The following is a 72,089-nucleotide window of genomic DNA, read 5'->3' as shown; positions in this document are numbered from 1 at the left end:
TGGTGGGGTGTCAGACCCGAGGCAGCAGGGCACCAAGAACCATACACGGAGGCCAATCTCTATCTAATATCTTTATTAAGTAAATATATAAAAGCAATAAAAACAAGTGAAGAATATAGTTCAGAGGCAGACCTTTCAAATAAGGTCAAATATAGTCCAAAAATGTATTGTCCAATAAATGATATTAGAGTTCAAAGTTTTAATCCAAAACCGAAACACACACTATTGCCAAGCAATAGTGTGGGGAAATGCCAGAGTCTTAGGAGTCCAAGGTAGCTTGACAACAAGGCTGGATACAATCTTGATTCTTTAACAAGGTCCGTGACTAGGAACAAGGCAAACAGAGATTCTTGGAACAAGATCCGTGGTTAAAACAAGGCAAGGCAAATCTTGAATACTTGATCCGGGAAGCAAGGAACTGGGGTTGCGAAGTCCACACACGATCTTACTCCTGAAGCTGCTCTGTTGACTCCGCAAAGATTCTCCCGTGTCAGGCACCTATATTGGGGTCTCGTTTTCCCGCCAACAACCTCTTTCCCTAGAGAACGGGAAGCGAAACTCAACTTTGTCCAGATGCAAGACTCCTTAGAATTTCCCAAGGGAAGCAGGTCTAATCAGCCTGTTGTTTGGCTGCAATCCGTAAACTCCTGCGATTCTGTTCCCTCACTCCTCTGTCTGCAGAATAGGACTCTCTCCTAGGGGACGGAGGAGAGGAATGCCCAAGGTCTGTTTTACTGAGTTCTTGGGTACAAACATCAACATCCGGCAGGTGAAAAGATTCCGGCTCTTGTTGAACCGGCGAAAACCCCATGTTTTCGTCTTCATCTGCCACGATGGCACTAGGAACAGGACTACAAGGCCCATGAGGCATCACATGGGGTTGGGTTGATTTTGTCATGTGAGAGTTGTAGTTTCTGGGATTAATAGTTTACCTACAATCAAACAGCACTCTGCACCCATCCCACAATGGATCTGCACCTAACTTGGCACACTACCTACATGGCCAACATTGAATACTGGTAGGGTTGGGGGGGGGGGGGGACACTGTCTTTCAATTCTGGGACTTGTAGTTCACCAACACTCAGAGAGCACTCTGTACCAAACTGATGATGAAACTAGCCAAAGGGGTCTTCTAATGGTCTTTGACACCCTCCTCACGACTCCCAGGTTAAGAAATGGTGCTGTAGACCAACAACATTTAGAAGACTGCATATTCCTTATCCCTGCTTTAATCTAATACAACTTCCTCCCAAACCACTATTGTCTTGCTGGAGAGAAACCCATTAGTACTACTTCATCCCAGGAACTCTATCATCTTCTTGGGGCATATATGTTGAGTTATACTGGCATTTGTACATGCTTGTACGAGGAGGAATCAGGGTAAGCAATTCCATATATATATATTGACTGGACTTAACATCAGGGGAAAACCTTTACCTTAAAGGTGCAAAGGGCTCATGCAGTGCAACAGGGCTCATTCAGCATATCAGTAAAGCCACCACCATCATCTGAGAATGGCCACTAATACTACTTTGAACAGGTTCTCAGTCAAAATAGTGAACTATCTTTGTTGTAATGCAAAATATTGTGGAAACCCAGAATATTGTGAAAACCCCAAATAGCCCGGAAACCACACAACACCCTATTGTGGAATGGCTTGGTCTTAAATAGACAATTAAGAGCCTTCATATTGACAAAAGAGATCTTCCTAGGAGAAAAAAAAGGTTGTCAGAATGAGTTTGTTGATTTGGATCAGCACAACTGCGTGCAGTTTTGGATTCTTCTACTTCACATCAGACTTTACCATATGACAAAATTAGATCAAGGGCGATAGAAAGCCAAGCCAAAATAGAATCCAAGAACCATCAATGAAAAGCTGAGGTTTAAATAACAGTAAACAAAGACTGATACATCCATTTAGCAGGGAGACTGTTTTGACTCCCACTTTAAATTTATTATTTTAACATCTGAGGGGAAAGATATTAGAAGTGGTTCATACAGCAAAATGTAAAAAGGAAAAGTCCTCTAAACGCTATGATAAAACCTATACCACAATGTGAGACAACTTCAAACAGCATGTTTATAGGAAACTCAAAGCCAGCACACCAAAAGTTTGATCCTGGTCAAACCGAAGTCTGCAAGCATAGGAGGAAAAGCATATTCCAGGCACCTGACAGAACCAGTAGGAGGTTACTTTGAGCTTTGATTCCCTAGGGCAAAGTAGGAGCGTTTGAGCACTGCTGGAATATATTATGGGATGGGAGCCATCACAGAAAGTGGGGAAGGGGGGAAACAGCTCATACAAGTTTCCAGCCATGGGCACTGTCTCCCTGTCTGACTCTCTTGTTACCTGTAGGTGTCCCCGGGAAACCAAATTAAGTGCTGGGGAAGAAGGGCAAAGACATAAGAGGAAATAAATGATCAAACATCAAGCTTTGGGCCCAAATCTCAGTTGTCCTGCAACTTATGTAGGCATTTAAAAGCTTTGCAACGTAGGGGTCATACATGATAAAAACAAAAATAAATCCATCTTGGAGAAGCTTCCACTTTGCACATCTATAATAAACGGTTCCACAATCTTCCCTCCAGTTAGGAAAGCAAATCTGAACAATTAGCAATACCTTGCACACTAGTCCACTTTCAGAGCTCTTCTGATCACAGAGAAGTAAAAAAATATTATACCTCTAGGTCCCAGAGCTTGATCATTGTATAAAAAGAAAATAAAACACAGAAACAGACATTTTAGGTGTACAAAACTACAAAGGCAATAAAGCTACATACTATACACTATAATTAAACAACTATTGTTTAATTATTGTGCTGCTGGCTCGACTCCAGTACATGTGAAAAAGATCTTGGAGTGCTTGTGTTAAACATGAGCCAACAATGTGATGCAGCAGCTAAAAAAGTCAATGGCATATTTCCCTGCATAAGTAGGAATATAGTGTGTAGATCCAGCAAAGCCGTGCCTTGGTCAGACCACACCTGGAATACTGTGTCCAATTCTGAGCACCACAATTGAAGGGAGATGTTGACAGGCTGGAAAGTGTCCAGAGAAGGGCAATAAAAATGATCAACAGTCTGGAGAACAAGCCCTTTGAGGAGTGGCTTAAAGAACTGGGCATGTTTAGCCTGCAGAAGAGAAGGCTGAGAGGAGACATGACAGCCATGTACAAATATGTGAGGGGAAGTCATAGGGAGGAGGGAGCAAGCTTCTTTTCTGCTGCCCTGGAGATGAGGACACAGAATAACAGCTTCAAACTACAGGAAGGGAGATTTCACCTGAACATTAGGAAGAACTTCCTTACTGGGAGAGCTGTTCCACAGTGGAACTCTCTGCCCTGGAGTGTGGTGGAGGCTTCTTCTTTGGAGGCTTTTAAGCAGGGGCTTTGAATGCGATTTTCCTGCTTTTTGGCAGGGGTTTTGAGTGAATGGCCCACAAGGTCTCTTCCCACTCTATGATTCTATAACTATTAAAAATCTACACACTTCCTTTTCTCTATCTGATGCATATTATCTCTTATTAGCTGACTCCCTTTAAACAATAATATAATCACACTTTCATTTAGAACTACAGTCTACTAATTCATGAATCCTAAAGCTGATAAATGCCCCATCATTGTTGTGAAAAAAAATAGAGATGTCACAATCTCTCAAGCTAGCCAGAAATTTCTGTTTAATTAACATAATGAATTTGTCAATTTCTGCTGTTTCACAGATCTTCATCAGTCAGTCTTCTTGCATTGGGAAAATTGGTTCCTCCCACCCCTACCATTCAGCATCACTTCCAAACCAAGTCATATAATTTCCAGGAGGGTAAGACATGAGATTCGGCAGCACAGAAAGACAACAACCACAGTTCTGTAAGCAAGCACTTGGCTGGTTTGTGGTGGGTATGAATTGTTTTCAAACAGACAGAGAAGCTTTGATGAAGATGGTTCCCTCTTTAGGTTATTATTCATTTTATGTCTATAATTACCATAACGTTTTATTGATGTGTGTCTTAGGGTTGATTGATTTTACTGTGATATTGTTCTGTATTGATGATGTGAATTATGTTTCCTTTTGATATTCATGTATCTGTATTTATTGGACCATATGTATTGTTACATTACGAGAGCTTTCTAAGCCGCTCCGAGTCCCTTTTGGGAGATGGTGGTGGGGTAGAAATAAAGTATTATTATTATTATATTAGGTTTCAAACAAAATGTGTGAGGAGACAAGTGTTAACAATTTTTACAGGGTTTACATGCAAAGCTGTAAGTGTGTCAGAAGACATTCCAGTCAACAGAAGAGCTAAAATATTTATGTAAGGATGGGGAAAGTGGAAGCAATAGCATTAAAACTAAAGTCTAGAAAATGTCGCCAGAACTTGCTGCTGATGGGGCACCCCATAGCCTCACTGTTGTAGGCTGAGTTATCATACAGACTGAAACTTATAAATAAACTCCATAGGAGAGAAAAGAGGGTTGGTTTGCGGAGGAATAAAGCAGCTCATGGTAACTGGTGAGTTTGATACCAGTTAAGTAGTGAATCTTCTAGGTGTTTTTGTCCAAACTTTAAAAGAGCTGCCTAAGGTGCTAGATTTATTTTGCAAACAGGATTCAGCACCTTGGATACGATCTTTAAAATCCACATTCAAATCTAGGGAAAATTCACCACTTCTACTGATATCACAGCTACCAGACTTACATTAACCCCTTCCATCACCAACTGCTACTAGTGATACCACCAACCACTATCAACTGCAGAACATGATACATGACACTGAAGGACCATGCATTTCCCAATCCTGTATTAAAAGAATAGAGACATGAACCGATTGGAGGCCTAACACTACTATCCTCAAAAATGCTCAACATGAGCAGTTTATTTGTATTTTTGAAGATTAGTTGAGACCAGCCTGGGCAGCCTCTAGAAAGGAAGCAGATCAGCTGAGTGCAAGGAGGTATATTCTAAAAACACTCAAGAGGGGCCAGTGAGAAAGCTGGCTGTAACCATAAAGGTGACCTTTCCAAGCTCTAACAAAGAGTGTGTGGTTCAAAAATCAAACAAGCAATTCCAAACAGTAAGCTAATGCCTTCTTCAATTGGAACAGGTGGAGCATGAGACAACAGTATGATCAATTGATGGGGAGCTTTGCGAGGTATGGTCAAGGGACAGGCTGGTGGCTGGATTGAGAAGCCCTGGAGACTACATTCTGCCTGTAAGTTTCTGCAGCCTTGAGTGAAAATGATGACGACAATGAAAAACAGATGCACATGTCTGTATTAGTTCTACCAAACACCAGCACCCACGAGCACCACTTCCCTTTTGTCAATAAATTCAACATATGTGGATGGGTTTAGCATGATTGATTCACAAGGTATGCTATCTGCACTACATTGTGTTAACTGTAATGGACGCATCCAGCAAAATTCTGGAATTTTGGTTCAGTGGGGTACTTTAGTAAAGGTAAAGGTTTCCCCTGACATTAAGTCCAGTCGTGACCGACTCTGGGGGTTGGTGCTCATCTCCATTTTTAAGCTGAAGAGTGTTGTCCATAGACATCTCCAAGGTCATGTGGCCGGCATGACTGCATGGAGCGCTGCAGAGTACTTTACATCCTTAGAATATAGCAGTTCAGAAGTATCCATTGGAGTATTAGTTCTCCATCTTTTAGTGCTCTGGATGTTTTGACATCAACTCCTAGAACCTCTGACCATTGGCTAAGCCAGTTTGTGTTTTGGGGTGTAGGGTCCAAAGAATCTGGAGGTCCAAAGAGTAACTCTCACTAGAGATTACAAACAAAAAATACCAGTATCCTATCACGTTGCACTGCTATACTGCTATATTCTGCTTCAACTACAATGAAAGATCATATGAAATATTGGGATTTGCAGTTTAGAGAGCTCTTAGGACCTTCCTCAGTGCAATATAAAATCTAGATTATCTGCTTCAAACATGATTATATTGCAGTGTAGACTCATATAATCCAGTTCAAAGCAGATAATGTGGATTATTTGCTTTGATAATCTGTATTATATGATAGTATAAAATGGGTCTTAGGCCTCACTAGATGACAGACTCCAGAATTACACAGGACATTGCCATGGCAGTGAAAATGGAATACAGCACTACAACAGTACAGTGCGATAAAACCTACTTCACCAAACTACAAATCTCAGGATTTGATAGAATGGAACCGTGACAGTTAAACTGAAATGATAGCATTGTAATTCTGTATTCTGAAGGAGCCCTAGGACACAGAATAAACATATTTGTGGTGTACTACCAATTAATACCACTTCTGTCTCCTTTATAGAGGCTAGGATCTGGCATACATAGTCAAGGACCCAGAATGCGCAGGAAAAAAGGTTTTTCCCTTCTCATTTTCCTTTCCTCCTCCCATTGAACATCAAGACCCCCATGCTATATGACACAACGCTTTGAAAGTCCCCTCCATTTCAAAAGAAGCTTGCAGTGCAGTGCAGGCAGGGGTGGTGGTTCCTGTTTGAGAAACAGAAGCACAAAGACCCCATGGGGCATCCTGCAGAACTAGTTGTGCCATTGTTTGGATCCTGGCCAGAAACTTCACAGATGCTCCGTAGGATATTTCATTGCCAAGTGTTTTGAGTTTTCAACATGAAAAATGTTCCCTAATGTGAGCTATATTATTTGTTTCTTGCAGAGGATATTAACATTTCAATACTTCAGCAAGCTGAATATACAACTGAAGAGAGCAAATATGATTGCCTCTTTTAAAATGTCTCCCCTCCACCAAGCATAAAGAGATGGTCTATATAATTCTAATGACACTATGTAATTCCAATGGCACTAAAAATGTTTTTTTATTGTGTCAGAAGCGACTTGAGAACATATTGCTAGTTGCTTCTGGTGTGAGAGAATTGGCTGTTTACAGAGACGTTGCCCAGGGATGTCCGGATGTATTAGCTAGGATGTATTAGCTAGATGGCTTCTCTCATGTCCCCGCAAGCAAGAGCTGACAGACAGGAGCTCACTCCATCTCACGGATTCAACTGGCAACCTTCAGGTCAGCAACCCAACCTTCAGGTCAGCAGTTCAGCAGGCACAAGGGTTTAACAGCACTAAATAACCGAGCTGGATCTAAAACAATGTGAGACCCATTAGGTTGCTAAATAATAATAATCATCATCATTATCATCATCATCAACTTTATTTCTTTTCTGCCCTGTCTCCCCAAAGGCACTTCCAACAAACAATGGCATACATTCAATGCCTTCAAAAACAGATAAATATGGCATAAAATCCCAAAAAGACCCCACATATGAATACAGCATTAAAAACCTAACATCAAATTTAAATTGCAATTGAATTATTTAATTGTTTATTTTATTGATTGTTGTGTTGACATTGTTTTTAGTTATTGATACTTGTTTTAACTTATGTTTTGTTTCTGTTTTGGCCTTGGCCCCATGTTAGCCACCCTGAGTCCCTTCGGGGTGATGGTGGCGGGATAGAAAAATAAAGTATTATTATTATATTATTAAATTAAACCTCATATCAGTGAATTGAGCATAACATCAATAATTTAAACCATAGAATCACACATATTCTGTATATGAATAAAAAGAACCCAACTGAATTTGTATAGGATTGCACTTTTAGATGCATGCTGGCAGATTGGTTTTTAGTCAGAAACAACTAAGGACATATTTCATACATACCTCTAAAAAATCATATTTGAGTTATCTGTTCCCCCCATTATACCATGCATGGCTATTTGTTGGTCATGTATCGGTGCTATTAGTTTGGCTGATTATTTGGAATAGGAAACATTCCAGACATTGCCTACTTCAAAATAATTTCTACTTGCATGAGAAATTTCAAAGTAAAACAAAACCAAGTGAATATGCACACACCCTCAGTTTAGTTTCATTTATTGGATAAAACAGTGGTTCCCAACTTTTAGCTATCCAGGTGTTTTGGACTTCATCTTCCACAGTTCCTCACAGCTGCTAAGCTGGCTGGGATTTCTGGGAGTTGAAATCCAAAACAACTGAAAAACTAAAGGTTGGGAACCACTGGGTTAAAGTGATCAGGTAGAAGAAGAATTTGTTTTAAGATTTGAAAGCTTTCATGCTAAAGTCTTTCTCAACCTGATGCCCTCCAGCCATATTGGATGACAACTTCTTCCTCCTCATCTGGCATTGGCACAGCTGGATGAGAATGACTGAGGTTGTAGTCAAATACATTTGGAAGGTTCTTTGTTGTGGAAATTAAAATGTCATCAGGTACTGACCTATCAGTCAATATTTGTATTGAGGTATTGTCTTCGTGCCTAAAAAGGAACCCACAAACTTTTGCCAAAAGGCCTTAATGAGGATGAATACACAAGCAAGGAAGGTTTGCAGCAGTCCATTTTTGCTTGAACCTTCTGGGAAGGACAAAACTCCACTTTCTCCTCCATTCTGCGTCAAGGCGGTGTAAAGTACTTTTTGTACTTTGAATTCAGTTTGCAGCTATTGAAGTAAACTGGGGACAAAGGGGTAAACAGGGATAAGGGAAGAGGAAACGGCACATTTATCTAGCATGTTTAAATATATAAAATGTCCCTGATAATTTTTCTGCCTCGCCCCTAGGAGATTTTGTGTCTCTTTTTAAAATCACATCTCTGCTTCACATATAAATGGAATCCCTGTGCATGGCACTTTAACATGGGGCAGAAACCCTGCAGCACTCTGAATATTTTTCTTGTTAGAAGGGATGGTGGGGAGTCCTGACACTAATGGTGTGGAATTTAGGCCTAGCATAGGAGATTAATTTCACATTTTGAACAGCTTGGCTCAGGGCTTCTTTGCTGACACTTTACCCTTTCTCTGGGTTGCCTTTGGGAAGAGGAAAAAGGCTATCCTTCCATCTTCTGAAGAGAAGTTATGGACATCTGGACCAGGATTTTTAAGACACAAATTGTTATTTTTGCAGAAACTTTTGATACTAGCAAGCTGGAGATTTTACATTTTTGTGGCATCTATCCGTAAGGGATTTTGACTTTCCTAGAATAACAACGCGCAAAGGCAGATGTTTCCACTGTGTCTCATTGTGATTCCCAGGTTGTGCCAGTCCGCTTTCATATGATATTATTTCTAGCATCTACTTTTTGCTTTGGAGTTTAACAAATCTCCAGTTTAACAATTTTGGAGTTTAACAAATCTACCCAGTATCTCTGCCTTTCCTTTCTCCTGTCTAAAAAAATTTCAACCCACAACTAATACCAGGGAATAGTGGGAGGGGAGGTTGGCACAAGGTAATACCAAGTTGCCACAGAATTTGCTTCCTGACAAGTTGCTGAATAGAGTACTACTGTACTAATGTCTTGTGGCATTAAATTGTATGCTAATATTTTTATGTTAAGCTGCTTTGAGTCTCCTTAGGGAAAGATAAAGCATGGTAATAATAATAATAATAATAATAATAATAATAATAATAATAATAATAATAATAATAATAATAATGATAAATTAATAAATAATAATAACCATCATCTTTTATTATTACTTTTCATTCTACCCCAAATGGGTGAAACTTCAGTACAATTTCCATTCTTGGCCTGATGTGCAAGTGATTATGAGGAAATATATACAGTATAGTATGAACACCTTGTTTAATTCAACTGGGCTGAAGCACTAACTTTTGTTGCCACTCCCATCTCAAATCCACGATATTCCTTCTCTCTCTATTGAATTTGTTGTTTTGAAAACTAGAACACATGTAGCTGATCAGCATCAAGGGTGGTCAAGATGGCAAAAGTTATTAATAAGGAAGAATACACAAGTTACAAGTGGCTGCAACAGTTTGCCTTTGCTATAGTCTACAGGAACAGGCAAGATTTTGCCTTCTCTTCTCTCTTCCTTACTGAGTTGAGTGCAAATTACTTTTTCACTTTCAATTCTGTTTGCAGCAATTGAAGTAAGTTGAGGGTGAAAAGGAAAAATGAGGTGAGAGAAATGGGTACCTTATAAAAACAGATAAAGGATTAACTGGGATCATGCTTGCCAAATTGGGATAGATGTGGTGTATGTTGTTCTTGTATTTTCACTACCAAGAAGGAAATGCACTTATTGTATGTGTCAAAATAACCCACGTGATTATAAATATTAGGTAAATAACCTTTCTTGATTGGATTGGTCTATTCCCCAAACTGAACTGTGTTGGTTCAGCCCTGCCTCTTATTATAGTTGCAGCAAGCCAGCAGGACACTGGAACTCGTGGCTCATGCTTCATTTGCACCCGCTGCAGCTAGGAAGAGGAATGCTCTGTTAATTGCCTCATTGCCTTTTCCCAAAAATGCTCCTGTAATGAAGGGGTCAACATTTGGCCTTCCAGATATTGTTGAACTACAGGTCTCAATGTGGCTTATGAAAAATAGCTCCTTCAAAATTTAGACTAAAACCTAATTCCACTGACAGGGAACCAGTGGTGCCAAATTATAAATTAGCTCTTTCAGTTCTGATTTTTAGGTCAGGCCATCTCATACAACTCTGTCCTTTCCATTATAGGCTTCTATTGCCAAATCCATGTTATCTCGAGATAAACTTCTCAGCATTATCAGAAAGCGTTGAAGAAAATACATTGTGGAAAAGGGGTCCACGTCCTGATAATGCTACGTGAATGTCAAACCTCCAATTTCTGGATGCAGTTATCGCTATATGGCAATACAGAGGGAGCTTTAATGCTCTTTCAGCGCTCCCCTGCATACGGACGTGGATTTGCAGACGACAGCTGCAGCAAATTCCCTTGACTGAGAAGAATAACTAGCATTATCACCTAGATCATTAAGCCAGGTTCATAGATTGCCGTGTGTCTTCAATCAATTCATCTAAGATAGCTTGAAGCCAGCTGGACCCCTTCCGCGAGAACTTGACTTAATTGGCCAATAAGTGGCTGGAAAAGGTGCATGCCATTTGATACAATTACAAGCCGAACAAGCGATTACAGTGGGGAGAACCACAGAGGGTACCCTTCGGGTCAGCCCTTTTGGAAAGGGCTAAGTTAATGTCCACTATTAAGTGCCACTGTGAAAAATGTTGGCTTGCTTGGTGCTCAGATGCAAGGGAGATCCAGGTCATCCTTCAGCTGATGGAGACGGCATGAGATGGGCCCATTTATCATCTCTTTGGCCTCATTTCTGCCTTGGTAATCGTCATGCACTAACAACCGCTGGCAGTTTCATGGGTTTCCTGTGAACCTTTCCATTTATTGGCATAACTAAAATATTATCTTAGCCGAGCAATCCATCTGCTAAAGAAAAACACTTTCCTTCAATTATGTCCCTGGAGTCTTTTCTCTAGAAAGGTTAAAGCAGCACAGAGTTGAAAAATATACCTTATTTGGGTTTTATTCTCAACGATCTATTGCAAAATGCAGCTGCATGTATGTGCACTTTTTCTTTTTAAAAAAATAGCATATATGGCCTACTGCAAAGTATTAGGAGCTAGCTTGACTTTTGAATAAAATTGCAGAATTTGCATTGCTCACAATTACAGCACTATGATTCTACTTTAACTGCTCTGGCATCATCCTGCAGATTATAGAGATTTTGCAGCTTAAGAACTTCAGCCAGAGAGCTGAAAACCCCAGAATTCCATAATATGCAGTCAAGGCAGTTAAAGTGGAATCATAGTGTTATAATTCTGCAATGTGAAAGGTCCCTCAGTCTGTTCAAAAATACACAGTTCAAAAAAGTGATTTCTTCTGCCCTCTCATTCCCTCAAAAAACATGATTTTCTGTGATGTTTGCAGTAAGGAGGTGGGGGGAGGCATTGTGTCTCAAAGGTCTGTTGATTGACTTCTGCTTTCCATTCCTCCTTGTTCTTTTTATGGCAGTGATAGAGAAAGCTAAGTTGCAATATTACCAAATAGTTATAGGCAGTACACCGAAATGAGATGTACAGTAGAGTCTTGCTTATCCAACATAAACGGGCCAGCAGAACGTTAAATAAGTGAAAATGTTGGATAATAAGGAGGGATTAAGAAAAAGCCTATTAAACGTCAAATTACATTATGATTTTACAAATTAAGCACCAAAACATCATGTTTTACAACAAATTGACAGAAAAAGACATTCAATACACAGTAACATTATGTAACAATTACTGTATTAATGAATTTAGCACCAAAACATCACAGTGTATTGAAAACATTGACTACAAAAATATTGACTACCCCTCGGGTGAGAAAGGCGGGATAAAACATGTTGTAAGTAAATAAATATATAAAATTGACTACAAATAAAGATAAACAGCTGTGGATCCGGGTGGGAAGCAATCTGTGTTGGATAATACAGAACGTTGGATGAGCAAAGGTTGGATAAGCAAGACTCTACTGTAGTTATATAGTACAACCCCTGCATCTGTGGGACCAGTATCCACACTTTCATTTATTGATGTCCAACAAAATATATCCTGTATAGACATTGTCTAGGTCTTCCAGCATGACTCTATGATATTCTTGAGCTAGAACAGTGGTTCTCAGTCTATAGGTCCCCAGATGTTTTGGTCTTCAACTCCCAGAAATCCTAACAGCTGGTAAACTGGTTGGGTTTCTGGGAGTTGTAAGCCAAAACACCTGGGGACCACAGGTTGAGAACTACTGAGGTAGAGGTCCTTAATTTCAGTAGAATTCGCCATTATCTGTGATTTTGTTTATCCATGCAAAGTCCTGGAATGGATCAATTGTGGATACGGGGACCATACTGCTCTACATTTCACCCCCACATTTCAGTGTAGTTCAGGAATGCATCAGGGAAATTTTGATGGGCCATTGATCATAAGCTGCTAGGGAAAGGCAGGGTCTATGTTGGGGAGTGGCGGGGTAAATATCCTTTTAAGAGCCTATTTCTGCATCTATTCCATTATCTTAACAGTTTCTTCATTTATTAGCCTTTTCCCCAGAGAGCTCATAGTGGTGTGCATAACTGCTTTCCTGCCTACTTTATCCTCATAACAACAACCTTGTGAGATAACTCAGGATGAGAAAGTATACCAGCCCCAAAGTCATTCAATGAGTTTGATGACTCAATGGAAACTAGAACCTGGATATCCTAAATTTAAGCCCAATACTTTTACCATTAGCCTTCTATACCAGTGGTTCTCAAACTTCCTAATACAGTTCAACCCCTTAATACAGTTCCTCATGTTGTGGTGACCCCCAACAATATTTCGTTGCAATCTCATAACTGTAATTTTGCGATTGTTATGAATCATAATGTAAATATCTGACATGCAGGGTGTATTTTTATTCACTGGACCAAATTTGGCACAAATACCCGATACGCACAAATATTAATACTGATGGAGTTGGGAGGGGATTGATTTTGTCATTTGGGAGTTATAGCTGCTGGGATTTATAGTTCACGTATAATCAAAGAGCATTCTGAACTTCACCAACGATGGAATTGAACCAAACTTGTCACATAGAACTCCCATGACCAACAGAAAATACCGGAAGGGTTTGGTGGGCATTGACCTTGAGTTTTGGAGTTGTAGTTCACCTATATCCAGAGAGCACTGTGGACTCCAAACAATGATGGATCTGGACCAAACTTGGCACAAATACTCAATATGCCCAAATTTGAACACTGGTGGAGTTTTGGGGAAAATTGTTGTTGTTTATTCGCTCAATCGCTTCTGACTATTCGTGACCTTATGGACCTCATTAGTGATGCCAGAGCTCCCTGTCGGCCGTCGCAACCCCCAACTCTTTTGAGGTGAAGCCAGTCACTTCAAGGATACCATCCATCCATCTTGCCCTTGGTGGGCCCCTCTTGCTTTTTCCTTCCATTTTCCCCAGCATCATTCTTTTCTCCAAGTTTTCCTGTCTTCTCATTATGTGGCCAAAGTACTTCATCTTTGCCTCTAATATCCTTCCCTCTAGTTAGCAGTTGGGCTTTATTTCCTGGAGTATGGATTGGGGAAAATAGACCTTGGCATTTGGGAGTTGTAGTTAATGGGATTTATACTTCACTTACAATCAAAGAGCCCCTTGAACCCCACCAATGATAGAATTGGGCCAAACTTCCCACACAGAACTCCCATGATTAACAGAAAATACTGGAGAAATTTGGGTTCCTAAGACCATCAGAAATATGTTTTCTGATGGTCTTTGGTGACCCCTATGAATCCCTCCACATATACAGAAACCAACGAGGACAATGCCACCATGATGTGAGATTCGTATCGCCTGTGTTACAAGACCTGAGATAATCAAAATGTGCTTCCACAGATCTGGAGAATCAGAAATCAAGGCAACATTCCCATTGGTGCACAAAAAGCAAAACAACAGTAAAACCCACAGGTGACCCTGAACCTATTAAGTTGGTGAGAATGAACTTCCTATTGATTTCAGTGGAATCCGGTTTACACACTGTGGCTGCAATCCTGTATGCAGTTAGGCTGTTTAATACCCACTAAGTCAAGAGGATTTAAGGAACCTAACAACCAGGATGGCAGCCAATAGAACTTCCATTGGGCTCACACAAAACCTATATCAGATTTGTCTTTAATCTCACATTGACCTTCTAATTATTTGAACCTACATCCTGGACTTTAGAGAACCCATCTTGAAAACTTTATTTATTTAGCAGTCAATGCTATCTTAAGAGAATAAAAATTAAACTTTTCCAGTGGAGCAAAGGTCTGACTAGAAGATAGTAGGTTTAATTCTCACCACTTTCAGTCAAGAAAATAAATTCAGTTATTCTACATCATATGTCCAATCGAAAAAACTTACTGGTTCTCAACTGGTATTTGGTACTTCAGATGGAGAAAAGATTGAGTGGCTGAACAATAAGATAAAACAGGGATGAATTGCACTATCAGAACTAAGCTGCTCCATCCAGACATTAGGTCCACAGCTCCCATCAGCCTATTCAACAATAGCCAATAGTCAGGATTGATTGGATTTGCAATCCAAAACATTTGCAGAAGGCGGTTTTGGTACTCTGTTTTCAATTGAGACCAGTCAGATAATAGGCCTATAAGCAGGGTATGAAGGTAAACAGCCCTCCTCAGTTGTTTATGTCTTATTCATGACAGGGCAGTTTATATAAGGTTCATAACCAAGCATATGCTCTGTAAAAGGGTAATTCTTGATGTGGTTGGTAGAGCAAAAGTGCAGTAGTAAATTCTGTATGGAGGTCCCGGTGGTGCAGCAGATTTAACCACTGTGCTGCTGAACTTGCAGACCGAAATGTCAGCAGTTCGAATCCAGGGAGTGGGGTGAGCTCCTGCTATTAGCCCCAGCTTCTTCCAACCTAGCAGTTTGAAAACATCCAAATGTGAGTAGATCAATAGGTACCATTCCGGCAGGAAGGTAACGGTGCTCCATGTAGCATTGCCGGCCACATGACCTTGGAGGTGTCTACGGACAACGCTGGCTCTTTGGCTTAGAAATGGAGATGAGTACCAACTTCCAGAGTCGAACACGACTAGACTTAATGTCAGGGGAAAACCTTTACTTTTGCTTAAATTCTATATGTATGTATGTATGTATGTATGATTTGTATTAGTCAGATATGTTCTTATCTCTGTTAATTTAAAATACCATTGTTTCGGCCCTGGAATCCTGGCTGCATTAAACCATTGGAATATCACACTAGATTGGGAAGACTACATTGCTATTCTCTCATCCAAATTTATTTCTCTCAGGGAAACTGGGACAACCCTATATTCATCCATCTCAATTCCTTTGAAGAAGGACAAATATGGCAAAACGTAATTCAAATAACCTTGCTTTTCTGTTGTCATGTGGTGGCTGGGAGGGAGACGATAGTAGCAGCTATGTATGCATATCAACCTATTTTCTGTTTACTTTGTAGGTGGAAAAAAAAGGTAAAGCCCAAGGTTGGCTTCCATTTATCTTCCAGAAAGTCCTTGTCTGATACAACTCAGGTTATAATCTGTTTCAAGGGCAGCGGCTCCTTAATGAGAGCATTGAGATGGTGTCATTCTCCTGTTAATGAAAAAGCCAGAAGAAAACACCATGAAAGTGTATGATCAGTAAAATGTTTCTCCCGCCTTTGTGACCATTCTTAATGTTTTATGAATATATCGTTGGGGAGGGAGAGGGGGCATAGCATATTTTCTTATTTTTTATTTTAAGGGATTTTCTTCCCTCCTTAGACATTTTTCCTAAGGTGCTTTTGAGTTAATTACTTATTCAGAGGACTTCTTACGCAGTTCCTTGCAAAATGTGTGGTGCATTAATTCTGATTATGTACAAAAACCCACCTGCAAGCGGGGAAAGCAAGGAGGGGCGGGGAGGGGGGGAGGAGAGAGAAAGAAATGGAAAGCAAAACCTCTGAATCCGTAATGCTGATAAAATGAGCAGCTCTCCTGGGGTTTTGCCAAGAAGCAGGATACTGGACAAAATTAGAATCGTGTAGCTGAGGCTATTCATAATGTCATTAACATAAAGGCAATTAAATGAGTTTTTAACCTACCACCCTTTATTGTTATTAATGAACATTAGGAGAACACAGGAGATGAAATTGGTAATTATCTCTGCACCAAGCTATGCAATAATGTGTTTAAATATAAAAACAAAACAAATGATTATTGTTAGTATTTTCAGTCGGAGGAACCCCAAGGAGCAGCTCCGTCACATTTAATCACATGGTACTACAGCAAGAGGGTTAATTAAAGAAGGGCTCCACTTCCAGGAGGCTTGGTGATTCTGCTTAATGTGGAATCAACAAACCTCTTCATGTATTTGCAAGATCAGTCCACTAGTTGTGTCTGAATGCAAACACACACACACACACACACACACACACACAAAACCTATCTAAAGATCAACTATTTTGCAAAGGCAGAATATCCTTTAGAACACAGTGGGCAAACTTTTTCCCTGGAATCACAACTGACTCATAGGAAAAGTCAGATGACCATAGCTGACAAGCTCCAGAGCAGTGGTTCTCAACCTGTGGGTCCCCAGATGTTTTGTCCTACAACTCCCAGAAATCCCAGCCAGTTTACCAGCTGATAGGATTTCTGGGAGTTGTAGGCCAAAAACATCTGGGGACCCCAGGTTGAGAATCACTGTTGCAGAACTTAATTGGACACTCTCATTCCCTCTGTTGTGCCCACATCTCTTCTCTGTTTCTTTTCCAGAAGTTGGGAATGTTACTCTTTGTACCAAAGCTTCCAGAATCTACTATTGCCATGCTAGTTAGCAGATTCTGTGGAAGTTATTTCTAGAAGGGTGGTCTAGAGGGCAGAAGTGAACTTGAGGAGCCTAGAAAGATGAATAGATTTGCTGAAGGCTTCATTAAACTTGGCCTTTGGGTTTTCTGGAACACCTTTGAACATGGGATTGCAGTCTGGGAATCAATATTTTACTAGTTCTATCTTTCAAGCTACTGAACTCTTAGCAGAAGATTTGATAATTACATTTATTTATTTAATCTATAACCCACTTTTCTCCCATATGGACCCAAAGCACCTTACACTGTATGTTAAATCATTAGTATTAATTCATTAGCATCCATAATGGCCACATCATGAGAGGACAGGAAAGCCTGGAGAAGATAATGATGCTGGGGAAAATGGAAGGAAAAAGAAAGAGGAGCTGACCAAGGGCAAGATGGATGGATGTTATCCTTGAAGTGACTGGCTTTACCTTGAAGGAGCTAGGGCTGGCGAAGATGGCCAACAGGGAGCTCTGGCATGGGCTGGTCCATGAGGTCACAAAGAGTCAGAAGCGACTGAATGAATGAACAACAATCCAAAAGTTTTAGTAGAAAACCTATTTTGCCTTGGTGCTGAAAATCAGTGCGAGAGTTGACAGTTTAGGGGCATCCCAGGCCCTGCGATTTCATGACCAAACCTGAAATGTAGCAATGAGCCTCTTGTGATGTTACAGGAGAGCAGGCCCCAAGATGTCACTAACCATGATACATTAAGCACAAGCCACAGTTGCTCTAGATATGCCTGTGAAAGCACTGGTCTGAATTACGTTGCTGATCCTACTTAATGTAGTCCTATGAAATCAATGGGGTTTATCTGTGTGTTGATTTACCATTCAGCTGGATGGGTCTATCTACTCTAGCTGAGATTAACCAACAGGATCCCAGCCACCAAATTTAACAGACGAGGAACACACTCTGGCCCCTTCCACACTGCTAAATAAAACCACACATTATCTGTTTTGAACTGGAATATATGGCAGTGTGGACTCAGATAACTCAGTTCAAAGCAGATATTGTGAATTTTCTGCCCTGATATTCTGGGCTATATGGCGGTGTGGAAGGACCCATAGTTTTCAAGGCAGTGTTCTCACCCTGACATGTGGGTGTCCCCTGGGCAACATGCTTGCATGTGGGTGTCCTCTGGGCAACATCCTTGCTGACAGCCAGTTATCTCACACCAGAAGCGGCAAGGCTATTCAGTGGTAATCAAGTTGGCCAATTGCAGTATTTCTTGCAATAAATAAAGAACACCACTCAGAAAACAGCGAAATCCCAGACATGAAGAAATCAGGGCCTGCTAATACCTCTCCATTCCCCCAGGCAAGAAGTTGCCAGGGTTTGAAGCAGCAAGGCTATGTAATGCTAATCAAGTTGGCCAATTGGAACATTCATACTTGCCTGTAGCAGAAAAGAGTTCTTTCTCCTACCCTGGAACTTCCACAGATATATAAAGAGAAACCTTCCACAGGATGGTAAAACATCCAGATGTCCCTTGGGCAACGTCCTTGCTGACGGCCAATTGTCTCACACCAGAAGCAACTTGCTGTTTCTGAAGTTGCTCCTGACATCTTTTCTGTGGCTAGGCCTCAGAGCCTCAGCCTCACGTAACTCCTCATGAGTGGTGAGGAGGCAGGCCTAGCTATCCTTTACGGCTCCGCCCACACCGGTTACTAAAGGGTGGAGACTGCTTGGCTGTTGCTTGCACCATTGCTTAGGGGTTTGATTTCAACTTTCTCGGGTGTGTCAGATTTGTGAGTGTAGGCTAAAACCCACAGCAGTTAGAATGTTATGTTGTGTTCAAATTTTATAGCAATCAGTGGAGTACTCTGGGAGATATGAGATCCCTCACTGATTGACATTTCATTTTTATTTATATAGATGGTGTGGTGAAATGGTGTCCACTATACAAAATAGCAACATTGAGGCTTGGTTTTTGGATTTTCACAAAACATTTCCGGACTAAGAACGGTTGAATCCATGGATGCTTGAACCTGTGGATACAGAGGGCTCACTATGTACCTGGAACTGGTGTAAACACACAGGCAACTGATTCTCATTAATCCAGACAGACTGCCCAGGTCAATATTTTGGAAGACAAGCACCTTTTGAAAATTCCATCATCCAAGCCCTGAATGGCTCTTCAGTCAATCTGGCAAGTGCAAGTCTTTGCTATCAAAATCAACAGGAGTGCATTCACGGACTATAGTAGGTGTAGGAGAAAGTCCTAATTGCTTTTAATAAAGCCTGCATGGCAGAGCCTCTTGTCCTGAGAAGATGCATTGGAATCCAGCAGAGTGGAAAATAGCTAAGGATTTTTAAAAAGACAGTATAATTAAAGCTCAGCAGATTACAATCCCTTTGGAAATAAAGGTGGGGGGGAGGCGACCATAAAGAACAAGATGATGTCAGTGTGGTTTCACAGGGCACCGTTCAAAGATCTAGGAATATTTTTTTAAATAAAATAATCTTGTACAGAGAGTAATAAAGATTTGGGGTCAAACACAATTAAAGAATCAATTATGACTTCCATAGATGCAAGAAAAGAACAAATGCCACCTAGACAAACACTTTTTTAAAACAAAGAACATTCTCTTTTATGACTTTATAGTGGGGGGAAACATATAAAGATATTTCCATCCATTGAAGTGTATTCCCAAATGGGTAAGAAATTATTAAATGTCTTTGAAATGTGTTGTTTTTTTGCAGATAACTTGGAGATAATTAACTTGGGAATATTAGTACAGCAAATGAACCAGAGATAAATAACAGATCCAATAAAACAAATAGGCAAAATAAACCTGGATGAGTTTGAGTATAAGAAAATAAAGAGAAACCTATTATAACCAAAGGATATTTCATTAGGCAAATTAGGCACTGGCCTGTATTCCAAAATGGTTTCAAAAGCTGAACATGAAACAAAATTGATCATAAGCAATAAAAAGAAATGCAGTAAGCTGGTGAACAATGGAAGCCCGAACACAACAAACAGCTATCTTCGGCATTTATTGCCGCAAACTTGGTGTCTGTCTTTCATGCTCTGATTCCACCTATTTCTCTTCTGCAAATACAAGGAGACTCTACTACATCTAAATTGGGGAGACTCAACAAAAGATACACTTAAGAATGAGATTTTTTTTCCACAAAATTAAAAAAGGGAATAAGTATTTCTCTGGAACAAATGCATACTTTTTTCAAATAAAAACTAATGAATGGGGCCTTCTGGTGAAGAGGAACCACCTCCAGGTTTACTCCAAGTACAATAAATTAATGATGAAGCTTAATTGCATTCAAGAAGAATAAGCATTGACAGGCTTAGCTCCTGCCCCACAGAATACCCCAGGCCAGCAGTGACTATAGTACTCTAGCCAAATCCATTTTACCTCCCCATTATCCTAGCACCCTATTATGTATCCGTTTTAAATATTTATATGCTGCTTTTACTAAGCTCAAAGCAGTTGACATTTGAAAAAAGAGCAACTTAAAACCACAATTACATAAAATATAGCATAATGCAAACTCTCTCTGTGTGCAGGAGGCATCGTAGGAGATAATCAAGGGGCACCAGACTGAGGAATCATAACAGCTCTTCAGACAAAGAGACCACTAGAAGCCACAAATAAATAGGTTTAAGAGATTTTCTGGACAGCTGTGTATGGAGGGCTATTCTCAATCTCCTGACTCACTGCACGATATGAAGAAGAAATGTGTACATCCTCATCTCATACCTAGGAGCCCCCAGTGGCACAATGGGTGCCGACAGGAAGGCTGACCAATAGGTCAGCAGTTCAAATCCAAGAGAGTGGTTGAGCTCCTTCTGTCAGCTTTAGCTCCCCATGCGGGGACATAAAAGAAGCCTCCCACAAGGATGGTCAAACATCAAACATCCGGGTGTCCCCTGGGCAATGTCCTTGCAGACAGCCAATTCTCACCAGAAGTGACACAAAAAAATCTCATACTTGCCTACTGTTGTAGTTTGGCAATGCAACCCTGATTAATTCTCTGTCACCCCATTTTCAGCTGTTTTAAAATGTCTCAGTTTTCCTCTCATCCTCCCGCTTTCTTCCTTTTTCCTCAGCTTTCTCCAGTTGCTGCAAACTGAGTGCTAGTTAGAAAAGTAATTTACCCTCAATTAAATTAGGAAGGGGAAAGGAGGAGGTGGGGCCTTGCCCCTTCCAATTGGGTTCAAGCAAAATCCAATGGAGCCTCTCCTAGCTTGGCTGTTCTTCTTTGTTAATAACTTTTGCCATCTTACTTTTGCTCTAATGCTGCTTGGCTTGGTTTTTGTCACTGAAATGTGAGAGGGGTTGTCATCTCATTGTCATGCCACATAGTACCCAAGGCTAATAAGTTATTTCGGCACCTAGGGAGAAAAAAAAAACACAAGCACTTTTCTGTTTCCATGGCAGTACAAACACCACTATAATAAATTACAATACGGCCCCTGTGTCCAAGGGGAATAGATTTCTGGAATTACATAGATATTCAGAACAGTGGATAACAGAAAACTCTATTGAAATGAAAGACTTCCAGAATGTGAATAGTGTAGCATTGTGCTGGAAGTCATAGAAAATGCCTACAGAGCCCATGTTTTTAAGAAGTAGATAAATGAAACTTCAGGTACTGCTCCTGTGAATAACTAAACTAGGGCGCTTCCACACAGCCCAAAATACGGAACATACAGGCATTAGAATGCCAATTCATACTATAATTTGAGGCCACACAGGGGGACAGAACTCCACCTCATTGGTGAGGGCTAACCAGACATCCCCACCCTGCTGATGTCGTCTTGGAACAGGTGGACATGGCCAGTGTCTCCTTCCCTTCCCTGCACCCCATCTCCTCCATTCCCAAATTAAGGAAAAGACTTCATTCTCCAAAAGCTCTGTCGTTCCTGGCTCTGCATCAATGAGACAGGGTGGGTTCTTTACAGGAGTGGAGAGGGCCTCCTTTTCCATTGTGTCTTGCACATGGCAGTCCCTAATAGCAGTCTTCTGCGTGAAACGATAAGGGCCCTCCTGGTACAAAAATCCGCCCACAACGAAAGCAAGCGAGAACCGTGCTTGGCTCCTCCTCACCTATTTGGTATTTCAGTTTAATCTTTTTGCTTTTCCTTTATTTTCCTGATTATTTTTATTTAGTGGGACTGACTGGGAGTTGGGGACCTGAGGTACCGTGGGTGAGGTGGCTTTGTCACCCATTTAGCCTCTTTTTCTCCTTCCCTTCCTCTTCTTCAGGAAATACTTCTAAAAGATTATTATTAATAATCATAATCCCAGCAAATTAAAAGAGGAGCCTACCTCTCCTCTAGAGTAGAAAGTAAAACAGCTTTAAGGAAGCAAAATTCCAAGCAGAAATGAGATTTCAGCCTTGAAGGCAAGAGAGGGATTTTTAAGGTAGTCCAGGGAAGATAGCTCCACTGGGCTCCAGGTCATTGCTTTTCCTTCCCTGGGCCTCCTTAAAATGTCTTGGAAAGCTGCATGGCGTGCTGCTGGTGCCTGGAGAGAAGAAAGGGCACACACCTGCCTCTCCTCTAGAGTTGAACAGCTTTAAGAAGCATTAAACCTAGAACCGTCTTCTACAAACAGAAGGAAAAGGATACAGAAACTTAAGAGTGGTAACTCTGAAGCTTTTTAAAATCCAGATCTTAATCTGGATACGGAAGGGGAGCCTGTGGGATGGGTGCTTTCTTAACTCCATTGCTGACACCCAGGCTCCCTTGAAAGGAAGAAAGGAAAGGCTCCCAGGAGAAGCCAATGGTTCTCCATTGCTGCCGATGGGCCTAAAAGATCCATTTTTTCAGATGTGGAATGAAAATGCCTATTCGGCAGGCCGCCCATTTTTGGGAGGTGCTGGAAAATAGATATGGGGGGCTTCCGCTATCCGGCAAGCAGAAACAGATAGCGATTCACCCGAAATGCACAAGCCTAGTCTCCACAACCATGGCATCAGCAAAGACTTGGATCTTCCTGGAAGATCTGGACCTTTGCTGGTGTTTTTCTAACCTGTGATAATCCCATAGTAACAGGTTTCTTCCAGGTTAACTCACATTAACCTGGTGCATAGTTTGGATGCTCTAGACCAGGGGTCCCCAAACTTTTAAAACAGGGAGCCAGTTCACGATCCTTCGGACCGTTGGAGGGCCAGACTATAGTTGGCCACCGAGCAATAATAATAATTAATAATAATAATAACAACAATAATAAAAAGAGGGTTGGAAGAGACACTTTGGGCCATTGAGTCCAACCCCCTTCTGCCTTTGTGCATCAAAAGTACATGCAAAGCACCCCTGACAGATGGCCGCCCAGCCTCAATGTTAATAATAATAATAATAATAATAATAATAATAATAATAATAATAATAATAAAGAAAAAGGTTTGGATCATTGATGTCGCCATCCCAGGTGACAGTTGCATTGACGAAAAACAACAGGAAAAACTCAGCCGCTATCAGGACCTCAAGATTGAACTTCAAAGACTCTGGCAGAAACCAGTACAGGTGGTCCCGGTGGTGATGGGCACACTGGGTGCCGTGCCAAAAGATCTCAGCCGGCATTTGGAAACAATAGACATTGACAAAATTACGATCTGCCAACTGCAAAAGGCCACCCTGCTGGGATCTGCACACATCATCCGAAAATACATCACACAGTCCTAGACACTTGGGAAGTGTTCGACTTGTGATTTTGTGATATGAAATCCAGCATATCTATCTTGTTTGCTGTGTCATAATAAAATAATAATAATAATAATAATAATAATAATAATAATAATAATAATAATAATAATAATAATAGAGTTGGAAGAGACCCCTTGGACCATTTAGCCCAACCACCTTCTGCCTCTGTGCACCAAAAGCACAAGCAAAGCACCCCTGACAGATGGCCGCCCAGCCTCAATATTATTATTATTATTATTATTATTATTATTATTATTATTATTATTATAAAGAGGGTTGGAAGAGACCCCTTGGGCCATTTAGCCCAACCACCTTCTGCCTTTGTGCACCAAAAGCACAACCAAAGCACCCCTGACAGATGTCCACCCAGCCTCAATATTATTATTATTAATAATAATAATAATAATAATAATAATAATAATAATAATAATAATAATAATAATAAGGGTTGTAAGAGAAGAAGAGGCCCCTTGGGTCATTTAGCCCAACCCCCTTCTGTCCTTGTGCCATGGGGGCCGGATGAATAGCTTCGATGGGCCGCATCCGGCCCCCGGGCCTTAGTTTGGGGACCCCTGCTCTAGACGAATGGGATTAATGGCTAAGTAGTCATTCCACTTAGTCTAATGGTCAGGCTGGCCCTCCTAAAGAGTCTTGGGTCCTACTTCTAACACCTGATAACTTTCGCTTTATAGTATGAATATAGATGGAACAGAGCCCAATTGTATTGTAACCTGCACAATTGATATTTACACAAGGAGAATTGAGGTCACCCTGAAGGTATGTTCCAAGGCTGCAAATCATCCCCACACAACTGACTGAATGCATTCTTGCTTTCCAATATTCATCAGGAGGTCAGCTGAAGTATTCTGCATCAGCTCCAGTTTCCATGTCATCATCAAGGACAGCCTTTGAGAATCATCAGTCCTTAAGGCTACAAAAATAAGGATAATCTACTTTGCCAACTATTCCCCAGAAGCAGGCTCCCAACTCCATTCTTATTCAGTGACAAGGTACTCATTAGCGAAGAAACTAGTCCATATGATTCTTCTCAGTCCAACAGGAATGCCAAACTTGCTGAAAGAAGAGCTGAGAGCTGAAAGAGAGACCAGGAACTGTCAGGCCTGTCAGGCCTGACCGGGTCTGTCAGGTCTGTCAAGCATTCAGCAAAATTCAATTTATTCAGAAATAGTAAAATACCTATCATTATGATTTGTGGGTGGTATGTGGGAAGGGAGCGAAGAGACCGAGTTGTGGCAAACCTGAGCCATCATCTCATTTATAGAGTCTTACTCATTGCTTTGTGTATAACCGCGCTTGGTTTTATTGCTCAGACAATGAAACAGGGCCTGGGATTTATATATATTAATGTGCCAGCAGCACCAATAGCATCACAAGTCTTATATTTAGAACAGATTGTGGACAAAAATAATCTGCCTTTCTTCCTTATTCTTAGCCAACTCATTCTAAATACCTGACGGGTCCTTTCCTGACAGTTACAGATCTCTGCTCACTGATGTCAAAGCTCTCTCAGTTTGCTGCTTAAGTCGGCTATACACAGGTGTAAAGAGAAAAAGGCCAAGGCTATTCATGGATTCTTATAGATTCAGGAATGATGTGCATACAGAATAGGATTTCCTATTGCTTCTGTTAGTCACATAAGTGCCGCTGTTTTAGTTCCTTTTGAACTTATAGATGTTCAAGGAAGCCATTAAGCTACATGAAGATGTACTCGGCTTGCAAGCTCCGGAGCAGGAAGAGGAAGACAAGATGGCCTCCAGCATTTTGTTTATATGAACACTTTCCTTCCAGCAATCTGTGTCAGTGGCAGGTAGAAGTATGGTGTCATTTCTGTCCTTAAGGCACCATCAAGCAGTGTTGCAAACACAAATCTCTCCATTTTGTACATTCCACAAATTCTTGAGTCTGGCATCTTTCAAGTCAGGACAGTTATTGCCTTATAGACAAAGAGACAGGTGGAAAGGCAAAGAAGCAGTGGTTTTTATTTTGAAAAAAGGCAGCGCCTGCACTGATCTATATCTATATCCATCTATATTTTTATATATATCTATCCCTGCCTCTGTCTAAATCATCTGTCATTCTCTTACCCAGTTTGTGAAGATTCTTGGTTTACTTTATCAGTATTTTTATGTATTTCATTTCTGCATTCCTGTTTTCCCATATTTCACATTTTATTCTCCACAAATTTAAATTCTCAATATTTTGATGAACATGCATACAATATGACCCCTGTATCTGCAGGACCTATATCCATGGTTCCATTTACTCACATTTGACAAAGATCTCCTGTCTAAGCATCTCTTAGGTTCTCCAACAAACTATGGTATATTTCCAATGAAAATTAACTATGGAATTCTGCTGGAAGATATAGCATCTTAAAGAACTCGGTATATTTAGCCTGCAGAAAAAAAGACTGAGAAAAACATGGTGGGTAAAGGTAAAAGTTTTCCCCTGGCATTGTCTAGTTGTGTCCAACTCTGGGGGTTGGTGCTCATCTCCATTTCTAAGCTGAAGAGCCAGCATTGTCCATAGACACCTCCAAGATCATGTGGCCACCATGACTGCATGGAGCACCATTACCTTTCTGCCAGAGCGGTACCTATTGATCTACTCACATTTGCATGTTGTTGAACTGCTAGGTTGGCAGAGGCTGAGGCTAACAGCGGGAGCTCATCCCGTTCCCTGGAATCGAGCCACCAACCTTTTGGTCAGCAAGTTCAGCAGCTCAGTGGTTTAACCTGCTGTGCCACTGGGAGCTCCCGCTGAACGACTAGGAACCTAAAGCTTTTCTAGGCATCATAGGATCATAGAATGATAGAGTTGGAAGAGACCACATGGGCCATCTAGTCCAACCCCCAGTCATGCAGGAAAGCTCAAAGTATCCCTGACAGATAGCCATCCAGCCTCTGTTTAAAAATGGAGATGAACACCAACCTTCAGGGTCGGACACGACTGGACTTAATGTCAGGAGAAAACCTTTACATTTACCTTAGGTCCTTCAGCACAACTCTATAGTAAGCTTGTGTGAGAAGTCTTTCATTCAATCGGGCTCACTCTTGACTAGCAATTTTCACCAACTGCAGTAAGTCCAAGAATGTATCCCCATGAGTTTTTAGACTCATACTGTATATACTAAAACACAATCAATTAGTCACGTTGTTCAACAATTGCTGATAATTATTTATTAATTAGACAATAAAAATTACAATTAACTGGCCAACTTTCTAATATTGCGTATTTTTCGATTGGGAATGAAGTAAGATTTACACAAAATAAGGGGCTGTTCAACCTACACCCCTAGAACAAAGTGTGGTTCTCAGTCGTTCTTTCTGTAGCCCCCCTCACAGGCAGGTCTCCATCCATTTTTTCCACAAAGGGAAAAAATGCTTTCTCCTCATCTCCAGAGATGAGTTTGTCTTCCCCATCTTCCTGCAGTGATGAGAAAAGGACAATTTTGGTGAAGACATCTTATGATAGGAGAGCCTGCCTCAACATCCTGTGACCCATCTTCTAAATTTTCTGTTTCCTAAGCATGAATAGTGGCAGAAAAACAGTTTTTTTCTGGAAAGGTGAAATTAAAAAATAAGAAATAAAGGCAATAACTTTTTGGCTTTTTCAGCAGGAGCCAGGATGGCAGTGAAAGTCATAGATGGATTCAGGGAGAGTAATACATTATCCACTGCTGCCTCCCCACCTCCGGAGACCTGTCGATCTCTGTTTTAAGCAATCTGAAGAAAGCGTAGGTTTTCAGAGGGGCAGTTTGGCCAATTAATGAGGACATCAAAATGGCCATGGCTGAATTTATCTCTCTGGCAGTATCAAAAACTGCCCCAGATGGGTCATATGCCAGATACTTATAGGAGATATTATGGGCTATGCATGCATAGATCCACTTTAGGGAATCTGATTGTCAGAGTTGTCTATGGAGAAAGCCCCCCTCACGCCAATGCTTTCTGTGCCAAGCTGCTCATCAAACTGAGCCAACGAGGGACTGCCAGGCATTGTTAGTTTTACAATGACAGATCTTAAATCCGCTGACCCAACAATTGAGCTACTTATCCCAACCTGTAATGAGGTAAATGCCTCAGGTTGAACTGACACCAGTTGGAGTTTTGTTTGCTGGAATCATAAGAAATGTGTAATCTTTTTGGTAAGAAAGTTGTCCTTTCCCTGAAGTGTGGGTGGTGAACCGAAGGGAAAGCAGGGAACTAAATTCAGAGATGGATCCAGCTATTCAGTGCCTCTCTCCTGCCACTCCTGCCTCTTGGCTTCCCAGCCCAGCTTGTTTAGACTGCTGGACTTTTGCCATTTGGAGTTGATGTTTCCCTTCTAAATGGCATTTCAACATGAGCCTCCCTAGGTGTCCACCCTCCTCGCCTGGATTAACTCTTGGGCGCCATATGGTGCAAAAGGCCTGTCACACTTTCTCTGAATCAGTCTTTTATTTAAAAAAAAACTGCCAGATTGCTGATTCCTTTGGCAAGATGCCTTGTGGCTCTGTTAGCTGACAAGGGAGGGTAAAGCAGCCTCAGAATAATTGAGAATGCATTTTGCAAGAATTCTCCGTGGTAAAATATTTCTGTGGCTACTTTCCTCCTTCTCCACTTCAATTTCCAAATGATCTTCTTCACTGGTTGCATAGGTTACAGTGACACCTGCATAGCTACACTGAAGTTACTGGATCTTGACATTGTATAGCTGATCACAATATATCCACAGACTCCTCCATTGCACAACCGTTTAGCCAACTCCCTTTCTCTTACTAAGGAACACACTTGATGTACCTCCTAGATACTAAAACCGCTAGTACAGCTATTTACCCCGGTGGTGCAGCGGATTAAACCGCTGAGCTGCTGAACTTGCTGACCGAACGGTTGGAGGTTCGAATCCGGGAAACAGGGTGAGCTCCCACTGTTAACCCCAGCTTCTGACAACCAAGCAGTTCAAAAACATGCAAATGTGAGTAGAGCAATAGGTAATAATAATAATAATAACCAAAAAACCTTATTTCTATTCTACCCTATCTCTCCGAAGGAACTCAGAGCAGATTCTAACAAACAATGACATACATTCAATGCCTTTAAAAAACAGATAAATATTGGCATAAAATCCCAACAAGACCCCACATATGAATGCAGAGTTAAAAGCCTAACATCAAATTAAACCTACTATCAATGAATTGAGTATAACATCAATAACATAAACTAATATAGTCATACAGACTATACCGCTCTGATGGGAAAGTAACAGCACTCCATGTAGTCATGCTGTCCACATGACCTAGGAGGTGTCTACGGACAACGCTGGCTCTTTGGCTTAGAAATGGAGTTGAGCACCAACCCCCAGAGTCAGACACAACTAGACTTAATGTCAGGGGAAAACCTTTACCTTTACTACAAGGGCTTGTGCAACCTTAGGTAGGATACCATCCTTGTACAATCTCTGAGAAAGAACAACTGCTTGCAAAGCCGAATTTATTCTGGCACAAAATGATGACAAGATTCCAGTCATTATCATCGTCATCACACCCACCCACCCTATCATAATCTCCTCATTATCACTACTACTTGTTCTTCCTAACATCATATTGGATATAGTGTTATAGACTCACAAATTGTGTACGCAAATGCATTTCATACACAAAGCAAACAACTTATGCAATTCTGCTTCCTTGTGAGGGACATTTATTTTCTGATGTCTTTTCAAGTAAAGAAAGCTTATTCAGAACCTTGTTTCCTACCTCGGTACACAGCAGGTGGAAAATATGTGTATGTGTATCTTTATTTTTTTTTTAAGTGGTGAATATGTGTGAGAATAAAATTGACAGGTAGCATTGGTTATGTTGGTAGTTCAGGTGCTGCCGTGTAGGCAGCGGAGGTGTTTTGTTCCCTTCTGATGTGCTCAAATGAAATATTTGTACAATGTGTCTGCACAAAACTTAAAGAGTGTTTGGTGCTTTTTGCTGTTAAGGAGAGATGTGACTTTGCTATTAATTCAGTTTGTGAAATGAAAGTGATACTGGAGCCCACTGTACTTGGATGGAACTTCTGAACCGCAACAGTGACAGCAAAAAGTGTTTTGTGTTTGTTGTTTACTATGCGCTAAGGGTATGAAATGTCTTTGCTGTCATTACATCTTGTGATTTTTTTGTAGTGAAGTTAAAAAAGAGAAAGAGAGAGAGAGTGAGGGAGACTGTGCCCAATGTGTAGAAGAACTTTCAAACAACAATATTTATTATACATGTATGTGCTGTATATATTTATGGCTTTGCTGTCACCACCGTTTGGTGTGTTCTGGTGGAAATGAAAGGACACTGGTGTCTTTGGTGCCACAACACAACTCAACAATCTAGCTATTGACTAGGTCATAATACGACCCTTTAGTTCAGGGAGAAAGACTCAATCAAATGGAAGCTGCAATACATTCTTAGTTGGATATTTAAGAATGAGTGTGTGTGTGTGTGTGTGTGTGTGTGTGTATGTATATATATATATATATATATATATATATATATATATATATATATATCTCTCCTTTCATCTCATCATTAGAGATGGCTCTACATATGCTTTTCCAAACAGATGATGATGGCATTAGCTAAAGCAAATTCCATTTTCTTTTATATACACAGATGAAATGTATGAGAACAAAAGTATTTCATGCTTTACCTGCAATTGTTCTTGTAAGAAAGGTATTTATGTTAGTATTTAAATATATATTGGAGTAACAATATTGTCTATGCTGTTCTTTATTCAAAACAACAGTTAGTTGGTTCCAATTCCCAATGTCTGTTTCTTTATAATAAATGAGGTTCCTTGGTCCGTGGATGTTATATGCCTGCTTGCACACAGGGTGGCAGACCTTCGAGCGAATACTAAATGTAGACTGGAATTGAATTCAAAAAAATGGAAAGCTTTGCTTAAAGAAAAGGAAAAAGAGCAGTCTGATTACGCTCTTACACTGTGGAGTGGTCTAGGGCAAACACTACACTCTGAAAAAGGCACGGAGGAATTGCCTATATTAGAGGTTTCTCATTTATTAGCACTCTTTTGAGGCTTTGTTACAAGAAGTTGATTGGATACATTTGCTTTCAAATTTGCACTATCCTTATACCTCCTGGATATCATTCCCACTGACAGCATTGCTGTTGGAGCTCTGTAGCACATGATGGTTATATTATGTGCTACAGGTTTTCCTGTGAATATTTTCCATATACATTATGATTTCTGCTTTATAAGGATCTGGAAAGCTTGCCAAAAAGTTTAAATGTATTTACCATATTGTTTTTCTTAGCCAATGATAATTTATTGTTGATTGTCCTATGTGAAGAGCCATACATAAAGGTTAAGGTTTTCCCTTGACATTAAGTCTAGTCATGTCCAACTCTGGGGGTTGTTGCTCATCTCCATTTCTAAGCTGAAGAGCTGGCGTTGTCCATAGATACCTCCAAGGTCATGTGGCCAGCATGACTACATGGAGCACCATTACCTTCCTGCTGAAGCAGTACCTATTGATCTACTCACATTTGGATGTTTTCAAATTGCTAGGTTGGCAGAAGCTGAGGCTAACAGCGGGAGCTCACCCCACTCCCCGCATTTGAACCACCGACCTTTCTGTCAGAAAGTTCAACAACTCAGTGGTTTAACCCACTGTGCCATTGGGACCTCACTGAAGAGCCATAATGGATGGCAATCGGTGCAATCCAACCAAAATATTATGTTCCTATGTTTTCTCGTATTTGCAAATTGGATGGAATGTGATTGCTATCGATGTTCAGACAACAATATGTGTTGGTCCAGCTCTGATCATTTGGCCATGTTAAATTATGTAGCTTGTGACTGGCACCATATTGTGTGTTTATGGCTTCAGGTTCCCTGTTGATTTATGGCAATCTCATGAATTTTATAGGATTTTTAAGGCAATTATTGTGCAGAGATGGTTCTGCTAGTTTCTTTATCTGAAATATAGTCTAGATCACTACGCTTTTGTTGGTATACTAACCAGTATACCAACACTGTACTAACCAATATGGATGTGTGGTCTATTAAAAATGGTTCAAAAATCATTACAAAACTGGGAAGTGCTGGTGCTTCTTTTCTAAAGTTAAAACGTCTATTAAAAGTCTATTACAGGTCTTATCTGTTGGTGAGCAGGACAAGAGTTCCTCCTACCAGCAGCAGCCTGCTCCAGCACCAAACCGGAAGTCGGTTGTGTTTCTAAAGTATAGTTAGTAAAAAATTTGTTACTATAATGAGAGTACCAAAATGTCATTACTATTTTGTTATGGTAATTGCACATAATTACTATAATTGGGGAAACTTCAGGGGATCTTTTCTCCCTCATTTTTACAGCTATTGGAGTGAAACTCACTACAATGACAAAACACATTTACCACTCTTAACTCACCAAATTTCAGAACATTTCACTTATCCACAGATTTTTGGGGAATTTTCAAAAAATTTATAGACAACATTTTTAATATTAAAGAAAATACATTCCTATTTTGAAAGTATTATTTCCCATTTAATTGTGTAGTCCTTACTTTGAAAAATAGTGGTTCTATACCAGGAACTTTGTTTTGCATCAAAAACTTTGTTAAATGGGTGGATGATGATGCTAAATTGGTGGACTGGATAGCAAAATTTGCTATAACACAATGTCCCTCATGCAAAGATGAAGTTTTTGCAGTTTAAAAAACTTTTACCATGTTTTTATGATAGGGCCAATTAGAAAATGACATTTATAACCCAGGAGTAAAAACGATAGGGTAGAGACCATCAAAGCACCCCTGAATAGTAGTAGTAGTAGTAGTAGTAGTAGTAATAATAAAGGAAACATGTTCCTAGTTTGAAAGTGTTGTTTCCTGTTTAGTTGTGTAGTCCTTACTTTGAAAGTAGTAGTTCTACTCCAGGAACTTTATTTTTGCACCAAAAACTACAGCAAAATGTGCTATAACACAATGTCCCTTGAGCAAAGACAAAGTTTTTGCAATTTAATAAACTTTTGTCATGTTTTTATGATAGAACCAATTAGTAAATGACATTTATAATCCAGGAACAAAAATAATAATGTATTGGAACTCTGGATGGCTGCTGCTGCTGCTCAGTCCATGATCTGAACTACAGTCAGCTCCAGGTCTTGTTTTCACCAACTGGATGGATGTCCGCCACCTTTGGCTACAAAGGATGTAGTCAGTCTGATTTCGGTGTTGACCATCTGGTGAAGTCCATGTGTAAAACCATCTTTTAGGTTGTTGGAAGAGAGTGTTAGTTATGCACATTGAGTTATCCTGGCAAAATTCTATCAGGCTACGTCCTGCTTCATTTTGTTTTCCCAGACCATGCTTGCCTGTGATCCCAGTTATCATTTGACTGCCCACCTTAGCATTCCAATCTCCTGTAATGAGAATAATGTCTCTTTTTGGTGTGTTATCCACTAAGTGCTGCAGATCCTCGTAGAACTTATCTAATTCTGCTTCTTCAGCAGCTGTGGTTGGGGCGTATGTTTGGATCACTGTGATGTTAAATGGCTTGCCTTTAACTCAACTTGAGATCATTCTATCATTTTTTGTGTTGTTTCCAATCACTGCTTTTGCAACTTTATTATTAACTATGAAGGCTACTCCATTTCTTCGGTGTTCCTCTTGTCCGCAGTAGTAGATCTGATGGCTATGGAGGGGCAAATCTCTCTGATGCTGAGCAGTGCACTGCATTCTGGGAAATGTAGTTCAGGGCAGGGCCTTTTGAAACCTCTGGCATAGAGCTCCTGCCTTCCCAAACTACATTTCCCAGAGCTCAGTGCTGTTCCCTCTTTTCCCCGCTCCTAATGGCAAAACTCCATCAATATACAGAAGCACTAAGGCAGTTTTTGGCTTTGCTTTCGGCTTTGCTTCCTTGTACTGAGTATGAAACTACTTTGGGAGCTTTCTGAGATTTACAAAACTAAAATGAAAAAGTATGGGGTAAGTTTCAACACTTACATTTTTGGTGTGGGGCATGCCCACTATTGCCTCATAAGTACAAATGTAACTTATTTCCTCCAAATTACAAGGACTAATGAAAAAATGCACACCTCTACTAACCAGGGCTGATCCTTCTTAGCTTCCAAGATCAGGCCAGATCTCGGACCTTTAGGATAGATAGGTCATATAATTTGTGGCTTAAACAGTTAGATACTAGTATTACCTGGTTTTATATAGCCTAAATGAAAGAGGAGTATCACTGGCTTGTAGTTGACAAAAATGTTCTGGCAGGATAAAAAGGACAGTATGAGTAACCAATGCAGAAATCTCCCCAAGGCAATGTAAGCCAATCTTTCTTCACCACTTGGAAATACTTCTTTTCTTGCTTACTGCTCCCAGAATTCTGAGGCCAGTGTGGCGATGCTGTCAGGGTTATTCTGGAAGTTGTGGTTCAACAATGGAACATTCCTAAGCTGTCTCTTTCTTCAATGATTATTTCCTCAGTCACTACACTCTGAAACAATTTCTCACACAATATTGTATCTATATTACTGTTTGTCAGAGATTACATTTATACTGACCATATATGTTGGATTGGGCCATAGGGAGCTGTAATGAGGGACAAGGCTACTTTAATGCAGCCTTGTCTCATGTTAATGAAATCCAGTGGGGTGGTTTGAATTTTGGAGCAGAATTCAGACTATTCCCTGACTTTGGGCTCATGTGAACAATTGAGTTGGTACTAGAATAGAACCAGCCACAATTGTTCCCACTGTCATCTCATATTTCCTGGACTTGAGTGAAATGGCAGTTACCATCTCCTCCCATCATTTGTGTTATGTCTGTCTCTAACCATGACATGGGTCCTACCTGCCACCCATCACCTGCAATGACATTGGCCAGGCCAATGGGGAATTTTGGGAAGAGAGGTGAGAAAGGAGGGGGGATTCTTCCTCTCTTTCCTCCCCCCTTTCTTGTCATGTGACACCGGCCAACATCACTGCAGATGAAGGCTAACCGATAAGACCAATGTCATGGCTGGAGACAGCTATGACATGGAGAACAACAAGAAATGGTTTGGCACTGCTGGGTAGTTAGGACTCCCTCCCGCCTCAGCTGTGGAACTGCCTATATGACCTGTTCCAGGGCTGATCTGGTGTATATAATGCCAGATCGACCCTGGATTGTTGGGTCATTGTAGACCTGCCCAGAGACAACAGTTCACCTCTATATTGGTCTAAACTATATTTTCTTCCAGACTGAACTAAAGAAAAATGGGTTACTTTGATATAACTCTTTGATATAGCCACTTATTTTCACCTGAATACATATAAGTCTAGAATTTTTTTTCTGAAAAATCAACCCGAAAAATGCTGGGTGGACTTATCCACTCCCTTTTTTGAGGAATGTCCTTTGATTTATTCATGAGTCATATGAAAATCCATGATTTTGGCCCCCAAACATGACCTCAACTTATACATGAAGTTGGCTTATACATGAGTATATATGGCACATGTCTCAGAGCTTTTAAAAAAATCCACCTCAGAGTGAGAACAAAACATTACAACTCAGAATTGCCAATACATTGTTTGGGACAACAGTAATGACTATTTAATTGTTTTACTCACCCTCACCATTTCCCTAGTGGAGGAACTCAAATTGGCTTAGAGAATATTAAAACCAGAAAAAAATATTTAAAATGTACAAAAACATCAGTAAATGATATTTTGTTTTTAGAAAATCAAAAAACTACAACAACAAATACCAGAACGCCAGCAACATCGTGACATGTTTGTCTTGCCTGGAGGAAGTCTCTGTCATTTTATCTGTGGGGACTCAATTTTGTCTGGAATATATGGTAAAAGATAATAAAGGAGGCAGCGAGTCTCAGCAGAATGGTGGTTTTGATGAGTTCGAAAGGATAAAGATTCAGTACACAGGTAGTGGTTACCACATTTTCAAGGATCCTATCCAGATGCCTGGGTTGTGTACATTTTTAAAAAACCAGAATTGTTGGACATGCAGGAGCCAGAGATATAACCACCTGGCTTGCATTAACCATAACTTCCAGGTCAGGGTGGATCCCAGCAATCTTTTCTGCAAAATGCTAGATATAAGTGGATGTAAAACCATTTGGTTCTTTGCCTTTAGAAATAAAAATATCTTGGGCTAGATCTGGAGAGGACATTTTCCATTCATGAAAACCAGATTGTAGGACCTCCTATCCTCAAAATGCCATTTTTTTTAAATGATGAAACAAGTTTTATTTCTTCTGCATGAGATCCCATGCAATGCAGTCAGTGTAGATGCAGTTTATCTGCATTAAACTGCATTATATAAGTCTACGCTGATCATATATTGTAGTGTTAAACTGCAAAGTAGTTTACTACTGCAATATATGGCAGCATAGAAAGGGCCCTAGTCTCTAGAGCAGTTAGGATTTCTGGAAGTTGAAGGCCAAAAACATCTGGGGAGCCCAGGTTGAGAACCACTACTCTAGAGCAACAGAAAGTAAGCTTACCTCAACCTGATATATAACATCATTTCAAAAATAGCTATCACAACTCCAAAGGTTCTAGGATGACACAGATTTTCTGGATCCATCTCAGTCTGGTTTCAGGCCTGGCTACAGGACAGATATGGCATTGGTCGTCTTGGTAGATAATCTATGAAGAGAGCTAGGCAAGAGGAGTGTGTCCTTGCTAGTTCTCCTGGACCTCTCAGCAGCTTTTGAAACCATCGACCATAGTATCCTTCTGGGCCATCTCTCTGGGATGGGGCTAGGGGGCACTGTTTTATAGTGGCTCCAGTCCTTCCTGGAGGACTGGACCCAGACGGTGGAGCTGGGGGGGTTCCTGTTTGATTCCCTGACTGGTGGCCTGTGGGGTCCCTCAGAGTTCAGTTCTGTCCTCCATGCTGTTTAACATTTACATGAAACCTCTGGGAGAGATTATCCAGAGTTTTGGATTGCAGTGTCAAATTTATATAGACTACACTCGACTCTATTACTCCTTTCCACCTAATATCCTGCCCCTAAACCAGTGCCTGTCATCAGTGATGGACTGGCTGAGGGCTAATAAGTTGAAATTAAATTCAGATAAGACAGAGGTACTCCTGATTAGTCAGAAGGCAGATCAGGGTGTGGAGTTACAGCCTGTGTAGAATGGGATCACACTCCTCCTAAAAACACAGGTTTGCAGTCTGGGGGTGATACTGGGCTCATCAATGACCCTGGAACCCCAGGTATCTGCGGTGGCTAGGAGCACCTTTGCACAATTAAAACTTGTGTGCCAGCTGCACCCATATCTTGAGACGCTAGATCTGGCCATGGTGGCCCATGCCTTAGTCACATCACGCTTGAACTGCTGTAACACATGGGGCTGCCTTTGAAGATAGTTTGGAAGCTTCAACTGGTTCAGAGATCAGCAGCCAGATTATTAACAGGAGCTCCGTACAAAGAGAGATCCACTACCATGTTGTAGCAGCTCCACTGGCTGCCGGTCTGCTTATGGGCTAAATACAAAATGCTGGTCTTTCCCTCTAAATCCCTAAATGGCTCAGGTCCAGGCTATTTGATTGATCACATATCCCCTTACAAACCGGCCCAGGCACTGCGGTTAGCGAAGGAGGCCCTGTTCTCAGTCACACACCCTTCTCAAGTATGGGTGGTGATGGTTGCCTCGCACTTCTGGAACTCCCTCCCTAAAGAAATAAAGCTGGCCCCCTCCCTCCTCTCCTTTAAAAAACAACTGAAGACCTACTTTTGCTCACTAACATATGGAGAGGAGGAGGATTAGATAATAAGAGATCACTACCGGGCCCCTGGTTGAGAACTATTTTGTATCTGGGCTCTCCTAGTTTACGCCAGCCCAGTGACCATCATTTGACTACACAACCAACCCATACAGTTTTTTGAACTCTAGTTGGCTGCTGTGAAGTAATGTGGATGTTTGTTCATATTTTATGTCATTATATAATTTTGTTTGACTTCTTGTGTTTAATTTATTGATGTTAGGTTTAATTTAATGTTGTTAGGCTTTAACGTTGTTTTCATATGTGGGGTTTTTCTGGGATTTTATGTGCATATTTGTTTGATGTAGGCATTGAATGTTTGCCATTGTATGTTGGAATCTGCCCTGAGTCCCCTTGAGGAGATAGGGTGGAATACAAATAAAGATGATGATGATGATGATGATGATGATGATGATGATGATTATTATTATTATTATTATGTTCCATCTTAACCTTCCTTTCTCCAAGCTAAGCATATCAATCTCCCTAACCCACTCCTCTCATAGGGCTTGACTTCCAGACTTTTTACCATTTGGGTCTTCCTCTTCTAGACACATTCCAGCTTGTCAATAGGGCTTAGATCAGTCTAAAAAACAATGTTTACGATCCACAATGGACTCACTAATTGACTTTCCTCTCTCTCTCAGAACTGGAAGAGTTCCTTATTTAGACTATGATGCTCCGAATTCTCCAACACACATGGCAATTAGTTTAGGTGGATTTGAGGAGCTGTAGCCTAAGAATGCAACTTTTCCAAACTCTGGCCTGTTTTTCTCAGCTCTGATTCTTTCACTGGCCTAATAAATGAACATCAAGAATGTATACTGCAGACTTCTCTCAGCTACAGGGCTCTGTAGGAATGCTGGTCTTTGTTTAAGAACTATCCTACCGAGCCTCCTTTATGTTCAGATAAAGACATTATGTAGAGCAGTTCTTTTACAGTTTAAATGGGGACTGCCGCACAGATAGAAACATTTTATAATGAGAATTTGGGAAGGCTTTGTTGAACATGGATTCAGAAAGCCAGTGGTATAACTGCTCAGATCCTTAAACCTGGGAGGACACTAAGTTAACTGAAATAAATACTGTGTGACAATTTTCACACTGGCTTGATTGACAGGCATTCACATCTGAATGAATTTTAATATAAACCTAGGATTATTGTGTTTTTTAACATATATTCAAGCTTTAAAATATTTTAAATGTAAAGGCATAGTAGCCAACCATACTTTTAGCCCCTATGATTTCTTGATCAAGTAGCACAGAATTTCCAATGGCAATTAATATAAATCAATTATTGCCCGTACTGCAATGGGATCGGATTAGGAGAAAAGGCACTCTACAAATTGTGTCCTGGCAGGCAAATCTCTAGTACTTTCAATGGATTTTACTTCACATTGATTCATGACACGAATAAGGTATAAAAGAAAAAGTCTTTTATTCCTCTAAGTGTCAGAGGTTTGAACAGAGAGAAAAGATACTACACAGGCAGACGGAGGTTTCTCTATAACCTGATTAACTGGTTCACTCTTAAAACACTCTCTCCCATGTCTGGGCCGTCTACTTTCTCTCTTGACTTCTTTAAAGCTCATTATAATTACTCCTATTAGAACAGCAGTACCTTGCTAACTCAATACATGCAGCTTCAATAGCATTACTGTGAAGTAAAGCATGATAATATGATCCTGCAGGCATTAGAGAGCTCCGTGGAAGCTGGAAGAAGTGAAGTATCTTTCATTGGGCCAATGACTTGTTGAAACCATTAAAAGTTGAGGCACGTGAAACACAGTCATGCAATCTTTGTACGTAAAAGAGCCCATGTTTAATCCCTGGCCTTTCCAAGCAAGACTAGGAAAAGCTACCTAGGAGAGTTCCAGTCTGAAACCTGGGTGGCTGAATGTCAGTAGACAGTTACTCAGCAAGATGGATCAACAATGCAACAGGTTGACTACTTTTAAGTTTCCAGGCACTCCAGTTCTTCAACAGCCCCAGGTGCACCAAGTAAGACTAAGGTCATGTTTACATGGCCAAAATAATGTGGACTCACCACTTGGCTGCTGAAGTAAATCCACATGACACATGAACTGGATTCACAGCACACTTGTTGCATCCAGACATTACTCACCAATAGTGTAATATGGAATTTACTCTAGAGTGTCCAGGAAGCTCCAGAGTGATCTTGCAGTTTCAGAAGTTTGGACATCTGTATTGGATCTGGCCCAATCCATTGTTTACAATACAGATTGACCCACTACTACATCACCATGAGCAAGCAGCTCTCTCCCAAAGGTTTGCTGGCGACATCAACTTTCCGGTAATGTCATGTCAGACATTGAACAACATGACTAGGAATTCAATGTTACCAGCATGCTTCTGGAAGGGATTTACTTACTAGTCAGGCATTGAACAACATGATCAGGAATTCAATGTCACCAACATGATTCTGGGAGGGATCTACTTACTAGTGGTGATTCAATGGTAGCAGAGGCAGGCCTGCTGTGACCTTGGACCAACCAGTTGTGTCAACAGCCCAAGGACTCCAGGAATGCTCCTGGGGCTGCATTGGAGAAGTTCTGGAGTCCTTTAAACCAGATATTTCCAGTAAGTGTAGAAACAGTGCAAATGAGATTTAATGTGTCAAAACTGACAGTAGTACAAAGATAGCATGATTTCAGCTTGAGAGGTGGGAATGATGTTGAAAAATATTTCCCAGTCACAGCTGGGAGCTGCAACCTATGACTGAAGGGTCCTGTGGGTTTGCCAGTAGGTGCCACTTGGGAGCAGTGAGCAGGAGTGAACAACTTTGGTCCCGCTGGTACCACTACCCCTTCACATCTGTGGCCGTGCTGACAAGTTCTGACAATGAAGATGACCCTAGAATTTCAGTTTCAAACTATGAAAACCCTCTTTAAAGCAAGCATTTATTTTTGCTTTAAAGTAAGCATTTAAAGACTTGGTGAAATTTGGCACTGAATTTTAGCAATGCCATTGGCGGTGGTGGTGTGGTGGGACATGCATCATAATCATCATCCATCATTGTCATCATTGTATCACCACCACATAGACATCTTTGCTTATTTTTTGCTTTCCCCCTAAGATTTGAGTAGTCAATGCTATGGAATCCTTGAACTTGTAGTTTGGTGAAGCACCAACATTCTTTGAAGGGTTAGGCTAAAGACCTTGTAAATCCACAGCTCCCATGATTTCATAGCATTGAGTCATGGCAGTTAAAGTGATATCAATTCTATAGTATAGATGTATTGTTAAGCTCTGAATACAACATAAAGGCAAGCCCTCCTGATTTTTTATTTGCATGTATTCCCATCAATGTAACATCTAAATCAGACATTGTCTAAATAGATGGAATTGTAAATGACTTCTCTACATGGTTACTGGAAGTATTTTAACTTCTTTACGATGCTTCCATGAGTGACTTTCCAGTAACACTAATATGCTTTTCCATTGATATGCCAAGGGCAAGTCTCGCTATGCCTGAATGGTCATGAATAATCATGACATTATTTGTTGATATACAATGAATCCAAGGAACATAAAGGAAAGAAGATGGCAGCATTAGTACACATGGACAGTGGGCCAGTTTGAATTAGAACCAGTCCAACTGTCCTCACAAACACCAAAGCACATGGTTGCTCTGAGTTTCAGTGAAACTCTGGAACATTCCCCAACTTCTGCTGAAGCGAGGTAAAACCAGATTAACCTGTGTTATGGGCTAGAAGTCCCTACACATCATTTGGACATCCAGGAGCAACCCTTGGTTCAATAAAGGGTTTTTGGCCAGTGTAGTGAAGCTCTTAGGATGTAGAAGAAAAATGGGGGAAAGTGTTTGAAAGAATGGGGACTCATCTTACCACGGAAAAGTCCATCTTCAGGGATGGTCAGTCATTCCCATCCTTTCCCCATCTTCTTTCCATTTCCCCCCTCTTTCTTCAATCAGGAGTTTGGTAACACCCAACTCCTGGAAACAGGGAGTTTTTTTTTTCCATTTCTGCATGCTGGCAAGACAGAGTCCCATAGGCGGCCACCAGAAGTGGCCATGCTTCATGGGATGGCTTCCATGGAACTCCATTTAGCCAGTGTGTGAAAGAGAGAAAACAGGGGGAAACTGATATGGAATAAACTCTGTACTTTGAATGTGAAATTCCAAAAGCACTTCAACAGTTTCACTACGAACCTTCATTTCTAATACACAACTCAACACTGAAACTCAAGAGTTTTAAACTAGAATCACCTTAAGCGGTGAGAAAAGGTGGAATATTAACTAAATAAATGAATGAATAAATAAAGTTTTATTTCTTAAAATCTCAGTTGCTTTGGTAAGCACCACATATGGAAACTGTCATCTGCCATAGATTTTCAAACTGAAGTATAATCACATATTTTCTACCAACTGCTGTCAGATACTAAATGCCACCATATGTCAAGTATCAAATATAGTCAAATATTAACTATTATTGCATGCCAAACATCAGACTGTCAAATGTTAAATACCATTATATATCAGCTGTCAAGTATCCTCTGTCCAAATATCGAATATTGAAATTAATTCTCCTAATATGCCAAATATAGGAATTCAAATATTTGGTGAAGAGATAAGCATTCAAAGACTGTTGCGAAAATAATCACCACATCACAAAGAATATTGAAATGAAAATAATAGAGTTGTTTTAAAATATATCATTTTTTAATTTGAATATAGCCAGGAAAAAAAATAACCAAAGAAGAGATGAGAAAAGGAGGATGGGGGGAATAAACTAATAGAAGCTTGGAAATTTTCTATATAGTTTTTTATATTGACTGTTTCTGTTTAACATCTTTAAACATTTTTAATCTGATAGAAGGTTTTGAGAAATATTAATGCATATATCTCTAATACATAATGAGATGAAATCATCCCATGTTGTGTAAAAATGAAATACAGTAGAGTCTCACTTATCCAAGCTAAACAGGCCAGTAGAAGCTTGGATAAGCGAATACCTTGGATAATACAGAGGGATTAAGGAAAAGCCTATTAAACATCAAATTAGGTTATGATTTTACAAATTAAGCACCAAAACATCATGTTATACAACAAATTTGACAGAAAAAGTAGTTCAATACGTAGTAATGTTACGTTGTAATTACTGTATTTACGAATTTAGCACCAAAATACCACGATATATTGAAAACATTGACTACAAAAATGGCTTGGATAAACCAGAAGCTTGGATAAGCGAGGCTTGGATAAGTGAGACTCTACTGTAGTTTAATTTACTTTAACTTATTTGAGTTGATAGGTACTTTTTATGCCACAGCAAAACAACTTTCTTTTGACACCTTTAAGATTAACAAATTAACATAGAGATGTAATCCACAAAATCTACAATAAAACCTGATATTCTTTTTGATACAACAAGATTCCTTATTTTGGGCTTTATATCCATGGAACAACACAGCTACCACAGAGAATACTCAAGATCAATTTTGTTCTTATAGTAGTCTTGGGGTATCCCTTGGAATGGTCTCTGCAGTCACCATATCCCAAGTGAACCAAAAAGGGACAGACAGAACACAAAAGCAAACGGCCAACCCTTAATGAGTGCATTCAGTTATTTTGTGCATCTGGGAACACTAATATCTCACTGGAAAAAATCATTTTAAAGTTGCAAAGGCGGCATTTTCACAGCTAAGAACTCTAGGCATCGCCAACCTTTTTTGACAATATTACAAAAGGTCACCGTTTCAGATGGATGAACTGCACTTGAAACATTCTCCCATGTAATGACTACTACAAACCAGCTCTGCTCCCATTTCAGCCTTTGCTGTGCATCTCTTCTCCTTGTATCTCTTTTTGATTCAAATACCAGATGCACAGCAACCCTCATGGAGCGAAAAAAGTACAGCGAGTTGCTTTCTGCCTTCTGAATTTGTGTGATGCTGTTTCCTAGAAGTGGCTGACAGTTCTAGGAATCAAAGTTTATAGCCACAAAACACATACAATGCTCTCTACCTTCATATTTCTTTCTATACCCCCTGCTGAGCTCAGAGAATATAAGACCATATACCTACCTAGTATTGGATGGGTTTGGCAAATGAGCTATTAAATCGAGTGAAAGTTGCAGTCATACAATACAAGAGATATCCTCAAGGGATCAAAAACAGTAAAAAAAATCAGACAATACACATGACATGACCAGACTACATGTGACTAAGGGGCACTGAGCAATAAACATGAGATATAGTGTATTTCCTCTCCTTTCTTTCTGTTCTCTTCTATAGGTCTACCTTTCAGTGATCTTTAGTAATTTGGACTGCAGGGAAAGCTCCATGTCCAACTGAATGCTTCTGGAGTGAAAAATAAAAACTGTAATAGGGATATAGCAGGATAGGGATACTGCTTCATTGTTTAATGAAGTAAACAGTTCTAGAACATTGGTGGCCCCCACATGCCACTGAAATCCATTCTATATCAGGCCAAGGCAGCTCTCCAATGCCCAAGAGTTAGGGGAACTAGAGTCCAACAATATTTTGAAGTTGACAAGATCTCTTTCCTGTTTTTGAAAAGACTACACAGTAGATGGTCTTCAGTGAAAATGATGACTGTGGTGATATTTACCCAACATGATTAGGTTTGGAGATAATCTGTGAAAATCCTATCACTAAACCTCTCTTTAAATGCTAATTTTGTTGAACAACCCCTCCTTCATAACACAACTATAATAAAATGAGCAAATTAATAATAAAGTTATACATTTTTAAAAGAAAACACCTAGTGATCTATTTTTCAACTAATACTACAGCAGTACAACAAACAACAACACAAAAATATGAACACGAAAAATAAAATAAACCAATATATGCAAATATATGTACTAAAACAGTAACTAACAAAAATAAAAAAACTAAATCCCAAATCTCTCTTGAAGTTAGACAGACAACCTCCTCTATCAGCCTAATCAATTTGTCCATCTCAATTAGTTCACAATTCTTCATCAGCCATTACCATAAACTCTCAATTTCTGTTTTCTATTTGGTTTTCTATCCCAAAACCATCTGTGCTGGAGATACTCCACTTTTTCATTTCCCTTTTGATTTGTACCAATTTTGCCATGGCATCTCTTCTTCAGCACAGTCCAGTCATGATTTGCTACCTCATAAAGTTAGCCACTGCTTTTCTATGCAGATTTTTCTGGTTGGCCTCAAGTCAAACCTGTTAATAGATCTTGTCAACCTCCTTGTTGAAATCATAAAGTAAAACTTCCAGAGTAGTTTTCCCCTCCCCCCTCCCCCCAGTTTTACTGCCTGCTTCTGAACTCTGATTCCACCAATTAGCGCTTTCATTTTTGCTGTTAATTCTTTTCTCAGCAATCTCATTTCACCCAAAATTTGGGTTAATTTGCAAATGTTCTCATTTTGAAATAGTGATTTATTATAGCTGAACACAAGGCGACAGTAGAATACTCTTTCTTTTTTCAGTTGTTTTTGAATCACTCTTGCTAAGTTACTAACTTTTTTTTCGAAAAGGGGGGCTGCTATATTCCAAGAAGTTCAAATGTTTTCTTCTTGTGTTTCTTCATCTTGGAAAATTTCCTTTGTTTTGGCTTTGAAGAAAAACAAAATTTTTAATGCTTTAGTAGGTATGTACACCACCAGCTGATACAATCGATCCAATAAACAAAATTTATTAGCCTTTGCATTGCTTAAAAGTCTTTCTTAAAAGTGCATCAACCCTATGGGGGAGTTTACAACAACTGTTTCCAATTGCATTCCATTTAGCTCCAGATAATAAATTTAAATTCCTCACTACTCCAACATTAGAAGATAAATGTGAATTGGTGTTTATTATCCAGCAGTCAGGAGTGAATCTCACAAGATAAAATCTTCACCCCTCCCCTTCTTGCTGGTCATATGGGCTCTCTTTTCTGATGTCAGCAGAGGTGCCCACAATGGCCAGGAGCTCACACAGAGCTATTTGGCTAACTGTGAATAGTGACAGCATGGCCATAATCCATCCTCTTTACCTGTGCTTATAAGTGCAGAGAAAGGGTTCTGGTGCTGATGTCCCATCTGGGCAATGGATCAGACTAAATTGTATCTGGTCTAGCTGCCCAGAGTACCCCAAAGCTGTGGGATACTCTGGAGGTTCAATAAAACTTGGGAATATCCCTCAGCTTTATCAGAAATATTAAAAATTAACTAGGTTTTTAAATTACAAAATGTGAATCAATCACTGAAAGGATGCAATGATTCAGCAAAAGCTGCAGTTCAGTATAAGCAGGTGTCTCAGAGTAAGAGAGGCCGCAGTATAAGGTAGGCCTCAGTGTGAGATAGACCTCAGTGTGAGAAGGCCTCAGTATGAAAAGCTTTGGTGAGAAGTTCCAGTGTGAAGACTGCTGTGTGTAAAGCTAATGTGTGAAGCTCCTGTGAGAGAAGGCTCTGTGAGAGCGAAGCTGTATATCTTCATGAGAAAGAAGCCTAGTGTGGAAGCAAAGAAGAAAGTATAAAGAACTTTATTTGTGTTATGGAAACCTTGTTCTTGTAAATAGTGCAACCATATTATTTTGCTAGAAAGAAAAGCCTCCTAAGGAAGATATAACATTGATCTGTGTGTTTTTGTTCTTTTTATCACTTTTGGCTACTGGTGCAGGGTCATGCTGCTGCTAATAAGTTACTCTGCTATACATTTATGAGGGAGGGTCTTTTGTTAATAAGTCCACTTGCCTAACAAACTTTGCCGGGGGGGGGGGGGAATCTTGGGATACTTACTGGAAATAATTGTACATCATGAAGGCGGATAGCCTTCCATTTGAGGTGAATCTGGGATTTTGGACTAGTATAGTGCAAGCATTGTGTCCAAGCATTGTGGTTTACCATTCACTAATTTATCAGTCATCCCTTCCAGACTGTGTGGGTCATTTTGTTTTAATAGCAGCCAGATGTGTTACAATGAAGCAGCAAGGCAAGTGGAATAAATATGAAACAATAAAACTAGCTTGTACTGTGGTACTTGCTGAAAAACATACTTTACATCCTCAAGTACTCAAGGGGGTAAACTTAATGAGCACAAAATATTCATCCCTAATAAGAACATACTGTCATAATCACCTTCTACACGTGATAAATAGATTACTGGGGAGTTGGAGGGCTTCTCCCCCCATCCCTTTTTATTAAGCTAATGTTTTAGCCACAAGATAATTTAGTCAATTCTCTAAAAGCAAATCGCAAGTTTTCAAAACCCAATGGAGGGGATGTTTTGAATCTTGGTTTTAAACCAATTTTATCCAAATAAACTCTTCCCATTTCCCCCCCTTTAAGCTGCCACCAACAATTTTGTTGTTCATTATAATCAGACTCCCTGTTGGCTTACTTCTTATAGAAACCGTCTCCCTCTTTCATTTGAAGAAAAATTTATCATCCGGCAAGCAAAGGCAGGAAAACGTGTGAATGTCTAAAGCTTATGCAAATTAAGAGGCTACGCACACTGGTCCTAAAAAGAAGTAAATAATTATAGCATTTCTTCACCACCTTATAATTATGGGCCCCCTGTCATCTTTTTTCTTGTTCTCTATAAGGTCACAGCAGTACTATACAAAATTTACAGTACATTACAAATTTTAAAATACACAATAATTAGCGACAATATATCCTCAGCACAAGTGATGAATGTTCACAGTAAATGTAACCAAAAATAATCATAATTAAAAATATCCACACATTATGTGCCTTATGTGGACAAGACATGCTCTAAATGTAATCATCAGTTCGAGCTATCCAGTGGGCAATTTTATCTCACTATTATAACACTATTTGCCAAGTCCACAGTGCACCCTTGGGCTAAATTCATCCTTAGTGAAAAAACAAGGAGTCAACTCAGTCTCAGTCACACTGGTGATGTATACCTTTAGCCCATTCTTTTAAACACAGTAATTCTAACATGCTTATTGAATTATAACACTGAAGACATTATAAGGAATTACCTCATCTAGAGTCACATTGGTGGTATATACCTTACGCCCATTCCTTTAAACACAATAACTCTATCACGTAGATTGAATGATAATATTGGTAGTACTTCTTGAGAGGAAAGCAATGACCAATCTCGATAAAATAGTGAAGAGTAGAGATATCACATTGGCAACGAAGGACCACATTGTTAAAGCAATGGTATTCTCTGTAGTAAACTACGGATGCAAGAGCTGGACCATAAGGAAAGCAGAGCGAAGGTAGATAAACACTTTTGAACTGTGATGTTGGAGGAAAATTCTGAGAGTGACTTGGACCGCAAGAAGATCCAACCAGAGATTCTTTATATCAGCTTCCTAGATCCGTTTATTTTAGCCTGGTAAAAAATTGGAAGGAGCAGGAACAAATGTGGTACTTTTCCATCCGTGTGGATCAGGGCCATAGCCCTGGGGGGTTGAAAATTTCGGGGGGGGGGGGTTGAACCCCTAACCCCCCCCCCCCCCCCCCCCCAGCTACAGGCCTGTCAATATTTGTTTGCAGTTCTGGAGGGACTCTTAATTTTTTGTGTCTCATAGACTTAGCATGGGGATTTGGTTAACCAGTTAAAATTCATGAGTAAACCAGGTTTTTTTAAAAAACTGAAAAATGGGGGGGGGGTTTGAACCCCTAACACCCCCCCCCCCCCCCGGCTACAGGCCTGGTGTGGATGTGCCCTCCAACTACTATATCAGGAGCCCTGATTCAACACAGTCATATAACCCAGAATATCAAGGCAGAAAATCCCATAACATCTGCTTTGAACTGAGTTATCAGAGTCCACACTGCCATATATTCCAGTTCAAAGCAGATAATGTGGGATTTTATTCAGCTGTGTGGAAGGGGCTCACATTGGCCTAAGTATATTCATTTCATCCCAGTAACTTGTTAAAACTATTCAGTTATAATATGGAAGCAATCAAGAGAAAGGATACAAGTATGTTCTCAAACATCATGTGGATATGTGAAACTATGGGTAATAACAAACCTATTGAAATGAAGGATCCCTGGTGCTAGAATAATATAGACTTGCATTGGAAAAAAGCCTAGAGATGATGTATTTGTTGGATAAAGGAAACCATGGACACCAGTCTGACGGATCCAGGGGTCATACTGACCTAAAGTCATTCAAAACTTTTAAATATGGCAAGATTAGAAGAGTCTATATTAATGGACCTCATTTCTTGCCTTCCCTAAAAGCTGAGGTCTGAGGAGTCGTAGAGACCAACCTTTGTGATAATAATATTTCTACTGAAAGTCAGGGATAACCTAAGATATTTTTTTACTTGAGATAGAGCAACAAATGGCACCTGGCTAACCCAGATCAAAGTCATATTAATGTCAGTTAAATTATTTTGGCATTTCAACTAAAAACAAAAATCCAGTAATTGCCTCTCCTTATACCTGGCAATCAAAATAAAATAATCAAGTAACAATTTGCTGGTTGACGTGACTCCTTCACTCTGCCCAATGGTAGGGCCAGGCCTGCTGTGCCTCAGCATAATTAGCGGTAAAAGCACTGTACCAACCAGGGCCCCTTTCACAGGACACAATTATAAAACTACTAGCTGTGCCCGGCTACACGTTGCTGTGGCTAATGGGAATCATTTGTTGGACAGGTGGGATAGCAGTGAATAGCCTTGCAGCCTCAAAGCCTGTCCGTTTTCTTCTTATGCGAATCCTTGTTTGGTGAGCTGGAATACAATGGAATAGGCTTGCTGCTTGGAGGGCTAGGTACTTGTATTCTAGGGAAATAATTTTTTGGGCTGATAGAATTGCACTGAATAGCCTCGCTGCTTCAAAGCCTGATCGCTTTCTACATAAGGGCATTCTTTGTTGGCCAGGTTGAATGGGATGGAGTAGCCTTGTGGCTTCAAAGCCTGGCTGCTTTCTACCTTGTGGAATTCTTGGTTAGCCAGGTTGAATAGCAATGAATAGTCTCAGTGCGGCAAGTAGGAATGCTGTAATTAATCACCTTGATTAGCATTTAATGGCCTTGCAGCTTCAAAGGCTTGCTGCTTCCTGCCTGGGCAAATCCTTTGTTGAGAAGTGTTAGCTGGTCCTGGTTGTTTCCTTTCTGGAATTCCCATTTTCAGTGTTGCTCTTTATTTACTGTCCTGATTTTAGAGATTACATTGTTTGGCATTATTATACCACAGCTATTATTATATATTATGTCTATAATCTTATATTATCTGCTTAGAAGTGGATCATATGAGGCCCCTTGTCAAGAGTCAGATGCCAACCAGTTAGGTAAATTCATTTTATTTAGTAGTAACTCAAAAAAGCTCAACAAAAGGTCTTGGGTGCTTGCAACACTTAGCCTTCAGTGTGATAAAACGGTCTGAAAAAAGAAACTCCAAAAACACAAACCGGAATATAATCCGGATTATCCGGAGATATAATCCGGATTAAAACTAGGTTGCTTAAATTCAGCTCAAAATTGCAGCACAGGGTCAAAATAGCAAAACAAACACAGGACAAAGCGTTCCGACGTTCCAAAATGTTCTAAAACCCAAAATATAAGGAAAAGGTCCCAAAACTAAAAGGAAGCCCAAACCGGGCTAGAGTCAACCGCTGAAAGCAGTGTCAACAAACCAAAGCCGAGAAACGTTGAAACAAAAGCGTAGAGTTGGAAGCAGGGCCAGTGGTCAAAGGAACGGAACGTAGTCACAGTAGTTGTAAGCCGGTCCAGAGTCAGTGCAGGAGAGGAATGTCAGGGTCAGAGACAAAGCCAACGGTCAACACAAGAAGCAGCCACGGGAACGGGAATGAAGCCAAGCCAAATTCGGGAGCGAAGAGATACACCAGGTTGTAGTCCAGTCCAGGGTCCAAGGAATGAAGTCGTCAGAGTAAGGTCCACGTCACGGGGTTACACAAAGAGCCAAAACGACGGAGGTGAGCGGCAGCTAATGCAAAATAGTAATAACAATGCAGTCCAAAGAGAAAACCTACACAGTTCCAGCCCTCCGTCGTAGAATAACCCGGATCAAACTTACATCGGTTGCAAAGTCCCAAGCCAGTCTTTGGAGTCACGTACAAGAAACCCAATGGCGTCCAACAACACATTGCCACATGCAAAAAACAATGACCAAAAGTCCCCAATTTATTTAGGTTTCCTTAGGCGTCCAAACAACCAACGCCTTAGGATCAGGTGTCCCAAGCTCCTCATCAGAGTCCGAGCTCCAAACAGCCAACGCCTTAGGATCAGTTCCTCATCAGAGCCAGAATCGCCCTGTCCATGCCCAAACCTGTCCACACCTGTGAAATTACCCTCATTCCTCCAGGCAGACCATGTGGGATCTGCTTCTGAAGAAACCAAGCTTCCCCTGTGTCCTCAGCATCCATGGGCCCAGTTTGCTCCCCAAGATCCTCCGGAGCCCGTGCCCAGCCTATGCCAACCCCTTCCACCACCACCGGGTCCTCAACAGTCATTTCCACCTCAGGATTCCCTTCCAAATCCCCAAATGAATCCTCATCTGAGGATTCCTCAAGTATCTCCCTGAGCCTTTTCCTGTGTAAGTCTTCCAACGAGCCCTCCTCGTGAGGAGTCTTCCTTCCCCTCCTGATCCTACCATTGGCACTAACAGCCTCGGAAGACTCATTCACAACACCCCTTTTACACAGCTGTATAAAATCCACACTGAACTGGATTATATGTGAGTGTGGACTCCAAACAATCCAGTTCAAAACAGATACTGTGGATTATGTGACTTTGCATTCTGGGTTTTATAGCTGTGTGGAAGGGCTTTGAGTCTACACTGCCTCATAATCCAGTTCATATAATCCAGTTATATAGCTGTGTGGAAGGGGCCTGAGTGAAGAGGCCCTGGGCGCCATTCTGGTTGAGTTGGTTGCTAGGAGACTAATTGGGCAGAGCCTACCCTTCTAACTGGCAGGAAGGGGAAAAAACAGTTCTTCCTCTTCCTCTAATTTGGACTTTATTTTTCTAGGGTTTTTTGTTTGAAAGACATAGACTGGATGACTATGTCTTTTGTGGCCAATTTTGGTGTGATTTGGTTCAGTGGTTTTGTTGTTTACTCCCTTGTAAAACGGCACTATATATATATATATATATATATATATATATATATATATATATATATATCAACCCGAATATAATCTGAAGCACCTAATTTTACCACAAAAACTGGGGAAACATATTGACTTGAGTATAAGATGAGGGTGGGAAATGCAGTAGTTACTGGTAAATTTCAAAAATAAAAATAGAAAGAGATACCAATCAAATTACATTAATTGAGGCATCAGTAAGTTAAATGTTTTTGAATACTTACCTAGTACATAAAACTGTAATTTAAGATAAGACTGTCCAACTCTGATTACCTATATACTCGACTATAAACTGACCCGAATATAAGCTGGCCAAGATCCTCACTCAAGTATAAGCTCAGGGGGCTTTTTCAGCCCTAAAAAGGGCTGAAAAACTCAGCCTATACTTGAGTATATATGGTACTATAGTTCTATCCTTGATAACTGTTTGTAGCTTGGTGAAACACTAGAGGTCTCTGAGAATTTTAAGTATCCCACCCTAAATGATGAATCCCAGAATCCCTTAAGAGAAAGCCATGAAAGTCAATGTGGCATTCTAGTGCTATAGGTGTGTAGGGTAAGGGCCCCTTCTGATGTATTCCATCAATGCCAGTTTATTGAAACCTGCATGAACAGGTGCCTTATAGAATCATTTCTGCCACCTTGCAGAGAAATTTCTCTTTTAGCTCAAGGACAGAGACACCTATTTCCTACTATTTTACCTATTCTGACAGCTGCTGAAGTAAGCAAACAGATAGGGATAAACCAACAGAAAGATTCCTCTTATGATAAAGTCAGGCTCAAATGGTTCATAAACAAGGAGAGAGAAGGTGGACCCTTTTTGCTGGCTTCCAGCATTCTATCCTGCCCATCTGTATTGAGGCCTGAAAGACCAAGGCAAACTGTAGAGGTGATAATCTTTGATGGTGATGTTTTTTCCAGACATGGCATCAAATCCAACAAATGGTTGCATCATTGTTATCATCATTTCATGATGAGATTTTAAAGCTCAGATTTCATTTGTGCAAAAACATTCAAAATGTTGGTTTACAATCTCATAACTTTTGGGATTCATGTTTACTGTTATTAGTGGCTGGATATGACCCTCCCTCCCTACAAAAACTATGATTTGAGCTTGGCAGTGCCCCAGTTGAAGAGTTTTCAAGGCAGGGCCGGTTCATCAAGGAGGCTGTTGAAGCCGCCGCTTGGGGCGCAGCCCTTGGGGGGCGTTCTCTAGGCAGCAGCCGAGGCGGAGGCGGCAGTGGCAGTGACCATTGGGTCGCTCACCATGGAACGAGGAAGTCCTTGCTCTTCTCGTGAGATTTCATGAAATCTTGCAGAGATCTCACGAAATATCGTGAGATTTCTGCGAGATTTCTTGAAATATCATGGGATTTCTGCAAAATTTCGCAAAATCTCGCTAGAAAGCGAGGCCTTCCTGGAGGCCTTCGTAGTTCCCCAGCTGGAGAGTGTTGGGGGGCATAATTTCGAGGGGCACAACCCTAGGTTTGCTTACATAGCGAAAAAACCTAGGGTTGCCTCTGTTTCAAGGTGCTATAGATTGGGGCACTAGGAAAAGAGGACTTCATCCCATGAGTGGGGAGGAAACGGGGGAAAGAGGAAGTAATAAACTTACCCTGTTCCCTCCCATCTTTCCCTGTCTTCTTGGATGGCCAGCTATCCTACATCCTTACCATGTTGATGCCACGCTTCGCTTTCTTTGCTTTCTCTCACTTTTCTCTGTTTGTAGTCAAATAACACCCAATTCCTGAAGATGGGTTTAGGGCTCCATTTCCATGTGCTGCAAAAACAGAGCCCCACTCAGTACCACCAGAGGTGCCCTTACATCATGTGATAGCCTCCTTGGGACACCCATGGGACTCCATTTCCAAAGCACCTGTGGGATGAAATCCCTAGTCACAGGGCATATTGAAAGAAGCAGTTACAGGAGGACTTTAAGGAGACTTTCTAAGAAGCCTGTTCTCAACATGCCCCATGACTAGAGGAGTCATGCAGACACTATTTGCCCATGCCCTGATTCGCAGCAACCAAGTTTCCCCTCAGGGCTCTGTCTTACTGAAAAGGTAGGGGTTTTTGGGCGGGGGGGGGGGGGAGGTCACATCATGAGATGTGACTATGCAGTTACATCTGCTGAAACAGGATCTTGGCAAGTGTATTTTGTGGGAAAATGTAATGTTTTGCACAAAATCTGTTGTATTTGCACAAACAGGTTATACTTTGTATAGAATACAATATTGTTAAACAAATGGATATTTTTTTTCTGAAAAATGCCCCCCCAAATGTTTATAATCATTTAAAAATATGAGGAAACAATCAATTTTACAATGTGCGAAGATGCAATGAGATAATACTGAAATGACACCATGGGTCAGGGACTTCTCCTCCTTTCCCTCTGCCCCCCCTCCTGCTATTTTTATTTAAAGCTGTTTTTGTTTTTTTAATAACCTTAGATGGAATTATATGGCAATTCTAGCTAAGCTTATTTTAAAAACTGAACTTGCGGACCGAAAGGTTGGCTTTTCGAATCCAAAGAGCAGGATGAGCTCCCGCTGTTATTTATTTATTTATTTATTTATTTACAGTATTTATATTCCAGCCTTCTCACCCCGAAGGGGACTCAGGGTGGATCACAATGTACATATATATGGCAAACATTCAATGCCATTAAACAAACAACACACAGACAGACAGATAGACACAGAGGCTTTTTAACTTTCCAGTTTCTGGCTTTGTGAGGGTATGCTCAATTCCGGCCAAAGGAGGAGCTGCTGCTTCATCATCCACTGTGACGACGAGTCCTTTTGATGGTGTACGTCCTCATCTGGCACGCAGGCTGCTGGATGTTTTTTATGGTGTTATAAATCAGTTAAATTAGCCTTCCCACATAAGCGGTTCCCAAATTTTCCTACTTGACAGATGCAACTGTCTTTCAGGTTGCTTAGGTCAACAACAAGCAGGGCTATTTTTTATTTTAATTGTCGGGTACTCACTCCGACACGGGCTGGCCTTGAACTCATGAGCTCTTGGTCATAGTGATTTATTGCAGCTGGCTACTAACCAGCCTGCACCACAGCCCGGCCCTAGCTTCTGCCAACCTAGCAGTTCAAAAACATGCAAATGTGAGTAGATCAATAAGTACTGCTCCGGTGGGAAGGTAACGGCGGTCCATGCAGTCATGCTGGCCACATGACCTTGGAGGTGTCTATGGACAACGTTGGCTCTTCAGCTTAGAAGTGGAGATGAGTACCAACCCCCAGAGTTGGACACAACCAAACTTAATGTAAAGGGAAAACCTTTACCTATATATATAGAGAGGGGGGGAGGGAGGGGGGGAAGGGTTAAGGGGTTATGTGGAATCACAACTGTGGGACCACGGATCACTGTAGTTGTGAAAATACAGAGACGTGTGATAGCTAGGGTGCTCATTCCAATATGTTACCACTATCAACGATCACGCAATTACAGTGGAATAGCATCTATGTGCTAAAAAATTATTACATTTCAGCCCATGCTGGCTGGGGAATTCTAGGAACCATATTCTAAAAATTAACTTTGCCAATCTTTGGTTATATCTTGTCAATGGCCTTATTGTCCAAAGAGGATAACATGCCTAATTTCCTCTCGCATTGCATTCCATCTGCCCCGCCAGAGGAATATAAATTGGCATCATAGTGAAAGAAGAGAGGCTCAAACTGTGCCATCAGCAATATTTCAGAAAGTGAACTCTCTCTGACAGTGCATTGTTTAGGAATATTTTCAGATGAGTGTGCAGCCTCTGTGTCAGCTGCTCAGTGGTGAACCTCCCTTCCATACCCTTCCCCAAGTGTATTGCATAAATAAACAAAGTCTATTTGAACAAGACCAATGACAGCAAAATTGCTGGCTTGTCTCTAAAAAAGACTCTAATAATGTGCACCAAGGGAGAAGGCCTGTGGTTTGACAGAGTTTCTCTTCTCCTCTTCATGCTAAAACATTCTTTTAAAAATCCATTTTGATTTTAAGAAAGCAGTTAAAATAGTCCCCTGGTTAATTGCATCCAAAAATGCAATAATAAAACAAATGATGAAATTTAAGAATGTGATATCTATTTAACATTTAAAAAGTGATTGGGGGGGGGGAGGTCTTTTTTAAAACACACTTTTCAGACGTTACACTATGTCATCATCCAGAGAGGTCTCTTTGCAAACCGGTATTAGCAGGAGTTGAGCAGATAAATCACCATTATATTTTACCCTTAATTCTTGCCTAAAATACTTCCAAAGATTTTATTCATTCTGATCACGTAACCACAGCCCATCGTGTCATGTTGTCTTCTGTCGAGGACCTTCAAGATGCAAGGTTGGTAGGACAGTATTTAAAAAGCCAATTTCATGACGGAAAGCCCTTATACAAACCCGTGGATTATCTGTCATCTGAGGATATGACATCTCTACCCGGCAATGGCTCACTTTGGATGTTGCAGCACCTATGGAATTATGGTAGTGATATGTGATTTCAGTTGTGCTGGTTTGGGGTCCCAGCATGCCCAGGCTCTGAAGATCGAAAGAGAACACAAACAAGCTGAAGGCAAAGAACATAATCTTTATTCATTTTGGCCAAAGTGGATGTCAGGAGAGACTGTGCTCCCAAATCTGACATAAAGCAATTGATACATATAAAGCCATTTATAGGAGTTTGGCAGACTGGCAGCCAGTGGAGCTGACATAACAGAGGGTTATATCCTTCCTGTATGCCACTCCAGTTAGCAATCTGGCTGCCACCCATTGGACTACTTGAAGCTTGCAAACAGTCTTCAAAAGCACCCTGAGATGTAACAAGAGCATGAACCACCATGGCCAAATATGGCTTCTCAAGATACAGGCACAGCTGGCACACAAGTTTTAATTGTGAAAAAGCTCCCCTGGCCACTGCTGAAACCTGGGGTTCCAGGCTCAGCGGTGAATCCAGGATCACTCCCAAGCTGTGAACCTGTGTCTTCAGGGGAAGTGTAACCCCATTCAGCACAGGTTGTAACCCTATACCCTGTTTGGCCTTTCAATTGACTAGGAGTACCTCTGCCATGTCAGGATTAAATTTCAATTTGTTCATCCTCAACCATACAGTCAGTTACCAAGCACCGGTTCAGGACCTGAACAGCCTCCTTAGCAAAGGAGTGATAGAGTTGGATGTCATCTGTGTACAGATGACATTGGGCTTCAAAACTTCAGATGATCCCTCCCAGCAGCTTCATATAGATGTTAAATACCATGGGGAACAGTACTGAGCCCTGCAGAGCCTCACAGAACAATGGCTGCAGGGCCAAGCAGATCCCCCCCCCCCCTCTCAACAACACCTTCTAAGAGCGACTCTCCAGGAAGGACCAGAGCTACTACCAGATGACTGCATGGTCAATTTCTGGTAAATTATAACAATGGAGTTGCACTCAACCTAGAGAGACATTTTAACCAAATCTACAGAAGTCAAACATACAAATGCATTCATAAGTACTGAATGCCCTATTTTATTCCTAAAATAAAAAAAGATTTTCATCCTCTAAGATCCCCAATATACTTTATTACTGCAATTCAATTTATTTCCTTATTTCATGGAAGTGTATTTATTTTAAATGGATCTGAGACACTCCTTTCACTCAATCAGGATATCAACAACCATCTTTGAAAATGATACTGAATTTATTGGGCAGTTATAACAGGAGCAAAAACACACAATAGTCTGGCTTTGACTTGATACTCTTTTCAATCATTTACTTTTCTTCTATGTTTAGATAAAGAGAAATTAAGATGCGAAGAAGGCCTGCTGGTTTATAAGTCAGTGCAGGAAGAGGTGGATGGAGAACCTACCACTGTTTTTAAGAACATCAGTTCAATTCTTGGCACACACTCTAGTGAATGGCTGACAAGATGGGGGATTATAGCTGGCATTATAGCTTCTGGCTGTGGGGAAACTTACTTTGATATCACTTGAGTAAATAGCTGTCAAAAGCTAAGAGAAATGGCTGGAAATGAAGAAAGGGTAAGCTACTAATGACAGGTTAATGTTCTTCTTCTGTTTTTGTGCTTGTGTATATGTGGTTGTTAAAGGCAACTTGATGGAAATTGTTTTTAAAAATCCCTCAAAGAAAAAAGAGTGAATTATTTTCCCTCCTGGTTTCATTTTTATAGTACAAGCCCTGCATTCTTGGGATCAGTACCAACAGTTTCATTTACCAACATATGAAAAATATGTTCTCTGGGCATTTTCACTGGAAATTGGCCATAGAGTCATGTTGGAGGATCTATAATTGCCACAGAGGTGTTCTCTCTAGACATTTTCTAGGTCCTCCAGCATGAACCTATGCTTCTGCTGGAAGTTGTTTATTTCAGTAGGGTTCACTAAATATCTGAAGTTTAACATTTGCACAGTAAGTCTAGGAATGTATCCCTTGTGGATATGGGGGATTGTACTGTGCTGTCACATTTTCATGACATGCTTCCTCCAAAAAAAAAAAAAAAACCATTCGACCCTCAAAATGTTAATGTGACATAGAGGCATGCTGGGTGGCTATGAGTTGGAGTTGTATATAAAGTATATGTCTTAATGTTAACTTATGCTAAAAGTGTTATTATGTATTATGTCTTACTGGATTGTTTTTATTCTGTTTTCGTTTCTATGTTTACTTCTTTCTTCTTGACTACGGTGGTGCATGCCTTAGTTACCTCTAGACTGGACTACTGTAATGCGCTCTACATGGGGCTTCCCTTGAAGACGGCCCGGAAATTACAACTGGTCCAGCGGTCGGCGGCCAGACTAATAACTGGGGCGAGTTACAGGGAGAGATCCACTCCCTTGTTCAAGGAGCTCCACTGGCTGCTGTTTATTTTCCGGTCCCAATTCAAGGTACAGACCATCACTTATAAAGCCCTAAACGGTTTGGGACCCACCTACCTTCGTGACCGTATCTCCTATCATAAACCTGCCCGATCCCTTCGATCGTCAGGGGAGGCTCTCCTGTCACCACTGCCAATATCTCAGGCCCGCCTTGTGGGAACAAGGGAGAGGGCCTTCTCTGCTGTGGCCCCCCGATTGTGGAACTCACTGCCCGGTGAGATTAGGCAAGCCCCCACATTAGCAGCCTTTAAGAAAGACCTGAAAACATGGCTCTTCCATTGTGCCTTTGGAGAGTAATCACTACATACATCCCTTTTGCTGCTCTCCTTCAATATTTGTCCTCCAGATCGCACCGCCACTTTATGACCCTGTCCTCTGTGGTTTTTACTCCTACTTCCTTTCTCACCTCGAGTTTTAATCTAGTGTTTATGTGGCCCGCCCTTAGTTTTATTGTTCTTTGATCTTGTTTAATGTAGTGTATATTTTCTTTTATTGTGTTGTTTAATGTGCTATGATTTGTTGTTCTATTATATTTTGTTATATTGTATTGTTCTGGGCATGGCCCCATGTAAGCCGCCTCGAGTCCCCGTTGGGGAGATGGTGGCGGGGTATAAATAAAGTTTATTATTATTTTTTTATTTTCTTTTATTATAAGTTTATTGTTATTATTCTGTATTTTTTATGTGTTTGTACTTTTCAGGGCATTAAATGTTTGCCTTCTTTTGTGTGTAAACTGCCTTGCGTTCCTTCGAGGAGAGAGAGTAGTCTAGAAATAAAGTCTTCTTATTATTACCTATAATTCAAATGGAGAACCTGACTTCAGCCAAGAGATTTTAGGGCAACAAAGAATATTTTTTTAAAAATCTCAATGAAAACTTGTGTCCCAATGCTGAAAAATCGTGAAAAATCACAATATCCCCCACCCCTTTTTGCATTGTGGATTTTTTAAATTGTGGATTGCAAGCAATTTTTAGTGATAAACATTACAAAATTTACAACATCCCTAAGAGATAGCTACCAGCCCAAGTCTTTATGCTGAGTGCAACTGTTGATTATATATAATAACTCAATATTCTGTTTCCCAAATCCAACACCTATAATATACACAAATCCAGCACTCACCACATTTAATCTTGATGATCAGAAAGCATCCTTCTTGTGGGAATGTTCAAATATTCTACAGCTCTGGTTCTGTTTTCAGTTATCCACCGAGTATAGAAGTAACAATGACATACTTTCCCCATGCTCTAACACAAAGAAAAGAAATTGTAGAAGATTGGGGTGCCAAACTTGTGCTCTAGGAGACCTTAGTAGCTGTAAAACATCTATTTGACCCCAGGCACCCTCCAGGGAAGTGTGAGGGCATTTTCAGTATGTTTTAGGTTCTCCTGGTCACTTTTGAGTCAATTCCTTTTTTAAAAAGTCTCTCCAGGGACCAGATTAGTTGAGGGGACAAAAATGTAGAAAATGCTTCCCACAAAAGGCATTTTGAAAATTTAAAAATATGGGGGGGAAAGGGAACTGAGGGGGCTGCATGAACCCCATGATCCACAACTTGCCTACTCTTGCTCTAACATTATGATTAGGGGCAGAGAAACAACATATAATATTATCTCCAAACTTTATTTGTGTGAAGGAACAGGTTTAGATTTTTGAAAAAAAAAATACATGTTTTGGATGCAGCCCCCAGCTCCATCAAAATCCTCCTATAAAAACCTCCACACCTCCCATTTTACTTCCCTTTAAGCTAAGCAAATTACACAGAGCTTAGTAGGGGGCAGCTTTTTAAAGCAGTTAATAGTACTCTGAGGCCCCTTCTACACTGCCATATAAAATTTGGATTATTTGCTTTGAGCTGTATTAAACGGCAGTGTAAGGTAAAGGTAAAGGTTTTCCCCTGACATTAAGTCTAGTCGTGTCCAACTCTGGGGGTTGGTTCTCATCTCCATTTCTAAACCGAAGAGCCAGCATTGTCTATAGACACCTCCTAGGTCATGTGGCCAGCATGAATACATGGAGTGCAGTGTAGATCTATATAACCTACTTCAAATAAAATAATCTGGATTATCTGTTTTGATAATTTGGATTATAAACCAGTATAGATCCAGCCTGAGAAGTGATGGAGATGCACCAGCAATCAGAAGTTTGATTATTAGGTCTTCAAATGATGGGGCAGGACGAAAATAGAAGAAGATTGTCCCATTCAAAAGACAGAGAAAAGATATAGATGGGTAATCACATATCTTTAAAAAGAAATTATCCTACAATGATTTTGCCTGAACTCTTGTTCTCCAAGAAAGAACAAGCACTGCTTGGGTGCTAAAATAAGTTATTATTTATTATCTTAGAGAGTTCTTGCTTTTCCCCAGATATCTTCCAAAGGAAGCAGTAAAACAACAATATATAAGAATACAGTTGTCCTTTTATATCTGCTGGGGTTTGATTCCAGAAGTCCAGGTGGATACCAAAATCTTTGGATACTCAAGTCCCATTATATACAATAACAAACTAAAATGGTATCCCTTGTGAAATTAAACTTTCGATTTTGGGGGGGTGAGTGGGAGTATTTTCAAGCTATGGATGGTTGGCTGTATGAATACAGTTGGCTGTGGGTATGGGGGACTAATTACATACTATAACAGGCCTATTATGGTGTTGTGATTTTGAGTGTGGAAGTAGTACTTCAGGAGACCAGGTTTGAATCCTTACTTAGCCATAGAAATCTACCGGGTGTCTTTCGGCAAATTAAGCCATCTCAGATTTAATGGAAGGCAATGGCAAACCTCATCTGAATACATTTTGCCAAGAAAACCCTATGGTTGGGTCTCCTTTGGTCAGAACTGACTTGAAGGCAAAGAATCACAACAAAGAATGCTGGGGTCTCTTGCCAACATCATGGATGTAACAAAATGTCCCTGTTTCTCCCTCTTTCCCCATTTGCTGTAGTTGTTGTGAATTGAGTTGAAAATGAAAAAGGAATTTACTCTCAGCTCAACAAGGAGAAGAAAGGAGGAGGTGGATTCATGTCCCTCTCAGTAGGGTTAGGCAAGAAAACTGCTACAGCCTCCCTCAGCTTATATGTTCTCCTTCACTGATAACCTTTGCCATCTTAACCATACTCTGATGTTACTTGGGCACATGTACCCTAGTTTTCAACTCTGAAATGTTGGCAGATATGTATTGGCTTATTACTTATTACAGAGATGTTAAAGTAAGATTGCAAGGGGGAAAGAGAATCCATCATCCTGCTTCCTTAAATTTAGCGCCAGTCTTGCAAACTGGGAAAATGGGAAATGTTCAACAAACCTACCCTGCAAGCCACTCTTCTACCAGCATTATTTCAATCTTAGGTTTATGCATGTAAATGTGTGACTGAAAGCCTGCACAGAAAAAAGAAGTTAGAGAGCAGTATGGGATGTTAAATGAGAAAACCCTGGTCAGAGATGCAGTTGCTAAGAGGTGTGTGTTAATAAAATAAGCGCGTTGTCCCCAAAAGAATTCTGCCCTCTCCAAAATGAAAATTTTCTTCAGCTCACAGATTTTTAGGCATTGCAGTTACTTACAACATCAGCCAAGTGCTTGGAAATACATCATAAGGGAGCAAACAAAGTTATCAAGGGCAAAGTCACCAATACTAGGATTCTAGATGTACAAGTGCTTTTCAGTCTCTCACTCTGCAATTCTAGAAACACAAGAATGGAAGGAAATTGTTATATATAGAGGCAGACCACTTATCGCAGGATAAAGTTCTCATTTTAACACTACCAGACTTCTCCTGAACACTTCCACACTCAAAATGCCTTCTTCCAGAGTTGTTTTTCATTGAGTAAAGCAGCCATCAAGGCAGCCTACATGTATTTGTGGCACAGACTGCTTACCCATACTGAGATGTAACAGTGTTACACAGCAGAATTGGCAGCACCTACACTGCTTTACAGTTCTGAACGGAGTCAAAAACATGTAGCATACCCCACTTTTCCGAGTCTCTTCTGATGTCTTACATTGCTGAACATTAAATATTAAGATTCTGCTATAATCACCATAAGCAAGCATAATATTCAGTTTCAAACCGGCACAGGTGCTTTAAGGGCTGGATGGAAATGGTATTTCAAGGTCCTATTTTTTTTTAAAGCAAGACAGATGAACAAAGACACATCACTTACAAGCCTAACCAGGAAGGAGGCTTTGTTTACGCCTTTAAAAAACCAACCAAATTCTAAATAATATAAATCACAGACTGGGAACCTCTCACCCTTTAGATCAGAACTTTCCAAACTTTTCATGTTGGTGACACACTTTTTAGACATGCATCCTTTCGTGACATTGTGATTCAGTTTAATTAGCAAACTGAAGGTTAAACAAACCCCTTATAAGATTTTAATTATATATATTTAGATCAATTTTGTATAATATTTACTGTAAACACAAGATTTGGATTTTTTTTCCTGTACACTTCTTATGTACTATACTTGACTTGTGTAGTTTTCTCTCTAGCTGCTCCCTGTGGCTCATCACAAACATCATTGTCAAGAGATTTTATTTTCTAGTAACTTATCCATTTTAGTGGTAATTGCTGCAACTCAATCAACAAATTGTGCAAATAATAAAAGTTATAACAGTGTCGCACCTCAGCGCAGGTTCACCTTGCTACACACACGCACTCCACCACAACAGGCTTGAGTTTTTCAGTTTATTGATAAAGAATAGCAAAACTTAATAAAAAGCAGTAAAGAAAGCAATAATCCAATTGAGAATACAATCCATAAAACACAGTTCAGCGTGTGCATAGATAAAGGTACAGAGTCCCAAGAATAGCAAATGCATTTTGGGGGTTTCTTTGAATTCTGCACCACCACCCAACCAACGGCGGAAGGACTTAGTCAGGTGAAAAGCTTAGCTCTCTCCCTTCCCCAGGGGAAGGGCTTAGCTCCCTCTTCAGCTGGGCAAAGAGCTGTCCTTGTGTAAGCTGGAAGGGCTTGGCTATTCCCCCCCCCCACCCCCAGTGGCTGGGGCCGCTGCCATTGTGGCAGAGAGCTGAGGACAACAGAGGATGGCAGGGCCTCAAGCTTGGTGCTGCTGAGTGGCCACCACCATTACTTCTTCAACCACCTCACTTTTTAGGACAGTATAGTCAACTGTCCTACACTGGCAATGAAGGTCTCCATAGTTAAAGCAATGGTATTCCCCATAGTAACCTATGGATGCAAGAGCTGGACCATAAGGAAGGCTGAGTGAAGGAAGATAGATGCTTTTGAACTTTGGTGTTGGAGGAAAATCCTGAGAGTGCCTTGGACCGCAAGAAGATCCAACCAGTCCATCCTCCAGGAAATAATGCCCGGCTGCTCACTGGAGGGAAGGATATTAGAGGCAAAGATTAAGTATTTTGGCCACATCATGAGAAGACAGGAAAGCTTGGAAAAAATCATGATGCTGGGGAAAATGAAAGGAAAAAGGAAGAGGGGCCGACTGGTCCATGAGGTCACAAAGAGTCGGAAACGACTGAATGAATAAACAACAACAACATAGTCAACTGTCCACATTTACAGGTTTGACTTTTGCAGATTTGATTAATATGTTCTCTCAGGGAATCTCTACAATCAGATTCTGGGATATACAGCAATGTAGAAGGGGCCTGAGACAGAACAGGCTGCAACTCTTTTCACTGCTATCTCATATTTCCAGGATTGGGTAATCTGGAGACACAGGGTGGCACTTAACAGTTTCCTCCCACCCTCCACGTCATTGTGGTTTTCAGCAGCAATATAGGGTGCACTGGTTGGCCATGACCTGCAGTAACATTGGCCAGGGTGATGGGGCGATTAGGGAAGGGAGGAGAATTCTCTCCCATATCCCTTATTGCTCCATCTGACATCATTGCAGGTAAAGGCTAGCCAATAGGACCCATGTCATGACCAAAGACCACTGCAACACAGAGAATAGGAGGAGATGGTAAGGGTGACATCCAGAGGCACCAATTTGCATTAGCCATCACTGTCCAGGACACTGTCCAGGACATTGATCAGGACTCCCTCCAACTTCTACGGTGGCTAGACGTGGCTGCCTGACCAATCCTGAGGCCAATCTGACATATATCATATCAGGTCAGTCTTGGACCATGTGGTAGAATAGTGGGGTTTTCAACTTTCACTGAAGCTTTACACCCCTAACAACCACAAAAGTGGAGGACCTACTGCATAATGTTTGGTTACTTTTGTATGGATTCACTAAGTGGTGAAGAGGAAATACCACATAGTTCAGGTGCTGGCTTTGCCATACCCTTTCCTCTGGTAAGGATGTGGAGGAGACAAGGCAAGTGGGAGGAGAGTGTGTGAATATACGACAGGTCAGTGTCTTGCAACATTGTTGAGTTCTTAAAGTAATGAAAAGTAACTATGTAAGTCACTGAGCTATGGCAAGTAAACAGCTACCTTTATAATAGTAATCAGAGTAACTCTGTAACATGACATCTTAGGAGAACAGTAACTGGTGGTTACTTTTAAAAGTAATTTTCCAAGCTTTGCTGAAGAGAATAAGAACCGAAGAGAATAAGATCTTTTTCTTCAAGATTCTCATCTGCACTGTCTTAGATCCCCTTTTTTCCAACTGCAATTCATCACCCAAAACTACTAAAGGACCTGTCCATACCTCTTGACAATTCTGATAGAATTTTTTTGTTTGTTTGTTTTTGTCCAAGTAGATCACTGACTGTAGGAATTAAAAGGTTCAATCTTTTCCTTCATAAACCCTGCTTTCCGGGGAGTGGAACTCAGCAGTCAAAGCTTGCTCTTGGCAAAAAAAGTCTCTCAACAAGGTCTCATTCCCAGAGCAATCCTTCTTACAGGGTTCATTTCGAAAACGTCTTCAAGCATTTTATAAATCAAGCTTATTTAAAACACCACTGACAAAAAAAAATATTCAGTTTCTAGCTAGTGGCAAAGAACAAGGGTTAGATTCTTCCTTGTCTCCTGTAGCTTCAAAACCAGATCCCAATTGATAGTTTTTATTGATATTACCTCTTGTTTGCTTCTGAGATTTCGTACTATTTTGTAATGATGACTTTAGGAGGCAGATCTTTCAAATTATCTGTATATAAGCTTTCGAAAGATTGGATTGCAACCCACTGGCTGGTCATAAAGAACTGTATGTTGCTTTACAGTGTACAATTCAGGAAATATTTTAAGCTTTGAAGACCTATTATGAACTCAGTTAATGTTGCAATTGGTCTATACATTAGTAATATCTAAATAACAGTTTCTTTTGTGGAGCTTGGAAGTAAAGCAGCAGAAATAACAACATTGCCTGAAACATGTTACTTTGGAAGGTAACAAAGGGATAAGGATGGTCCTTTCGCAAAATAATTGTATTTCTCAAACAATGAGAATTCTTGATTCATAGTTTATTTTTCCTTCTTATTTTTGGGTACCAAGGATATAATAAAATGGCTAGATCAATTACACGTTACTATTTTTTCTTAATGCTTTCATATTAGCTTGAAGGCAGGATTTTCAAATTGTAATACATAGACCAAAATCCTGTTTGTCATTCCATAGCATAAAAGTATGCCAGTGCAGACAGGCCAGAGTCACTAGATTTTTCTATTTGATCATTAATGGGTTATATGGCTGTTGAGTCCCCTGCTGAGTAATAGTTGATCCAACTTTCAAACCAGCATTAAGGAGCACATCTATGGAATTCCTTGGCAATGCAATATTGAATAGAATTCCTGTCATAATGATCCAAGCTCTGGTTGTTCGTAGGAGAAGATCTAAGTTGAAGTCCATATGGTCTCAGCAGTTCACTACCTGATAACTATGAGGAGTTTAGACCCATGGCCAGTGGGATGTATTAGGACTGATGTGGTCAAAGACATTGAAACAGGCCAAAACATGAAATGGCAATTAAAAGGAAACATTGTTGTACCTTTCTTTCATAAAATCAAACTTTAATGAGTGCTGTTTAGCCAGTTTAAGAGAGATTTCAGGTTGAACTCTTCAGAGATATCAGCAAGCATTAAACTTCAGTCTGCTCAGCTCCTATGACACCACTAATTCAACTCCTAGTCCACTTCAAAAATATTGTAAAATTATGTGTATAAAAGATGTGTACATTTATTTAAAAATCAATATCTGATTGAACAACTGAGTCATTTGCTGATCCAATTCAGTGCTCCCTCGCTAATCCACAGTTCGGGTTCTGCGGATTCGCTGTTTTGCAGATTTTCCCATCCGGCCTGCCCTCCCCTCACAGGCACAAAAGGACTCAGTTTGAGGAATGTGACCCAGCCCATGCTTCCTCCTCAGCCACCTGCAGGCAGTGCCAGTAGGCCCTGCCTGCGCCTCATTGCCTCAGGAACAACAAGGGAGAGAGTACAGTACATTAAAAGAGGAAAAGAGGGAAGGAGAGGGACTATATTTATTGAAATAAATAGAGTGCCGCTACTTCGCGGTTCTTCACTTTTCGCGGACAGGCCTGGAACCTAACTCCTGCGAAAAGTGAGGGCACACTGTATTCAGCTTCCTGCTGTGTATGTTTCAGCACCAGTTCCAAAACCAGATTCACATTGCTGGAGTGGATACAAAATGCAACAGTCTGTTTGCACTCATTGTGTAAACTAGGTTAATGAAGGATCACCTGTGCCTCTCTCGGATGTGTTATCTACAACTCAGTTTAGTAACAATTTTACCTACAACAGAATAACTGTAATTCTCACTAGAGGACTAAACATTTAGGCAACTACATTGTAAGAAAATGCACTTTACTTATTCCAAAATATGTTTCAAAATTCTATGCTAGGTTTCTGGCATCATGAAGAAAGCCCACTCCATCCTGTTATATCTACAGTTCAGTTCACATTTATTCAGTTCCAAACATAGAATATAAATAATTCTGAAACAGACTGGGGAGTGAGAAATGGATAACACAGAAAATAAATTACTCTCTAATTAGATCTGTTCATATTTGTAATGAATTGTCAAGAAAGAAATTGTATGCGATCAATAACCATGAGTCTATGAGAGAGAGATTAAGTAATTTTAAACCAACTGACATTCTCTATTTTCAAAACCTAAGCAGAGAAAACTGTTTTAGAATGGATTCATAATGGCACCTAACTGTACAGAAGCAGCATAAAATGCATACAGCAAGAAATGTCAAACATTGCCACTGTAAAGCTAATAAATTTGATTTTTTTTAACTACATGTGCTTTGATGGAAAAATGTTGGAGAAGGGTGACTGATATACTTATGAAATATTTAATTTCGAGATAGCATTAAACTTGAGAATATGACTGCTTAACTGTCATTCCCAAATTGATTTATCTTTAGAAATGTACCAAGAACCACTCTTATACATCTGAACAGTTGTTTAAACCTTTATTATACAGTATGGAAATGGAACACAAACTCGGGTCCTGCAAAAACTGGATAAGTGACTTCAAGAAGTAAATTTTTGTTCTGTTAGCACAATGAGTCACTTTATTCTATCACTAGTGATTTAGATCTGCATAATACCAGGGCTCTTGAGATGTTCCTAGGGAACATAGGGCCACTGTAGTCTTTGCCTCAATCCAATCCTGTAAATGTAACAGTATGAAAACAAACATGCATAAGATAAAGAGAGAACAAAGTAATGAGGAGTATTTATCATCAGTGCTCAGCCAGCCATCTTCATGTCTCCTGAAGATCAGGGAAGATCTCATGGATGGGGTGGACCATGATGTGAGATGGGATCTTCCACTAATGTGGGTTATCTCCACCCAAGTTTCAGGAGGATCTCCCCTGCCCATGCCATGCCAAAATTCATCCCAACCAGCAGGATTCATGGATCTTTAGATCCTTAGACGGCATCTGACAAGCAAGGAAGGAGTTGCTAGGAAGAGGAAAATCACCTTTCATTTTCCCTTCTTTGCACCTAGCCCGTATGTCATCAAGCTTTAATTCAATTGAACTCTGTGTTTGGCTGCAATATGGCTGTTTCTTTTTTTTAAAAGTCAAACGCCAGAGATCAATCACCATAACTTGACTGCAGCCTAAAGATGATTGAACCTAAAAGATCATAAGAAAAAAGAAATTATGGATTGAAAAGTAACGTCTTTAGAAATCAATAAATGCTCATTTTCTTTAGAAATGTTACTTGTGGTATATGTGTGTTTAATTTACAAAGATTTGGAATTTTAAATTCCCCCTCTGCCTCAAATTAGACTAATAGAAAAACAATTATTCATTTTCCTCCCAAAGGTCCCAAATCCAAAGATACATCTCCATACTTCAAGTGCCAAGAACAATGCCAACTTTTTAATATGCCTATTGATTATACTCAAGGTACCAATGTTAATAAAACATTTGTAGAACCGATGTTGCCCATTGCAATGACATCAGGAAATGCTTTCTTGTTCCCTTCTGACTCTTTGTTTGCTGAGAAAATATCAAAGGCAGCCGAATAGTAGGTGTCCCAAAATGTCTTAATTCAGAGAATTAGTGTTAACTGAGTCTGATTAGCTCCATTTATCTCTAATTAATTACCTTTACCTAATTAGACACCCTGTTTCCAGTAGACATGGAGTCAAGTAGACTAGATTATTAGTGCAGTCATTGTGCCTTTACAAAATCCTGAAATTAATGAAACGTGCAAAAGAATCTGCAGTTTTAATTGCACAGGTGTTGCCTTATGGCAAAGCTTTATCATCTGATTACACCAAGGGATTATTAGTGATTTTTTATATAGAGGATGAGCCTGTGAAATGTACCTTAGCAACAGCTCATTAGTTTAGGGTTGTTACTGTATTATTTATTACTTTCAGTCTTCCCCATTATCTAGATTGATTCATGGACCTATATATTTCTTCCCCTCTGTGCAATTCGGGGGGAGGGGGGGAGGAATCTATGGCTATCAGCAGTCCACCTGCAGTGGGGAAGGGGATGCACAGTGGAATTTAACAACTGCCTTTATATTTTGTACCAGAGTGCTGTTTTATGCTGTTATTGATATACAGAGATTAAATCAAAGGAATAGATGGAGAACAGATGTATGCATGTGTGTCTGAAAGATTGAGATAGATGATAGATAGATACATAGATAGATAGATGGTTGGATAGATAGATAGATAGATAGATAGATAGATAGATAGATAGATAGATAGATAGAGATAGATATAGATGATAGCTAGACAGATGGACGCCTGATATAAACTCCTAAAAATGAAAGACGCGTGAAGTGTACACTTTGAACAAATTCACATCCATTCTTCCCTCTCAACAAAGTTTACGAGACATTATAAGGTTAGGAAAGGTATGACCTTACATTACCCAATTCTCCTCAGAAAACACCTTTTAGACCTCACTGCTTCGAGGCTAACATGCTCTAGCCAGTATGAATTGAACAAGGCTGTTTCCTCATACTAAACAGAAGGGGCACTTATTGATAAATCAATAAACCTTTTAAATAGACTGTAAACAAAGATGTAATATATTGGATTGTGTGACACATTTTCCCCTTCTACCTCCTCAGCCTTTTCCCAACATGTGATCCAAAAGATCATTTTAAAAAAACAACACCAAACCTCTGTTAACCATGAGATGTAAAATACTGCTGTTGTTCACTCATTGCTGAATTTAAAACAGCAGAAGATAGCAGGTGCCCCTTGTATTCTATAGGATCTGACAACTAATCTGAGCCGTAATGATGAATATTTAATGATGCTCCTTTCAAGCATGACTGCATAACTATGCATGTGTGTGCACGCATCACAAAGCGTATAAACTTTAATCTCTAAACTACAGCTGTAATTAAGTAGGTAGATAACTCAGCGTGCATAATTAGAAAATACATACATAAATATGTAATGTGTTGTTGCAGCCTTTACTCAAGCAATTTGCCAAAGTGAACGAAGCTCTCCTAAGGAGGAAGGAATATTCATGTTAACAAGTATGAGAGGATCTTCCATCCATATGATGTGTGTATGTGTCCTCACGTATTGTCTGCCATGTGAAAGGGGCTGGAACTGTCCTTTCTGAACTCTTAACTCTGAAAGTTAGCCAAAGAGGATTCATGAAAGTATAAGAACCCACCTGAGCCCTGAGATTGGCTTCAGAGATCCTAGGTTCCTTTTACACTGCCATATAATCCAAATTATCAAAGTAGATAATCCACATTATCTGCTTTGAACTGATTATATGAGTCTACACTGCCATATAATCCAGTTCAAAGAAGATAACCTGGATTTTATATGGCAGTGTAGAAGGGATCTCAGTCTCTGCCCAATCACTAAGATGAATAGATTGGTAGACTTCAGAGATAGGGCTTGGAAATTTTACTTTTGAGACTTTAAGGGAGGATTCTGGGAATTGTCATTCCTCTGAAGTAGCCTTTCCCTGCTTTGATAGCTATTTTGCCAGAAGCTCATATTTACCTATGAAGGAGTAAGAGGAGAAAGAGAAAGAGAAAGAGAAAGAGAAAGAGAAAGAGAAGAGGAGGAAGAGGAGGAGGAAGAAGAAGGTCAGGTTGCTTACCTGTAGCCATGTTTCTTCGAGTGTGAATTGACACTAATGAAGAAGGCTGTGCCTGCACAGGCTCCAATGGAAACTCTTCCAAGCTAAAGTTTGAATTTTGGTGGTAACCACGCCCCTCTCCCTGCAGGACATATAAGGCAGCCCTGGGCGTCCGCTCCCCAGTTCCTGCGTCGCAAAGGCAATGAGAAAGGGAGATGTTTGCCAGTGGGGATGAAAGGGCGGGTTTGTGTGAATTCACAGAGTACACTTGAAGAAACATGGTTACAGGTAAGCAACCTGACCTTTTTCTTCATGTACTCTGTGAATGCACACTAATGGAGACTAGCAAGCTGAGGTCCAGGATGGTGGGACAGAGCAAACCCGACAATGAGTTGAATGTCCAAACCCAATATTTATTTGGTAAAGAAGGAAATAAGGCACAATGCAGAACAAAGTCGAAACATTGACCCAGTGCATACAACGCAAGACATGACAGTGTGAAAATGCATCTCCTGGCATCATGGCCACCTGGTGTGGGCAGGAGATAAGTGCAATTATAACTAACAATATCTCCAACAGGAGAAAAAAGGCATAACCTGTCCCTGAAATAGGACAAAAAGGGTAAGTAGACCCCTTACAGCGCTCATTGCAGTAGGGGAACAGAAGAGAAGCGAAGCAAGTAACGTTTCATTACAGTATAAACACGTAAACATCGAAAAGTGGCATAGAAATAAAACATTTCAAACAAATAACAACACTTGGTGGGGGTTTTCTTTCCTTCTCCCTATTATTATTATTATTATTATTATTATTATTATTATTATTATTGAGAAGGTAAGTGCCCTGTAAGGGGAACAAGGCCCCTTAAGACAGGCAGGAAGATAAGACCAATCTGGCGAAAGCTGAGTCCTTTTGGGCCTTAGAATCCATTCTATAGTGGGAGACAAACGTTAAGGGGTTTGATCAGATCACTGCCTTGCATATAGAGTTGAGAGGGATGCCCCTGAGAAAGG

The sequence above is a fragment of the Anolis carolinensis genome, chromosome 4, assembly GCF_035594765.1.
Source record: "Anolis carolinensis isolate JA03-04 chromosome 4, rAnoCar3.1.pri, whole genome shotgun sequence".
Classification (NCBI taxonomy): Eukaryota; Metazoa; Chordata; class Lepidosauria; order Squamata; family Dactyloidae; genus Anolis; species Anolis carolinensis.
Note: the sequence above shows the minus strand (reverse complement) of the source record.